Below are 72,089 nucleotides of genomic sequence, written 5' to 3'. Positions count from 1 at the left end.
GGTAAAAAGGCTGGTCAATTCAAGTAAGAATTTTGTTCTTCTTATGATTAAGCCCAAGGTTGATGTGAATCATGAGTCATTTGAAAATTGTGATCCAAAACTTAAATCAGATCTATATGATGTAGTTGATGCATATCATGAGATGTTTCAGGAGCCAACAGGTTTGCCTCCTAAGAGGGAGATTCAGCATGAAATCCATTTGCATCCAGATTGTCCTCTTCCAAACATAGGCATGTACCGCATGTCTATTATGGAGAATGATGAAATAAAAAAGCAAATCAAGGACTTGTTGGACAAGGGTTTCATAAGGCCAAGTACTTCGCCATGTGGGTCACCGATTGTATTGATTCCAAAGAAAGATGGCACTTGGCATATGTGTGTTGATTTCAGGGCCTTGAACAAGATAACGGTAAATAATCGTTACCCACTCCCAAGGATAGATGATTTGCTAGATCAGATGAAAGATGCTCGATATTTCACTAAGCTAGACTTGCGCAGTGGATATCATCAAGTAAGAATTGAAGAAAGTGACATTTGGAAGACAACCTTTAAAACCAAACAAGGACTCTTTGAGTGGCTTGTGATGCCGTTTGGTTTGTGCAATGCACCTGCAACTTTCATGCGGGTAATGGATGATGTCTTGTGTCCTTTTCTTGATGATTTCGTTATTGTCTACTTAGATGACATCTTAATTTTCAGCAAGTCTAGAGAAGATCATGTCATGCATGTTAGGAAAGTACTTGATGTTTTGAAGAAGAATTAGTTATTTCTTAAAATGTCAAAGTGTGAATTTGGAAAGACTTCTTTGGTTTATTTGGGACACATAGTAGGAGGAGGTGCTTTGAGAATTGATCCTGCTAAGATTGAGGCTGTTGTGAAGTGGCCTACTCCCAAATCCATAATAGAGGTAAGAAGTTTTTTGGGTGCAACTCAATATTGGAGGAAGTTTATCTCTAACTTCTCTTCTATAGCAGCTAATATGCATGTAGTGACAAGTGTGAAGCATGCTTTTCAATGGGGAGGCAAGCAGCAAAAAGCTTTCGAATCTTTGAAAGAGAAGATTAGTTCAGCTCCAGTCCTTGCATTACCGGATTTGAGACAGCCATTTGAGATAAAAACTGATGCTAGTGATTATGCTATGGGTGCAGTTCTTCTACAGCATGGTAAGCCTATTGCTTTTCATTCTGAAACTTTTCATGGTGCTGTTGTAAATTATCCTAAATATGATAAGGAGTTGTATGCATTGGTACAAAGCGTCAAAAAGTGGAAACACTACTTGATGGGCAAAGAAACTGTTATACATACCGATCATCAGCCCTTACAGTACTTGTAATCACAAAGCAAGTTACAACAGTCACGACACTTCAGATGGATAGGCTTCTTGCAACAGTTCCATTTGGTAATAAGGTACAAGAAAGGTACTTTGAATAAGGTTGCTGATATGCTTTCAAGGCCTATTATTGGTGCTGTTACTTTACTTAAGAATGATTCCATTGTGCATGATAGTTACATAGAACAATATGCATCTGATGATGACTTTAAAGATGTGTATGCTAACTTGAATAAAGGGAATCATGTAGAGGAAAATGACTATCACATGCATAACAATTTGTTGTTTCATTTGGGCAAGTTGTGTATACCACAGGGGGAGAGGATAAATGTCATAAGAGAAGCTGATTCTTCTCTTATTGCTAGCCATTTTGGTGTGAGGAAAATAGTTGCACATCTACAGAGGTATTGCTATTGGCCTCGCATGGTAGATTCTGTTTCAAGGTTCATAAGAGGTTGTTCATTATGTGATACAAGAAAGCCTAGCAATAGGAAGCTTGGTTTGTATACTCCTTTGCTGGTACCTTCTAGACCATGGGAGAGCATCTCTATGGATTTTGTAGGAGGTTTGCCAAAATCTCGAAAGCAACATGATTATTTATATGTAGTAGTTGATCGTTTCAGCAAAATGTGTATACTTATGCCTTGTAAGAAAACTATAACTGCTGAATTATTTTTTCATCATGTATGGATTCAATTTGGTTTGCCTACTTCCATTATTAGTGACAAGGATTCCAGATTTGTGGGGAATTTTTGGTCCAACCTATGGGAGATGATGGACACAAAGTTGAAGAAAAGTACTGCTTTCCATCCGCAAACAGATGGACAAACCAAAGTTGTGAACAGAACCATTGTGCACCTCTTGAGAGGTTATTGTAGCAAGCATCCCAAGCTTTGGGATGAACATTTTCACTACATACAACATGCTTACAATCGTGCCAATCACTCTTCCACAAACACCTCACCGTTTGAAGCTTGTTTTGGTTACTTGCCAAAATCACCTCTTGATTTTATTCTTGAGAAAGATGTTGCCATTGAGGGACATAGTGATATTGACAAAGCTCGTTCATTCATTGAAAGAATTCAGCAAATACATCAGCAAATTCAAGAACAGCTTGAGAAGAGTCAAGGCAAGTACAAGGAAATACACGAAAATCATAGAGTCGATCACAAGTTTCAAAAAGGAGATGAGGTATGGCTGTACATTAGTAAGGAAAGGATGCAAGGAGAAGGTAAAAAGCTGAAGCCTATTCGTTATGGTCCATTCAAAATCCTCAAGAAGGTTGGAAATAATGCTTTTCAATTAGATTTGCCTTCCTACATGCAAATGTATTCTGTTGTCAATGTGGAGAACTTACGTTTGTATGAACCTCCTTTGATTGCTGATCATGAAAATGCTGTTCAGCTGCTATCTATAGAAGATTTCTCGCCAGAATTCTTAGATGAGCTGAAAGAAGATACAATCCTTGACAGAAGGACACGCACTTCAAGAAGGGGCAGTATAGATTATGTTCGGGTTGGTTTCAAAGGCAGCAAACCGAACAAGGCAAAGTGGATGGAGGTGGACAGAGTGAGGGAGCTATACCCTCACCTCTTTAACAGGTAGTTGAAGGCTTTTGGGGTCCAAAAGCTTCCCAATGGGGAGGCGTGATCAGGTGCTCATGTCCTAAGTGTCGTAAAATGCTCAAAATTTAAAGCACTCAGAACTGGTTCAAAGTTGAACGACTGGAAAGTGTTCATCTTCCCGATTCCGGCGCCGCAAACAGTTCGAAAAACGGCGCCGTATGAGGAAGTTATGGCAAAAAGAAGAATTTGTCCATAACATTAGAAATTTTAATTTTTCAAAAAAAATTAAAAAAAGGAATATTCCGCAGAATATTCCTTGGAATATTCCAGGAAATATTCCCTTTGCACAACCAATCAGAAGCTGCCACGTGGCAGGCCCGGAGGCCGCCACGTGGCCCCCAGATGACGTCAACAAGAATGGGTTGGGCGGATATAATCAAATTTTTTTTGGTCGGATGGGGGATCGAACCCGCGACCTAGTCACAACAAGCCCCACGCCTTAACCAATGCACCACATGACCGTTCTTATTATGGAGGGTGGAAAATGTTCATATGAGGTTTAACGTTGGTTGGGGCGGAAACCAAAGGGGGCCAGCCCCTAAGGGCCAGCCCCCCTTTCATATGACCGCGACCAAGGAACCAAGGGTTAAGCCCCAACCGCCAGCCCAAACTGCCAACACGAAATCCGAGGTAACCCACAACATTAAATGTAACTGCAGGATTTGGCAGAAATTTTAGCGGACATGGTGAATTTGGTGGACCCACCATAATTGGCGGAGCTAACTGGACATTAACTAAAGTTAGCTGGAGTTCTTTTAGGCTAAACTAGAGGGGATCATTAAATGGCCATAACTTTGGCTAGGAAAGGCGGTTTTGGACGAATTTTTTTTTGATTTTGGGTATTTTTCAACCTTCTGAAGCCATTGGTGTAGGTATTACAGCCATCTGAGGTCATTTGTAGAGGTTTTAGAGCCATGAAAGTTCTTGGAGCGACCAGGGCCCAGTTTTGTGAAGACTATATAGGGTTGCAGGTATCCATTGGAGGTGATCCAATAGTCAATCCTGAAGGATTCAAGTGTTATGAATCCATTTTTACCATCTATTTCACCTATAGATGCTTCTATTCATCTGTATTTTCAATTTGAGCATTTAATGAAAACAAGGACAAGCCCATTTGGGAGCTTTGGACCCAGCAGACGTAACCCAGGAGGGGTGAACTGCTTTATCAACTTCTTTTGCATCTATGGTTGAGTTATTTTGCAGAAAAAATTCATTTTAGTGTGTTAAACAGTAAAAGGAAATAAATATGCTATGCTTAAATGGGTCATGAACAGCTGAAAATTTCATTTGTGTTCTTTCTGCAAGACATGGAAATCTTTTAAACATGTATAATTCTGAATTGAATACCTTGCAAACAAATTTCAAGTAGTTTCAAATTCAGATCATTACAACTTTGGGAATAAGTGTGACATATGCTTACATGGTAAGATCAACTCATTCACACAAAAAATGACCCCTTGAAACCATCAAAACAAGCTTATATACATCATGCGACAATTAACATGCGAAAAGACGATATTTTTCTTTTCTTGAAAAAGGGACCAAAACACTTAGAGAAAACACATGGAATGGAGTTCAATGTTTGCAACGAAAATATACAAGACCAAGATAGGATCTAAAATTTGATGCAAGCCAAAATTTTGGAGAGTGTAGAAGCAACAATAACACTTTCTCATTCTCCCTCAATTCATGCTTAGGCTCAACTTTATGCTTTGAATGCTCATAACAATGCTTCAATTTCCTGATGGCTTCCTCCATTGACCATGACTCATCAAAATCAATCTGGTCTCTATATGTTACTGGAAACCCATTGATCAACCTTTGAATATTTTCTTTTTCATCTTTGAGGTAAGGCACATAGCTCAAAAACTACAGGAAGCTTCTAGTATACTCGTCCTATGTCATAGAACCCATCTGCAACTCATAAAATGCCTTAGCTTTGTCATCATAATATCTCTCAGATAGGTACTTCTTCTTAAAGAGTCTCTAAAATTCATCCCAAATCAACTCTTCTTCTCGAATGCCCTTGAAATTCTTCACATATTCCCACCAGCTATTTGCTTTCCCTTTCAAATTGAAGGTGGATATTTTGGCTTTCATACGCTCTCAATAGTTATGAAATATGAATAATTTGTTCATCCTAAGAAACTATGCCTCTAAATATTCTAACTTATTCATCTCTCCATCAAATGTAGACGTCTTTACTTTATTGAACTCCTCAGGAAATTACTCACTCCTCCTATAAGGATGATGGCGGTGACGATTGTGATGATGTCTCTTGGATGAGGAACTAGAGTGATACCCATACATACCAATCCTCCTGTCAGGTGTATCCAATGATCTTCCACCTCTGACTGTGTCCCCTCTTTCCATCCTGTATCCTAACTGAGACCTGCTACCATAGGATCCATTAGTATTCTCTTCTTGTTCTTGACTAATCCTCAACTGTCCTTGTCTTTGCAAGTCTGAAAAACTATGAAGGATGAATGAATTGATATATGCTTACTTTTCCTAAGCCCTTGCAAGTATTTCCTAGGCCTCAACCAACCTGTCATTTTTAGCCTTGAAACTTCTGATATCTGCCTTAAAACTCCTCAATGTGTCTGTTATATCAGGAGAATACCCATCTCCTTTCTACCCAATTGATTTATAGGGAGAGTCATGTGAATCTTCGTCCACCATTTTTATCATCATATTTGATTCTCCGCTTCTTGTAAGTGTATCATGTTAGATAATCCAAATAGATACCATAACAAAAATCATACCTCAATGGCATTCATGGGAATTATCTTATCTTATCTACAAATTTAGTCCACATTAGCACGATACATGTATAATCATAATCATATCAATATGTCAACATCATGCATGACAATACCAACTACATACCATGATCTCATGCATGACAGCCATAACCATGACAATGCATGCATAACCACATGCATCTATCCCATCCGATCCAAGTGTTTGAACCATGATTTGATGCCACTTTGTAATGCCACCTCCCATATCTACCCACTTTAACTAGCTCGCTCAACGTAAACATGAGCTTAGGGCTACTATGATATAACTTGACCTCCTAGATAACCTTAAGGAAATGGAGCTAACAAAACAAGACCTTACCAACTTCCCTCATGTGCTATAAGACCCCCAGGAGCTAACCAATCACTCCAGGTGCACAACCCTTGAGTTAACTTGTTCTTTCACTGACCTAGAGCCTTAATTTCTCCCATGACAAGGCCTCCATATGAATGGAACCCTCCAGTCGCTCCCACAAGCTTTCTTCCCAGTGACTGGAATCTTTTATACTCAATTCTTTGCCAGCAACCGCGAGATCTGAGCGATGTTTTCATGGCTAGGATCCAAACATCTACCCATAACTTAATGAAACTTCTAGAAATTATAAATAACACAGAGATCAATCCTCTAACACAAATATTAACCAAGGACTTGACCTAGCAGGTCTACGCATGATAGTCATTCCATCAAATACATTGAGAACATAAGATCTACAGGTTATGAATGCATATCTGAACATAGATATCTGAAACTTATCTGAGATTTACCAAGAAGGACCAATTCCCTCTCACAATATTTTCAATAACATCCATTAGGTCATGCATTCATTAACTATTTGTTTATCAATCAAACATGATAAGAGCCTTAACTTGGATCTGTCACAAAACCATGCTTATAACCAGCATATAACTAGATAAATAACAATGATAGAACAACCATTAAAGCCACATAATAATAAGTAAATTTACTCATGAAATATAAGAGGAACTTAGCTCTTATTGACATGTGCAAAAGCCAACCAAGTCAGGGACTTCCACGTAGCACCTGACCATAGATTGGGTTGAACCAAATTCTTTCATCCAATCACCTCCATGCCATATTCGAGGCATGAATACAGGATCTCATGGGATAAACCACTCCATAAAAAATCAAGGGAATCCATAGGTTAAACCACCTCCACTGCCACATTATCGTGATCTCACCTAAACCAGTCCCGAGATCACAAAACCAAACCGAGCTTGGATGCCTCAGAATTCCTTCATCATCCCTTGAGGAATTTTCCTATCTCCACCAACCTGTTGAGGGCTTCCCAGAGAAATCCATATCCAGCCCCAAGAAATGGGATTTTCTAGAGACCACCTCACCCAAATCCAAAACCTTCCAGCAATCCAAAGCTTAACAAACAATGAATCCCTTCCTTTCGTAATCCTTTTTGAGTCAATTTTTATGAAGCAACCTAACAAATTTCCCAAATCTTGTATTATGGTTGGATGTGTTAGATGGATAGGAAAATTGGGAAACCCCACCCATACTGTACTTTCCAGATTTGACAGAGATAGAGGACTAAAATCTAGAAACCAGGGTTGAAGCGAAAGACTAGATCAACCCAAAAACCAAGGTCCCTTATCAAAAACCTTATGTCAATCCTTTAATTTATGAAAAATAACAATAAAATATCCTTTTGAGCATAAATGTATCGCAACTTCTAGAGACCATTTCTGGTGAACCTTCTCCTTGAGAGTTGAAGAAGAAGGCAAAACGACAATAAGCATTTTATGTTCATAAGTTACAACTATGAAACTATTTGCAATATTTTTCACCTTAAGAGAAGGGGTTTTAGCTAACTTCTCCACCACAAATGTAAATCCATAGAGATATTTAGGGTTTTGCAAAGGAGATCCTAGTTTAAGAATGTTTTTAAATGATCTTGGTGGGTTTGAGGTGGATGTACCTCCCCCTTTGTCTCCACCTTGAATTCTTGCTACCGTGTAAACCATGACATCCTTGGTAATGTCATTTTCATTGAGGAGTTCTTGATCATAAAGTTTCTAGCCTTCATGAATGAGCTTAAAACATTCACGAGGAATGTGCATATTCTCCTATAACCTTTTCAAAAGCAAGAAAACATGATCTGAGTTTGAAACCTACAAACATAAGGATTCCCGTGAGATTGCATTCACTAGATTTGGGAAACTCTCTAGATCTGAGCTCCATATCACTGCAAACCCTGCATTTCCAAACCCTTTAGCACTGACCATTCTTGAAACCTTAATAAAGAAAATAATTAAAATTTAAATAATGTCAAGTTTTTCCTTTTCAGTGCAATAATTATTATAATTACTAAAAATTATATATCTCCATTTCTTCATATTTATTTAGTTCAACAAATTTATATTAATGAATTTGAAAATGATATTAGTTGTTTTTACATTTAAGATATGTAATAATGAGAAGTTGACTCTTTCCTATTATTTTAAGCCACCCAATCCTTATCTTTTATGGTTATATGAAGATTTTGTTTTAAACTAAAATACTAAATAATAATAATAATAGTAATAATAATGACTCCAAAGATTTGGTTAAGAATTTGTTTGGTATTGAGTTAATCAATATTTGGAGTTATCAATATCTAATAATTTGCAATGGTCTAATGAAGTGGAAAAAATCCAAACGGTAACTTGTGTTCATGGGCTTGGTATTATTGTGATACATGTGATATATGATACCCCATATTAAATTGAATAGTAAATTTTGACCTTTTGAATGACTATAAACTTGAGTTTGACCATATAATATTAACTTTAATCCTAAACTTTTCCATGCAAAAAAACCCATTGAAAATAATATCGATAACCAAAAGCATTTGATTTTTGACAAAAATAAAGCTCATCTTTTATTACAATATTAAATAATGAAATAAATCTCCTATCAAATAAGAACAATATTGAAGATCTCTAACATAATTTTACAACAACCCTTTCTACTTCCATTAACAAGTTTTCTATCATGTTGTGTAGAAAAGAAAATAAAATGACCAACCCTCTGAATGATCAAAGTGTAAGATTGTTAGAAAAGCTATTAGGGATGCTTATAATGGGTCCTTAAAATACGACAAGATAATAGACATAAATCGCTAATTAAAAGGGGGGAAACGGTACCATATAAATAAAAAGAGAGAGATGATTTTGCACCTATCCTAATAATTTTTGGACACAACTTCTAGAAAATTCTAACTTGCAAAACTTAAGAAAACAATTTGATTTCCTTAAGGTAATGGAATTCGTACCTCACAAATATTTACAAATCCTCTAATGTTGTGGACAACATTCAAACCATTTTTATAGAAGAATAAGTTTCTTCAATAAAAGTCATAGTGACAGGCCCTAGTATTGGGCGTGCCTTTAACTGACGTGCACACCATTGGTGACATCTCCATTATACAATTTTCTACGAAGAAATCTTAGGAAATTTAATGAAAGTGTATGTTGGGCGAGGACGTTCCAACACAAGATGTCAGAAAATTGATTCTTGGGGTTTTCATTAGGTGCATGTGGGAAACTTGGTGGAATGATAGATATGATTGACCACGCACCTAACTTTGCCTAATGATGGGTGAGGAGGCCCAAGACAACACCATGACAGGCATTATGTATTCCCTAAGACATGGGCCAAAATGACCCTAGATGAGAGACCAAGTGGTAGAAGAGGTTGGCCCTAAATGTGTTGGACCAAGGGGATGGTGCCATGGTGGAACAAATTATGGGTTGAGTCCCCAGTATGAGATAAGACAAGTTGAAGGTGTCAGTCAAGAAAGATGAAACATGCAAGAAGAGGCAAAATAAATGAGTCAATGGAATCAATCAGGAAATATTAGTCGAGTGAGCTGAGGGCATCGAATGGGCGAGCTGAGATAGGAAAGATAACATTGGAGTCATTTGGAACAAAAATTTGGTGTCAACAAAATGAAATTTGAGGGTGCTCAGGTTGACGATGAGTGAGCCCAAACCAAGGTGTAGAACTCGTGGGTGAGAATACCTATGTACACTATTAGAATGACGAGATGAGTTGACCCATGTAGTTGAATGAGAGATGGGAGGATAATTGCATGATGATTGGGGTAGGACGATATAATTAAAGGAGAACCACAAGAGTAGAAGAAAAAATAGAAGACACAACACACAAGACGATAACAAAACCAATGCAAGAAGGGACGAGTGACAAAACCAAGGAGAGGTAGCTAAGTCTTGGACAAGGAAGAGAAATCAAAATGAGATTGATCCTATGGTATGTAGGGCTCGAGGTCCTATAGGGGAACTGTAACGAAAGTACACTATCATGGGTGAGACAAACCACTCAAGGGAAGGGACAACCTGTAGTAGGGTGGAAGGGTGCCCTGGTTGGGTCTGAAGGATATAAAGACAACTTATTTGTAATTGATTAAGGTTTCTTGGTTCTATGGTTTTGTGGATAGAGCCATTATATTGAGAGATTTTTGTAAAATTGTGGATTTAATAAAAGTAGAAGGCGGAAGGGCCATTTCCTTTATAAATATGTGATTTTGTAGGATGATATTGGTGATGACTTAATGTCTTACATATAATGCTCATGTGTTCATGAATGAAAGATTAATTGAAGTAGAAGTGATAGTAATATTGTCTGCACTATATCAAAGAGTTATGATATTTTACTAAGTAACTAATGGTATAGATATTATATAAGTAAACTTAATTTGATGTGTAGTATGGTTTAAGTAGCTTTATGTTCCATGAGGTATAGGTGAAACACATTGGTGGCACATGCTTGAGGGATAGTGGTGTGCCAAAATGGTTCCTTGTGACCGTAGGAAACCCTAGGGTCATGACAAGTGGTATCATAGCTACGACACATAGGAAAAAATAGTGCATCTCTTCACCACATGGACGTGGTAATAGAGTAGATACCAAGACTAGGTGAATCTCTTCACCACACACAGGAGGTTTCAAAGCTGATACCAAGAAGTAGCAAAAGGGCTAGAATAATTATTCTCCTACTCAAAAGTGGTGTTGTTGAACAAGTGGTCTTATAGCAAGTTGTGTCAAAGGAACATTACAGAGACACTTTCCTTTCTATTTACAGGTTATTGGGGAAGGGGATTCTACAATTGACTTCCAAGTGGGAAAGGGGGTTTTGTTTATTGTTCTTGGTATAGGTTACAATTGAGGAAGTTGAAGTAAGCCTGAAAAAATCACATCAAGAAAGAATCAAGCCATGATGGTGAACACTAGGTCTAACCCAATGGACCAAGATGAGGTAGCATTATTTAAGAAGGTAAAATATCTTAAGATGAATTTGGTATGAATGGTTGAAGGTATGAAAGGCCATGGAAATAAGTTTCAAGAACTTTACGTAAAGATTGAGGAGATTAAATGATTCATAGAGTTAGGGTCCTAATTCATTGAATTTGCAAAGAGATAAGACCAAGATCAGGAAGATAAGATGAAGGACTTGGGGGATCAAGTGAGGTCACTGATCTGAAATGATCATATATTAAATTGAAGTAGAATTTATTAATTCCATCAGTGAACTGAATGTTAACTTAAGGTGCTTTAACCGTGAGAACTAAATGAAAAAGAATGAATTTACGACGGAATCGAAACATAAGAAGCATGAAAAACAAAAGAAGCAATAAGAATAAAAAACACAGAGATACCAAACAATGATATTAATTACGGAGTTCATCCCTGATGGACTACATCTCCAAGTCTGCTTTCAAGATGGGCAACTGATTTATTAGGATTGAATCCGAGAAGGTTTTATTACACAACAAATGAACTAGACTGAATGTGCATGCAAACACTTCTAGTCTTTGTCAACAGAAAGCTCTCTGAAATAGCTTTCCAATCCCTGTCATGGTTCCCAATTCTAACTTTTGATGCTCCCGTAAAACTAAAAACAAATCAGTCTATGACCTCCAGAAACTGCATACAAGAAATATAAAACACTCCCTTTTTTCCTTCAATGATCGAATTGAGGATTTATAATGTTTTGGATGCATTCTAACTTCTTTTTCCCATATTGGCATGAAATGGATCTAATTTTGGGTTCAAGTGCTCGGTCTTGTCATGAATTGCCACCTAGGGATAAGCTTGCATGGTCTTCAAATTAGTTTAATGGAAAACAACATGAAAAAAACCCAAAATACCATAGTTTATTCTGGTAGTCAACAAACAATGCACACTGGCTAACTTCCCAAGTGAACAGGTCGCGGGCTAACCACAAGCGAACATTGATGCAGGTTTTTTCCAGCGGTCAGAACCACTTGCTGACTCTACATGTGACAACTACCTCTGGCGATTGCAGTGAGTTGTCAACCCTCTCCGATGTAGTCACGGTCTAAGTGTTCACATGTCACAGGTTACGGTTTCCATATCCACTATGGTTAAAGCCTGTAATCTCTGCCCGGTTAACTGTAACCTCTACTCGGTGAACTATCTGTTCACATGCCTGCGGTTTTGATGTGGTGACCGCTGTAGCTTAGGAACAATGGAATGCATATTTGTAATGTTTAAAATGGTAGAATGTGGGTTTTAGGCATAGTTTTAAGTGTTTAGGTTTTGTATTAGGTTTGTACCTTAGATTTTTTAGGGCTATATTTTTAGCATAGGTTTATATTAAGACTTAGGTCATGTATTTTAGTGTTATCTTTACACTTTTTACATCACTTTGATCTAAAAAAAACCTTTTTCAACAAATTGTCACAATGTGACATAAAACCCCACATGACGATAACCATGAACCACATCACTGAATCAACACTACTGATGAAGACTAAAAACTGCCCATGAACTGCATGCTGACGATGAACTGAACTGGTGCAACTGATCTGATGAGATCCTCCTGGATAAATCCTCTCCACTTGAAAGCTTTTGAACCACAAAAGTTTGACTATATAGATAGCAGGCGAGTGTAGAGTTCCCTCACTCTCCACCTTGCCTTGATGATGTACCAACATATTTTATCAACGACCTGAAAGTGATGACCATGATGATGTTGATCATGGTGCATTTTGAATCTGTGAATTGTTCCATCCATCTGCAGTATTCACAACTTACGAAGATGGTTAAACAACATGTTACGAACATGGCAATCGACTTCTTTAAACAAAGTACCATGAATTAGTGATTCATAAACATCTTTGAAAACAATCTTTGTAGGATATTTCTCAACACCATTAACATGTACTAACAATCTATTTTGCGGAATAACTAAAACATTCAAAGACATTCTTGACATTATATTAGGGACTTGACTTGATGTACTTTCCTGATTCTTGATTACTAAGTGAACTTGCTGCAATAAACCCATCAAATTGTAATGTGAAAACTGTTGCAACTTAGTTTGAATTTGAAAGCATTGAAGTGGTTGTTGAATTGTTTGAATCATTGTTTCCTCGCCCATTAAATGATGTCTCCATTGATTAACACTTTCCCTTAAGGTATAAGTTTCCCTTTCATGTACTGGATACTTTGACACTACTTTAGAAAAGGCTTTGACATGAAAACAAATAGACTTCCTCTTGACTTGAAAAGAGGCTTCAAAACTGTTTGAAACATGAAATGGTGATACAATACAAGAGAATGTAACATTGAATTTCCCCAATACTGACTTGCATCCTTGTAACTTATAACTCCCAAACTTGGACTGAAATGATATATTCTGACATTAGGAAGAGGAGCTTTGGACATCAACTGTAACTCATGTTGTATTCCCTGCTTATGAGTAAGATGTTTGGGTTCTTTAAATATAACTGGAAAAGTTTCTACCACTTCAACCAAACTATCTTTAAATTGGGGCTCACAATCTGAATAAACATCATGTCGATTCTTATGTTGTTATTTTACACACATGAGTACAAATCTCTTATTTGAACTTATTAATTGCTTCATCTAATTAGCAATAACTGAATCCAAGTGAGTTTTAGTTTTATGTGCCCTGACAATAAATTCAACCCCATCTTTCTTAAGATGATATTTATGCTCTCTCCTATAAAACACTACATCATGATCATAAAGATAAGGACTTCCTAGCACTACTCCACATATGTCTACTAGAACCACATCTAATTCCACTTCATCAATGTAATTAGTTGTAATGGAAAATTTTAACTGACACTGCTTTGTGACATTTATCTAAGTTGATTTATTCATCCAACCTAATGGGTAAGGTCTTGGATGATTCCATGTCTCCAAACCCAAGTTCTTAACTAAATATTCAGATATTAAATTTGCTTGTGATCCACTGTCAAACATTGTATCTATATTTGTGTGTTTAGAAATTATCCTTATGTGAAATATTTCAACTCTTTTATCCCCATTTAAAGGATTTATGTTTGATGAAGATGTAGTAGTATTAGAACTTGAACCAGTGTCAGAAATTTTACCTGTCGAAACGATGGCAATTATCCTCCTTTCATCACCTTAATATGAGCCTAGATCTTATTGGATTGTTGCATTTGCTTTCAATTCATCCTTATCCTTAAGGAACTTCTTTGGCTTAAGTTCGAGATGAAGTTTCCAACATCTAGATTCATCATGACCAACTCTCTGGCAATGAGAACAAGTAGGTATTTCCTTCTGAACTGTCGTTGATTTCTTTCTCTTCGAATTGTTCTTCCTCTTGTTGTCATTGGAATCCTTGATTTCCAACTCTTTGGATGATTGCGGTGAAAACTTGAATGGTCTACCACCTGATTCAATATGTATGGCTTGAACACACACTTCATCAAAGTCATCTGGATTAAACATCACTAATGTATGCTGAAAATATGAATGTAAACTGCTGATGTACTTTTATAAAGTTTCATGTGTATCCAATGAAATAACAAGCGAGAATGATTTCCTTCTGAACTCCTGAGTAAACTCCTAAACACTCTATCCTTTACCTTGCCTCAAGTGTTTCCAATAAATAACAACTTGCTGCATGTATCCTAAAGGATAGAATTGTTTCCTAAGAGCTTTTAAAAACTTAGACCATGAAGAGATGACTTTACCTTTCCACTTTACATCTATTTGAGTTTTACTTTCCCACCAGATTAAAGTTGTTCCCCCTATTCTAAGTGTAGCTAACTTAATTTTCGTTTTATCGTCAGAGATGTTCTGAATATGACAATCTTAATCCAGTTATCTAACTTTTTAGGATTCATTTCACCATCATAAATAGGTAACTCAGATTTTACATCAAGTTTCAAAAGAGATGTTTTCTTAGTTTTCTTTTCTGTTTCAGATTCTGACTGGAAGAAGAAGAAGATGGTGATGGAGATGATGGAGGAGAAGGAGGTTTATCACCATTGCCTTTACCCTTGTCCTTCTTTGATGTCTTTGAAGAAGAAGCTGAATCTCTTGCCTTCTTATCTTCGTAAAGTTCTCCCAACATCTGTTGCATGATAAAAAATGATTTCTGAAACTGTTACTTGCTCATCTTTGATTCAGGAGTTTCACATGCATCAGATCCTATCATGATCGACTCTTCGCTTTCCAATCTCTGGATCAATCTCCTCGAGTGTTCCTTCTCCATGTTGCGACTTAGACCTGGTTAACATTCACTGGAAAAATTCTACAAACACAACCTACTCTAATACCAAATTATATGATCTAAAATGATCATATATTAAACTGAAGTAGAATTGATTAATGCCATTAGTGAACTGAATGTTAACTTAAGGTGCTTTAACCGTGAGAATTGAATGAAAAATAATGACTTTACGATGGAATCAAAACATAAGAAGCATGAAAAAAAGCAAAAAGCTGCAAAAACACAATGATACCAGACATCGATATTGATTATAGAGTTTTCCCTGATGGACTACGTCTCCGAGTTCGCTTTCAAGATGGACGACCGCTTTATTAGGATTGAATCCGAGAAGGTTTTATTACATAGAAAATGAACCAGAGTGAATGTGCACACATGCACTTCTAGTCTCTGTCAATAGAAATATCTCTGAAATATCTTTCCAATGCCTATCACGGTTCCCAATTCTGACTTCGGTTGCTCCTGTAACACTGAAAAAAAATCAGCATATGACCTCCAGAAACTGCATACAATAACTCTAAAGCACTCTCTTTTTTCCTTCAATGATCGAATTGAGGATTTCTAATGTTTTGGATGCATTATAACTTCTTATGCCCCAGATTGGCATGAACTGGCTCTAATTTTGGGTTCAAGTGCTCGGTCTTGTCATGAATTTCCACCTAGGGATAAGCTTGCATGGTCTTCGAATTAGTTTAATCGCAAACAACAACCAAAAAACCCATAATACAATAGTTTATCCTGGCGGTCAACGAACAATGTGCGCTAGCTAACTTCCCATGTGAACTGGTCATGGGCTAACTACAAGCGAACACCGATGCAGTTTTGTTCCGTCGGTTTCAGAACCGCATGCTGACTTTTCATGTGACAGTTACCTCCGACCATTGCGATGAGCTGTCAACCCTCTCCAACGCAGTCATTGTCTAAGTGTTCACATGTCATAGGTTATGGTTTCCATATCTGCTACAGTTAAAGCCTACCATCTCTGCTCGGTGAACTATCTGTTCACATGCCCGTGGTTCTGATGTGGTGACTATTGTGGCTTAGGAATAGTGGAATGCATATTTGTAATGTTTACAACGGTAGAATGTGGGTTTTAGGCATAGTTTTAAGTGTTTAGGTTTGTACCTTAGCATTTTTAGGGCTAGATTTTTAGCATAGGTTTATATTAAGACTTAGGTCATGTCTTTTAGTGTTATCTTTACACTTTTTAAATCACTTTGATTTAAAAGAAATCTTTTTCAAAAAATTGTCACAATGTGACATAAAACCCCGCATGACGATAACCATGAACCACATCACTGAATCAACACTACTGATGAAGACTGAACACTACCCATGAACTGCATGCTAACGATGAACTAAACTGGTGCAATTGATCTAACGAGATCCTCCCGATCAGTCAATTGTGGCACTCACAAGAGACCAGGTTGATACCATTTTAGTGTTTAAGGGATCCATAGGGCAGAGTTTAGGTAGTTCATATATGAAGGTGAAGATAAAATAACTAGATATGTATGATGGGACAAGAAGCACAAGGTATTGGGAAGATTTTGTTGGGATGTGGTACAAATGCTAGAATAAATAATGGGTTGTTCTAAAGAGATGAAAGTCAATGTAGATGCCATGTATCTCATAGGAACAAGGAAAATTTCATGATGGGCTATGGTTGAATACTTAGTAGTAGGTCACATCACGGATGTGATTGAGACTTGGAAAGAGTTTAAAGAGTATTTTTACGCACATTTTGGACCATGGAATCAAGAATGGGTGGCAAGGGATCACCTAAGGGAGTTGAAACACACCAATAAGTTAAAGAACTATATTAAAAAAGCTCTAAGGTATTATGTTGGAGCTTAGATATATGCATGAGAAGGTCATGATATACCACTTCATCAACAATCTCTAGCCATGGGAAAATAAGGAATTTATGAAGTAGGGAGCCCAATCTCTTGTGGTAGCCATCCCCACAGAAAAGAAAGTTATTGATTACCCTATATGGAAAATACAAGGAGGAGACCCAAAGTAATAAGAGCAAAGAAAAGAAGAAGGACCGAGAGAAAGAGAAAACTTCCAGAGATAGAAAACAAATAGGTGTAGTTGTTGAGCTGTAAAATGAACCATTTTTGCTACAAAATTAACTCCTTTTGTTGCAAAACTATTTCCCCTTTCTTAACTTTTTCCTTTCCATGTTTTCTAAATCCTATGGTTACCACAAGCTATTAAGGTATACACATATGTCTCATTAGTTTTCTGTTTTGCATTATGAAGAAGCTAGGAATTAGTTAAAGAGTGCTTATTGTTTGAAAAGTTTATACATACATATATATATATATATATATATATATATATACTATGGAATAAATAAAGTAGCTAAATTTTGTTGATTCAATACCACAAACATAATTTGCGAACATATAATTTGGATCTAACATGTGAATAGACAAAGTGCTAAAAGAGCGACGTAACCAACAAACATCTCTCTAGGGCATTGGCATCTTCATTACAAATTGTTAATGACATCTCTTTTGGTTCTTGTTTTTAGCAAATCAAGAGAATACATTACTCCTCTTAATTCTATTCGAACCAAGAGAAACACTCTCTGTCTTGAAGATTTATTACATCAATAGTTTAGATGCCTTGGCGCGCATCAGTTGATGCATCACCAAGGCTCTTAATGCCAAACAATATGTAACCATGTCTAGTCTAGATGTATAAAGTTAGGCACAATCTTGAATAATGTATGTTATTTATCTGGGGTTGAGATTCCTCCCACTCGACTTATAAATATGTATGAATTCTGATGAATGGAGGCGACGAGTGAAACTCTTTTATTATTTTGATAATACATTTGCTCATCGATGCATACTTATTTCTACTAAGTTCCTATGTTTAATTGAGCTTTTAGCACAAGCTGGACCCCCAATTTTGGGCCTACTCAAGGTAAGGATTGTGTACATTTACTTTTCCATTCATTTAATTATGTACGTATTTTCTTGCAAATTCTACTTTGGTTAAAATTTAATAGATTTGTGATCGGTCAAATAGATTTAATGGTGTGCTTAAGCATAATTGTTACAATTTTAATTTCAATTTGTTTTTGGGCCTTGTTTTGTCCTTAAGTGTTCTTTAAAAGTGGTTTCATAGTTGCTGCGAAATTAGCAGACTGCTACAAAATTGCAGAACTGCTGCAAAATCAGATTTAGATAGGAAAACCTCATAAATAAATTATCCAGTGTGTAAGACCTTTACTCTAGTTTTTCGGTAAAATTATCACTGGACTAATCATAACATTTTGACCTGTCTTAATCCTGATTTCCACCACTTGTAGGTTTCATGCATATCCATACTCTTGATAGGAATTCCAGTACTATGCATATAACATAGAGCCCCATAAGTTAACAAACCCTGGTTGAAAATTAAATAGACATGTGAATCACTCTTGAAATAAATATACATGCATTCACTCCATTTTTGGCGTCGTTTTCAGGGAGGCGTTCAAATTACTAAGAGTTCTTGTCTAATAACAAATGACACTGGAAGTAGAAGTGATCAAAAGGAGATAGTTAGTGACCATTTCAGTAACCTACATCTTGAATGTCCTACATTTAGAGAATGTTAAGTAAACACCATAGGTAGAAGAAAGAAAAATTCCATAAAAACTCCAATATATGGTGCAATAGGAGCCACTCATACTAACACTCTGGAAGACAAAGGAGGGAAACCTGAGAAGGGACCTTTTGTGCAAAATAGTGTGGTAGGTAAATTACTGAAAGGTGGGGAGCCAATAGGATTTCACGAAGAAACAAACATTTCTTCTACATCTAACAAAGTTCAAACCCCTAAGACTTCAGACGAGGAAAAGATGATGGACAGAGAGGTAAATGGACCAAAAGGTTCTATTACTTTCGAGTTTCCCATCCAAGATCCTAAAGCGATAGTGAAAATGAAGAACATTCCTCTCTTCATCCTACCCAATTTTCATGGCATTTCTAGGGAAGAACCTGACACATTTATTTTTAAGTTTGATGTCCTTTGTTGTAGTTACGACTACTCCATGGATGCACAAAATTTGAATTTATTTCCTACAACTTTAAAAGTTTCAACACTTTGTTGGTTTATGGGACTTGCAAGAAATTCCATTTGTACATAGAATAAAATGAAGAGGATATTCTTAAAAAGATATCAAGACTATTCTAAAGTCTGAGATATCAAGGAATAAATATTCAAGATGTCCAAAGTCAATGATGAAAGGCTGGAAGACTATGTGGAATGATTATAGTATATCTTACAAAGGACAAAGCAGAACTCCCTAGATCCTAACACCTTGCATATCCTCTTTCTTAAAGGGATACGAGAAGACTTCCTTGAAAACCTAAACCTTATGGGAGCAGGTGATGTCTCTCAATTGACTTATGATAAGATTTGTGAGCTATGCAGAAGATATTTTAGAGGAAGCTAAAAATGTAATTGAAATTCTTGGGATGTGACTTCTAGAGGTAATAAATCTAGTGGATTAGGGGTGACAAATGCTGAGTTGGGTAATTTATTATATAATTTCAAAAATGATATCCTTAGCACCCTAAACTCCAAAATGAATGGTTTTTAGGCCAATAAAGAGAAGGAGGAAGATGACTTGGAACTTTTTATATTATACTCTAAATGTCGCAAGAAGCATCCTCTACTAGAATTCCCATTAAATAACATTTATATATGCAACATTTGTGACTAGAAGAATTCAACCCAAGAATGTTCCTTTTTCCAGAGTTTAAAGCTATATTTCAAGATGCCAATAAAGGAACAAAATAAATCTACTTTGTGGTGAAAAAAAAACCTTGGCCCCCTCGACCATCCATAAACACACCCGAGGAATCACCTTTACATCCTCCTCCTCCTCCAACCTTTAGCTGGTATCCTGCTATGCCTTAACCACAATGGCCACCTCAAATGCAAATCCAAGGATGGGTTCTAGGGCGGAGAGGACCATCTTCCTACGAGAATATGACATCACAAGCACCACCTCAGAATTTTCCACAAAAACTTCAGTTACCTTCAATTCAACCCACTCAGGCCTAAACTAAACAAAAACCTCAACTACCAGCTCAACCCATGCCTAACCCAAATATTAAAGTAGCTCAACCCACCTACAATGTTGAGCTATCCTTTTTCCCTGCTTATAATCTATCATCGGTGGATTGCGAAAGCATTAATTTACGTACTAGAAAGGTGTTCCATAATTAGACTTCCCCCACTATCCAAGAATAAGATGATGAGGACACGTCTCCAAAACAAGATTTCCTTCTCCCATAATTCAGGATACAACCACCAAACAATCTCTTGAAAATGAAATATTGCTTTTCCTGAGAGAATAAGTTTGGGAAAACCCCCTATACGACCTGAGTTTGATTTTCGAGGAGAATTGAAGAACTCATGTGTAAAAATTCCATTACTTCAAGCCATTAGGGATTTTCCTATATATGCAAAAGTAGTATGGGAACCATGTTTGAAGAAAAGAGGGAGGAAAAATAAGGTCCCTAAGACTATCCAAGTCATAGGGCAATTATCCGACTAAATGTCTTGAAAGGTGGTTACAACAAATATGGATACCCAAGGAGATTTGATGTGATAGTTAAGATTAGTGACCTCTCCATAGAAAATAACCTTATCAAACTAGGGGAAGTTATTAATTTAATGACCAAATACATTGTGGAAAAGTCTGGCTTATCAGGCCTAAGATCACTTCCCACCGTCCTCCAGTTGGCATATCATTCTACTTTCAAACCAAAAGGAGTGGAAGATGACATAATAGTCTCCATAGATTTGTGGGAAATATCAAGCTGATTTTATATTCCTCCAACCAAATACCAATCTTGGGGGTTATCCATTAATCCTAGGGAGACCATGGTTAGCTACAACAGATGCCTATATTAGTTGTAGGTCAGAAAACATGACTATTTCATAAGGAGGCTCCACTAAGAAGCTTACTTTGTACCCACCAGCTAAAACTTCATCGGAATTTGAAAACCCCTTATGGTTTGAGGATAGTGATGAGGAACTTACTCAACCTCTCCTAACCCTTGAACAAACTATCACTTTTAAGGAATATATTAAGAATGATTTGATTTGCACTACTATAACTAATCCTCATAATGATTACATTTTTCCATATGATCAAATCTCGGAACAAAATTTTCAAAAAAAAAATTCACCCACTTAGTTGGTATGACGGTTAGATTCCATGGCCTCATAATATATTAACGATCAGACCCAAGCCATTGAAATATATCCTGGAAAAACTCTTAATATCAATGCCCATTTAGAACCATCCTAACAAAATAAATTGATGCAAGTACTTCGGAAAAAAAAAAATGATTTTTCCTCAGATTATACTGATATGAAGGGTATCTCTCCTAACCTCTGCACTCATCATATTTATTTAGGATAAGATGCCCAACCTATTAGACAACCCCATAGAAGGATGAATCCCGCTCTGAAGGACATTGTGAAAGAAGAGTTATCCTATATTTGATAGTAAATGGGTTTCCCCTTTGGTAATTGTTCCCATGAAAAGTGGAAAACGGATAATATGTGTTTACTATCATGATTTAAACAAGGCCAATTTAAAATATTATTTTTCATTACCCTTTATTGACCAAGACTTGGATACCCTGTCTGGGAAGAATTTTTTCTCTTTTCTGGATGGGTTCAATGGATACAACTAGATTCAAGTGGCCCCTAAAGAGTAAAAAAGGACTACCTTCACTTGCCCATGGGGTATGTTAGAGCCTAGATTTGCCTCAGGCTGAAAAGACAAGGTTCTACGTCCACATCAAACCACGCTTAGCCTCATAGCTAGCCCTACGAGGACAAGAGAGGGCTCTTTCCGGGTCAATCTCAGCGAAAGATAATCGATGGGGCTTGAGATGACTGATTTAACAACTGATCTTATGACTAGGTATAAAGTGTAAGGATTTGATTTGATTTTTGGGGGTTTTTGTTGGAAAAAAGGGAAAGGCAAATTCGGGTCCAGGGATGAGGCCAGATTTTTGCAGAGTTCTGATTGGGGCAAGGAAGGCAATCGTTTTGATGCTTTGGATTGAATGAATGGATGGATCATACCGATGAGGGGCTAAGGAGGGCAAGAAGTTCTCAAGAGTCCTCCTCAAACAGGTGAAAACATGTAAGATTAAACAAAATTTCAAGGCAGAGCAGAGCAGTGCAATGAATTCTACCTCAATCACTCATTTGTTTAATTGCAGACGACAAGAGAAGGGAAAATGATACACATAAACATTAGTGAACTTAAAAATACATATAGAAACACACCATCAAAACATAAAGCCACATGGATCCCAACAAGTGCTGCAAAACCTTGGTCTTTCCTTAGCCAAAATTGCAAAAATGAAATGTACAATGAAGTGCCAAGTAATCCCAAGTATCCAACCCTGAAAATGATTTAGAAATTACATGATATAGACTAGCCCAACCCATTCCCTTGCCTCTAGGGGTCGAGCTCATCATTCTAGGAGCTGTTTGAACTAATTCTAAACAAGGAACTGAAATATAGGTAGTCAAACAACTTACTCCTATATGCTAGGAAACTGATTCATTCATTTAATTTTCACCTTTTAGTGAATGAATCCTCTAGAAAAAGTAAATATGTGCCAAAATTACATCATAGTCATCAAGTTACATCAAGATAGATCAATAATTACATCAAAAAGTAAAACTAGTCAAAACTAGGCGAATTTCTGAGCTGTACAGTGAAAAATAGGCAAAAATCCTCTATGCGCCGCGACCAGAATCTCTATGCGTAGCACAACTTTGGAGCTGAATTTGAGGCACTTCCCGAAGTCCAAATTGAGCCTAAGATAGCTCGTTGGAAATCCCTACCTGTCTACCTTCCAACCCAAGTGGAATTTCTAGATTTGGATGTAATTTTCCCCTCCAAAACTTCAATCTCCCAAGACCGCTTCCTGTGTGTCAAAATAGGGGCGGTGAGGTCATTTTCAAGGTGTTTTTGACCCTTTAGGTCACCCAGAACTTGATGAAATCCTTAGGTAATTCATGAGCATGCATAAATTTTCATAAAAAATCCAAAAATTTAAATTTTTCCTCCAGAATATCTCTCAAACGAAAGCGCGCGCAAGGTGGCGCTACGCGTTGGGCAGGAAAATCTATTTTGAAGCCAAAAAATTCAAAATTGACAAAATTTTCTCCAAATTCCTTGAAATTTGGACTGAAGGTCTCTCATCAAGTATCATGCTCAGCCAAAGAGGCTTCGGCCAAGATTCAGAGTCTATCCTCCCTTTTTCGACATTTTAGTGCCCTCCTGGTGCATGCAGTTCAGTGGCAGAATAACTGTCTTGTTCATATGATGTGTCTGTGTCTGCCGCCTCCATGGTGCTGCAATATGTATAACAGGTGTATGTTTTGAAAATGAGAAATAGGTGCTTTGTTTCCTCTGCCAAAGGGAAATGAGGGATTGTGAGGAATATGGGACAGTAGGAAAGTGGGCTGTCAAGTGAGATTAAAGTGAAATAACCAACACTTGACTATGTTTAGGGATGTGGGGTTTGGGAATTTGCTACAAATGATATGGGAGAGGGAGAATGATTAGGGAATAGTAGGTTTAAAGATAGGGAAAATGGGAAACAAGGATATGGGTAGTTTGGGATCATAAGGGAATAGGGGTTGGAAATGATAGTATGATTATAGGGAAACAGGGGATAAATGATTTTGGCACCAAAATCACATTTCAAAACTTAACTTCAAGGCCGTTTTCATAAGAAGTAGGATTTGAATTTCAACATTCAAATTCTCCAAGTCAAATTCCAAAACCACACCAAACAATATTCAAGAGCAATTGCAGGGTCAATCGGACTTACTCGAGGCAAATTGGCGCGAAGACAAATGATAAAACTGGCTGTTGGCTCTATGCGCCATGCACCGGCCCAGCGTGCCACACACGCCATGTGCACCACACCAGTGTATTTTTACACTGTGAAAAAATGCCCAATGCGCCGCGCACGCCATGTGCGCCGCGCACAAACCCAATGCGCCGCGCCACCAAACCCTATGCGTAGTGTATCTTTCAAGAGACTTTTGGAGGCCCCCGGTGTCCAAATTCGGCGCAGGATAGCTCTTTGGAAAGGTAATTGAGTCTAATTTCCAACCCAACTAGAATTTTTCAATTTGGAGTTCATTTTCCCTATCAAAATTCAAATCTCCCAAGACTGGTCAAAATGTGCCAAATGAGGCTGCCTCAAGGCAGAGTGCTGTTGCAGTCAACTTTTGAAGGTCTTCCTCAACTCCAAATTGAGCTCATGATAGCTAATTGGAAATATATTCATGTATAGTTATCATTTGACTCATCAAGAAAGTCATTTGGCCAACCAAGCTAGGAGAAAACTTGATTTTCCCAAGGTCACTTCAGAGGTGCATCAATTCTCCCGAGGCAACTGTATTTTTGACATTTCTCTAAAACCATGACACCTGTGTAAAAAGTGAAGGAGTGTTTTCTTCCTTTTCCTGTTTTGGACAAAAACCTCTCTCATTTTTTCCAAATTCATCTTTCCTTGCTCATAAACATCATCGGAGTAAAACCTATCCGGATGTGTGGAACAAGAGATTTGTCGAAATGAAGCGAAATGAAGGGGATAGGGAGCTTCTAAATTCTTGAGGAAATTTTGGGAAGTAGGGAGGGATGTTAGAAAGTAGGGGAAAGTTTAATCTCAAAAACTAAGTGAGGTGAAGGGGTCCAAAATGGAAAAACACAGGCCTAGCCTAGAAAATAAGGTTTGTAGCAAGAAACTAGGGTTTGTGCGAAAATGAGGAATTTGGGGGATCTCAGTGATGGGAAGTGTTTAATAAGGTACATTAAGGATAGGGGAAGGTGTATGAACATTAGGATACACGTTTTTCTGATGATTTTACCATCCAAGAGAAATTGCCTTCAAAACCCTAGGAGAGGAAAATGAACCTTACCTAGGCACAAGCGAAGCATGAACAAGGTGTAAAATGACCCATTGGAACCTGAGATGATGATGACAACCCTCTGAATGATGGTACACTCAGCTGAATGGTGACATGGACTGACACTTGGACAACTTTGACAGGAGTAAAAGCAAACCCTAGACCTAATACCTAATGACCAAATTTTGCTTGAAGACTCACTGAAATGACAAAATTTGACCTTGACACCTTAAAATCACTTTGTAAGAGCATGTTTGATCACTGGAGGAAGGCCGCAAAGACTGACACTAACAGGGTACATATGCATAATGAGTACTATTTCAGTGACTTCAGTGCTTAACTTATTGGAAATGTGTTATAATGTTATAACAATCATCACATCCATGTGAACTATTTTTCTTGATGTTAGATGAGCCTTTCTCATTTATATGTGTCTCTATTAGGGTAGTATTATAAATTCTCTCTTAGAGGCTTACTCTGTTTCCCCCTTGCAGTAAAATAATATTGATACATCTTTAATTGAACATTCACAAGGCACACTCGCTTGCTCATTCAAAATCACATGCGTTCTTCTCTCGCATGCTAACAGTTGAAGCCAAGGCATATATTTAAGTAAATGGAATTTAGGTCATATTCCAGATGAGACTCCTACACCAAATGATGTGAGGTCTAATTGGGACCTCATATCAGGGAGACCCTCTGTATGTTGGCAGTATCCAGCATCATCAACACACTAGATACCCTATTTTTGTGCACACTTATCATTCGACCATTCGATATCTTATGAAAAAACCTATTACTCATGGTCAAGTGACCAGATGGTTGCTTCTTCTACAAGAATTTGAAATTACAATTATCGATAAACCTAGAAAATAAAATGTCGTCACTGATTTTTTATCAAGACTTTATAATGAAGATACGTCGAATTATGTAGAATATGTTGTTCCTTATGAACACTTGTTCGAATTTTCCACTAAAGTATCGTGGTTCATAGATATTGATAACTATTTCGATGCAAGAAGGATTCCACAACATTTGTGACCTACATAGTCACAAAAAAGCATAATGGATAATGCTAAATACTCCTAGATTTAGGGATATTTATTTAGAATTAAACCTGATCAGGTGGTTAGGCGATGTGTCCACAAGGATGAGATTTATGACATTTTAAAGGCTTGTCATGATAAGCCTTATGGGGGGCACTTCATAGATAAAAGGACAACAACAACAAAAATTGTGACAAGGTTATTATTGGCTAACCATTTTTAGGGATGCAAAGAAATATGTTAGGACCCGCGACAAGCGTGAGAGAATGGGCTAGCCAAGACAGTCTGATGAAATGCCACTTTAGGCTCAAATCATGTTGGAACCCTTTGAGAAGTGGGCCCTCAACTTTGTGGGACCAATTAATCCACCATAAAGGAAAAATATTTACATCCTAGTATGTACATATTATGTAACTAAGTGGGTGGAGGATAAGGCCTTACCAAAGGTGACTGAACAGGTAATGGAAGATTTTCTATATGAAGAAATATTTGTTTAATTTGGTGTGCCTTGAGAAATTATCACAAACCAAGGAACTCAATTCACCTCCAAAATTATTCAAAATATCACCGAGAACTTGATCCGTAAACTATCGTGGATATTCCACCAGACAATTCATTGCAACAAATCTGGGAATATTATATTAAAAATATGAGATTCTACACTATTATAGTTTTATTAAACTTTAATATTTGTATATTTGACTGTAATTAGTGCATGCATGCGAATGGAAATTATGAGAAAAAGTAGAGAATGGAAAAACAAGCTCTCACACACACATAAGACGCAATATATGCTCTCTGGGAAACCCTTTTGGGAGAAAACCCAGATGGAAAGTGAGGCCGCTTCCCTCTCCTTATTTGTCTGGAAATATGGATGCAAGAACAAAGAAGTAATGTTTGTGGCCCATGGGATGCAAAATTACATATATCCTCTCTGTGTGCTCTACCTCTCACCACTCTTGTCTATCTTTTCTCTAATATGGAACAAAATTCTCTCGAAAGAATGGAATGCCTCTTCCTCGTAGTAACCCGGCTATAACATAGCTCGATAGCCTACTAGTGGTTAATTTTGACTACATGAAATCTTAACTAGAGTTACAATATAGAATCTTCTAGATTCTTTTAAATCATAATCACGTGCCTAGCCCCTTTTCCATGAATAATGGGGGCTAACGTGGCATCTTCCCGAGTTATAAGTGTGAAAATAGGAAGGTCAACTTCTAAGTGGCATAACTTTTGAATATGAACTCTGATTGACATGCTTCTTGTGTCATTGGAAATATCTTTGTCTGTAGAATAACATGAAATTGTGTGCATGAAAGCGATAAAGTTTTACCTCCAAAAAATATCGTTTGATGCCTCAAAATTCTCCCAGAAGGTTTCAAACCCATTTTGCCAAATTGGGTCCCGCTAGTAAAAATGGTCCCATGAGTTGATTCCTCCACTTTTTCTACTCCAAATCCATCGATATTTATGAACAAAAATATTCAAATGATCCAATTTGGATTAGAAGTTTAAGATTAAGCATTGGATGTCTACCCCTTACCATCCTCAAGAAAATGGATAGGTTGACACTACCAACAAGGTACTAGAAAATATCCTCACCAAATTTGTACAACATCATAAGAATTGGGACGAAAAGCTTCTAGAAGCCTTGTGAGCTTATAGAATCACCTGAAGGAGCACTATGGGTTTTACTACATATGAATTTGTGCATGGAAAGCAAGTTGACCTCCCTATTTTAGTTGAGATCAAAACATTGAGGAATGATTTGCAAGTAGGCATGGAGCTTTCTGAAGCACAGCAACATCGATTAAATTAGCTTGATGAGCTCGATGAGATTCGATGGGATGTCATTCACCATATGACAGTCATGCAATAACAACGTGTAAAATGGCATGATAAGTTTACAAAGGAAAATAAATTCAAAGCAAAAGACTAGGCTCTTTTGTTCGACTCAAGATACAAGGATTTCAAAGGTAAATTCTATACACAATGGTTGGGGCCTTACGACATTGACATTGTGTTTGATAACTGGCCCGTACAACTTCATATCACTTATGAAGCACAAACACCATTAATGGAAAATAAGCATCGATTAAGGTTGTATCAGAAACCCCAACCAAAAGAATAATTTATTTAGGGGTTAGTAACACAATTTGATATGAAACTCATAGAGCAAGTGGATACTCCACTCTCCTCTACGATCCCTTGATTTTTCTAGTTCATCGATAAAAAAAGGAGGAAAAGATCTGGTAGTGAAAACGTAGTTTCCATGTGCTATCAACACTAGTAATGTTGGAAAACCAGATTCTGGTTGGCAAACTAGAAGTAAATATTTCTAGTTTTGAAAACCCTGAAGAGCGTAATTGAACGAGCTTGTGCTAGAAAACCGAGATTCCAACTAACAAAGTTTGAAAAAAAGAAGTAATTTTAAAATAAAAATATTGACATCATGATTTCTCTTGATGTTGCTTGATATCAATAAAATTCATTTTGCAAGAAGATATGAATATCATTTTCTCATACTATCCTTCAAGAACGAATTTTATAGTGAAGACAAAGAGAGAAAAAATTATGGTATGCCTAACACTAAACCTAATGTGTAATCATTCTATTAAAGAACATTCTTATTATCATTAATCTATTTTCATGTTCTAAGCCCTTCTCCTATCCATCTTACCCACCTAATTTATTTAATTTCCACTTCCTATCTAATAACCCAACTTGACCTTACGTTATTTTTCATACCATACTATCCCTTATTCCTAACTATTTATGCTTAACATGACACTTTGTATCATGACTTGACATTGGTATTAATTTATTGTAATACCCTGCCTAAACTTCCCACACCCTTACATCAATTGTTTCAATGGTATTTCACCCTTGTGGCCACCCTCGAGACTTACTAATCAAATTACGTGGCATGTAATGTTCCTATCCCACATTTCATAATGATCACATTGTTTTGCAGTCGTATTATTTCACAACATCATTTTGCAACATGCGGTGGCGATAAGTCCCAATGGTAATACTCTGATCATAATGGTTGGGGATTCAAAGCAAGTGGGCAATAATGAGTTTTAATGTGGAGGAATTGACATTTGGAGTTTTGAATTAATGCCATAGCAAGTTGTATTCAGTCCATTTGAAGTAAAGTAACATACAATAACAGTGTCTATAGGAAAAATTACTGAAGAGTGAAAATGGGTGGAATGATAGTGAGGAAGGAGCCTGACAGTGAAAAAAATTTCAAGGCTAATCCAGTTGGTTGGGATATCTTTGTGCATGCTCAATGTGCTTTGTTTTTGGAGAAATTTTAGGGTTTTGACACCCTAATTGCAATGGAATTTTATAAAACATTTGATGGGGAGAAGGCCTTGGTTCGCACCATCACCATCCCAGTGAATGAAGAAACCTTGTTCGCGAGTGCTGGGCTCACTATGACCAGTGAAAAATGGTATAAGAACTTGAATATTACGACTGAGAGTTGGTACCCCTTTGTAGAAGACCTTGCGTCATTGCCCGACTTGAAGCAGGGAGTTAGGAAAGAGCTTTTTCAATCAGTATGGCAAGATGTCATATACTTTATTCAAAAAATTGTCACATGTGACGGTCATTACAATAAAGTTTATCATTATCATATCCAGATTTTAATGCATCTAGCTAGAGTAAAATCGATGAATATGTTTTATTTCCACCTCAATAGGTTAACCAAGATGGCCGCAATGATAGAAAGTAAAGAACCTAGAATTAGCTTTGTTCCACCAGGGACTTATTAGGATTATTGTCATAGATGAGTTAACCAGAATGGGGCTCATGTGGGGACCTTTTTCACAAGGTGGAAAGTTGAAGCCACGAGCATCTGTCTGACCTCTCACAAAGAAAATGGAACCTATATAAGGGGAAAACAGAATTTAATATTCCATTGTTGAGCTCTAAACGATGTTACCTTACTAGGGAATCCCGAAAAGGAAAGGGAAAATAAAGCTAGGATAACCTTGTTAACATTATGGGTGATAGCGAAACAGGACCATAAACAGGATCGGATTATGGACCCAAGGATATGGATGTAGGAGACACATGTGTTGAAAATTTTGTAGTATACAGTTAAGGTGATTGTCTGTTTTAGGAGGAGATAAAATTTCATGTTGGAGTTGTCGATGACAAAGGGAAGAAACTAAAAGGTAAGGTTGCAGTCATGCTTATCAAACTTTGTTGAAACAAAATAAAAAACTTTTGTTGTAAAACTAGAGCTTAAAGGGTAAATTAAGTAGACTCAATCCAAAATTTCATAATATGGATGATCTATTAAAAGTAATTGATGAGGTGAAGGGCCCGAGGCCAAAGCCACTCATTCCCAAGAATGTGCGACAGAGGCACAACATGTCATTAATGTTATCCTTGATGATATTTTACCTAACACATATGCAATTTTACAACTTAAAACTGATCTTCTGAGTTGACAGAAGGATGAATTATTTGATTTGGGGGTGATTAAAAAAGATAATCATCAATAGGTAATTGAGAAAATCAAGAAAAGATGGTTCACCATGTACTTGGGCCAAGAGGCCAAGTGGGGTAATGAAATTAAAAGATGGAAGAACAAGCCTTAAAAGAAGAGGAGCTTAAAAATTTTGTAGTCAAATTGGCCATGCAAGGGTTTACTACCTGAATTCCTTTGCGGATATATTCCATCTATTTACATGAGCCTTGGGTTATATTTCAACTACAAATAATCACAGCAAGGAAATCTTATCATATTTTTCAGCCTCAATATTTTCTAGACATATATGTGTATGTTGACAACTCTAATCAAAATCTGTTGTGTGAGTTGTAACTTTTTAATTTTATTTTACTAGATAATTCTAGGTGGAATCCGAACCCATTTGTATGGGATATTCATCTTTCAATATAAGGAATCTTAGAATTTTTATGCAGCAATGGAGAAAGCCTCGAATATTGTAGTTAGAGAGGAGTACCCTCTAACAAGGTTGATTCGAGATGGTGTTAACAAGTTAAGGATGAATCTAGGACACACAACAACCATTGTACACAACCAATGGTTGGATGTTACTGAGTACAGGGAATTGTATAGGGCCGATACTTGTAAAGTTTTATTGATTGCTCAAGATTTGTGGAATGATATTCTGTGGTACCTCCAACAAAAGATTTTGATGGGTTACCCATATTTTTTCCTGGCACTAAACACGGTTGAGTTTTAATGTCATTCTTTGATGAAATATGGAGCTCGTTGGATAGAGTTAATATTTCACTTTCCAGCACTCTGGTGCCTGACCTAGAAAGAATTTGAAAGGTTCTTTGGTTATTATTACTTGGGTGAATTCAACCATTCATCCTACTCCTAGAGTAGTGTACATGTGGGAATTCCTAAAGGAGAGGAAGAGGATTCATGACGACATGCATCAAGCTCAGTAGGGAGGTGTGTTGAGCTGAAAATGAACCATTTTTGCTGCAAAATCAGTTCCCCTTTCTTATCTTTTTCCTTCCCAAGTGATTTAAAGCCTATGGTTACCACAAGCTATTAATCTATAAGCATATGTCTCATTAGTTTTGTATTTTTCATTATGAAGAAGCTAGGAATTAGTTAAAGAGTGCTTGTTGTTTGAAAATTCACTAATTCATAAATAAAGTCACTAATTCTCATTGATTCAAGACCATAGGCATCTTTTATGAACATATGTTTTGAAGTGTTGAAAGAGAAGAGTGGCTAAAAGGCAGCTCTCTAGGGAATTGGCATCCTCATTATGGATTGTTATCTTTATCTCTTTTAGTTGTTATTTGTAGCCAATCAAGAAAATGAGTTACTCATCTTAATTATATTTGAACTGAGGGAAACAATCTGTGTCATGAAGTTTTATTATATCAATAGTTTAGATGCATTGGTGCGCATCAATTGATGTGTCACCAAGGCTCTTCATCAAAAATGATATGTAACTATGTTTGGTCTGGATTTAGAAAGTTAGGAGCAATATTGAATAGTGTCTATTAGTTGTATGTGGTTGAGATTTCTCCCCCTCGACTTATAAATATGTATGAACTCTAATGAATGGAGGAGGCTGGTGAATATTATTTTTTTAATAATACATTTGCTCGTGAATGCATACTTCTTTCTAATGAGTTCCTATGTGTAATTGAGCTTCAGGCACAAGTCATATCCTCGAGTTTGGGCCCGCTCGAGGTAAGGCTTGTGAACATTTACTTTTCCAATCATTTGAATAATGTACATGCCTTTTCTTGCAAATTCAGTTTGGTTAAAGTTCAATAGATTTGTGATCAACCGAATAGATTTAATTGTGTGCTTAAGTATAGTTGGTGTGATTTTAATTTCGATTTTTTTTGGGCCTTGTTTTGTCCTTGAGTGTGCTTTAAAAGTGGTTGCACAATTGTTGCGAAATCAATAGTCTCTGCTGCGAAATTAGCAGACTACTACAAAATAATATTTGTATAGGAAAACCTGATAAATAAATGATCCTACTTGTAAGACATTTACTCCTGTAATTGGGTAAACTTATGACTATAACAATCATAATAGTTTGACATGTCTTAATCCTGATTTCCACCACTTGTAGGTTTCATGCACATCCATACTCTTAATAGGAATTATAATACTATGCATATAACATAGGGACCCTCATGAGTTAACAAACCCTAGTTGACAATTAAATAGACACGTGAATCACTCTTGAAATAAATATGCATACATTAACTTCGTTAGTGCCAAAGAAAAGAATCATGTATCTTGTTGGATATGCAAATAGCTTCACTTGGCAAGGAATTGTTTGATCAAGAAGAAGGTGGCTACTTTGGAGCATCAACATGTAGCTAAGGTTGGGATGTTACAAGTACTATGAGAAATATCTTCCCATAAGAATAAATCAAAAAGGAAGGGTAAGGAGAAAACCCAATTGGATTTTGTTGGAGTAGAGTTAGGAAGCATCCAAGTGATAGTGATGGAGATAATGGAGCTACCCACAACTTTGTCAAGGAAAAAATAGCAAGGAAACTTGATCTTAGGGTCAAGCCTAAGAAGGCATATTTTAAGGCAATTAATTATGGAGATATCTGAGTGATTGGTTAGATTGATAATGTACCTATTTGCATGGGGTATTAGTAGGGAAAGGTGGACCTTAGAGTGGTGCAACTTGATGACTATGACCTAATTTTGGGGCAGGAATTGTTTTATTGATGAGAAATTTGTCTATCTTCCTCATATAGGGCATATATTCATTTTGTTAGGACTTGAGCCAATCATAGTGAAGACTCAAAGAGGAGACACAAATACAATAGTGAGGATGGCCACCATCTTTGGGAATGAATAATTTTTTTTTGGTACTACATGTAGAGATCTAAGAAATAATGATATGGAGTATCTTCTCTCATGACATGTACAACATGTCTGATTTGACAATAAAGTTAGAGAAGTTAGATAAGAGGAAAGGAAAATCAAAGCACATAGAGGAAACTAGGATGGCAACAATGGTTCAAAGATGTGACCAAGGAGAGGTGCCTTGGTATGTTGAGGTCGATACATCGACATTGAGCCCAGGATGTTGGCCATGATATCTAGAGCTTGAGAGACTTTTTAAGGAAGTAGAGGGCAAGATAGGGTCATATCCTCCTTTGTTGACTTACATTAAAAGGAATTATGGAGGAATGCTTCGAAGAGATCTGATAGGAGATGAGGGTGGGGGTCACCTTGACCAACGCTCCTTTTTATCTCATTGTACCATTAGGAGATGGCTCATTGTTAGAGTCTAATGGTGAACCAAGATCATTTGGGTAGCTAGGGTGGTGCCTCTATAGCAACAAAATGGTGGAGTCACGATGATTTGAGATCAATGATATTGCATTGTAGGACATGAGCTCTTATGGAGCTTGGTGCGACAACTATTCTAGCCACCTAATTAATCAAGCCTCGTGAGGGGATTCAAGACATGCCAATATGTAGGAGCAACTTCTAGAGATGTAGTTAAAGATAACATCTAGAGGGACTGACGATAACCAATGGGAGATGACTAGAGGGTTGTGGTTGGACTATTGCTGGGACATAAATAAATTTGAGTGGGGGAGGAAGTTAGGCCCTAGAGTTTTACATTCCTTTAAACGATGTGTGTTCCATGGGTGACATATCCATCACATAATTTTCAAGAATATATCACAAGAAATGTGATGAAAGTGGAGGTTGGGTGAAGACGTGCCAACATGAGGTGTTGAAAAGCCAACACTTGGGTTTTTCGTTGGGCACATGTGGGCAACTTGGTTACATGGTGGATGAGAGTGATCGAGAACCCAACTTACCCTAATGATGGGTGAGGAGGCTTGTGAAGACACCATGAGGGGAAGCATGGATGCCCTAAGACACCGGCCAAAACAACCCAAAATAGTGACCAAGTGGTAAACGAGGTTGGCCTGGGATGAGTTAGAGTTGTGCGAGGGTGCCATGGTGGAAAAAATGATGATTCGAGCCCCCAAGATGAGATGCGACAAGACGAGGGCATCAAACGGGCGAGACAAGATGGGTGAGTTGTGGGCATCATCCAGCAAGACAGGACGAGGGCATTGGCTAGGTGGGAAGAGATGCACAAGCCAAAGGCGTTGGCTAGGAGAGATGAGAGGGGTAAGAAAAAGTTTGGTGTCAATGGAACAAAATTTAAGGGCACTAGGGTGGACGGTTAGATAGCCCAAGTCATGCACACTATTAGAAGTAAAGGACGAGATAACTAGTATAGTCGACCAAGACGTGGGCGAAGAACTACATGATGTTTAGGGGTATGATGGTATAAGTAGGGGAGAACTACATGAGTAGAAGAATCAATGGAAGACATAACACACAAGATGTTAATATAATTGAATGCAAGGAGGGATAAGTGAGGGAGCCAAGGAGAGGAAGTCGAGTCTTGGACAAGGAAGAGGGGTTGGAATGAGCTTGGTCTCATAGTCATCCAAGGCCGAAGGTCCTATTGGGAAACCAAAACCAAACCAAATTGTCTTAGATGAGATAACCCATGCAGTGGAAGGTAAGACCCACAATAGGGTGGAAGGGTGACCCAATGGGCTCCAAACACTATAAAGACAAGTTCTTTGTAATTTCTTAAGGTTTCTTAATTCTGTGATTTTGTGGACCGAGTCTTTTTCTCGTGATATTGTTGTAAAATTGTGGATTTAATAAAAGCAGAAGGCCGAAGGGCCATTTCCTTTATTAAATTGTGCATATTAATGATGCGTTATTATCTTGCATATAATGCTCATGTCTTTATGAATGGGAGATTAATTGAAGTAGAAGTGACAGTAAGATTACCTACATTATATCAAAGAGTTATGATATATTGCTAATTAACTAATGGTATAGATATTATATAAGTAAACCTACTGTGAGGTGTATTCCAAGTGAAGTAACTATGTGGTCCACAAAAAAGAGGTGAAACACATTGGTGTTTCATACTCGAGGGATCATGACACACCTAAAAGAAACCTTATGACCCTAAGAGGCCTTGTGACGCAGGTACAAATAACCATATTTCAAAACACCTTAATCAATATTGAAGGCAACAATAGGTATGCACACAAAATGGGGAAATAATTAATTAATAAAACAAAATAATTACAAGATAAATCGTGGCCCAATGATTGGCCACTCATTCCTCACACTCACTCACACACATCTACATCATACATGCCTCATGGGCTCGCTTCAAATTTATAGAAATAGATTAGAACCCAAGTAGGTTCTAGATCCCTAAACTAACTCCCAAAATATCTATTTTGATTCCTAAAACCTCTCATCCAATCCTTTATCCCTAGATAAGATCTAACTAATCCATAATCTTATCAAACCTTCCACAATACTCTTGAATATTCTCCTATTTACAAGAATTGTCATTTTCTCCTAAAACTATTGAAAAAAATACATTAATTAATTAAATCCTAACTTTGAGAACTAACTCCTCTAGTAAATATTTGACCTAGGTTAGATGCACCTACATCAAACTCCCCAGGTAAAAGAAAATCATGGTCTCCCGAACATCAGTCTTCATAAGATGATAAAAATCTTCTTGGATCCCAAACTTTAGTTTGTCGTTGATCAATTTCTTTGTCATATTGTTGCCATTCCGTTGTTGCCTTTTTCTGTCTTCCAGGATTCCATACTTTATGTTGCAATTATCCCTTCTCCTTGCTAATATATGCTTGTTCATTTGTCATCAACAAGCTTTTGCCATCTTCTTTCCTTCCCGCAATATGTCTCTTTTGGGACACTTTCACCATCAATCTTCTAATCTCTTCAATTTCCATGTCCAAATTGTCTTCTTGCTGGTAAATATCACCCATTCTTTGTTGAAAATGATTGGTGTCCTCCATGAATTCACTAGGATACCACTCATCTTCTACCATTCTTCGCCTCTTCTCTTGGAAGTCATCCTCGTTATTTCTACTTTGCTGCTACATTTTTATCATTGAAACCTCGTCCTCATCCTCCATGAAATTTTTGCAGTCCATCATCATTTCATTTGCTTCACAACTGTTATTTGGATTATCCAATCAATCCTCTAAAAAAATCATTTTTGCAGCAACAACCTCCATATCTATGCCTTTGTATACTTGCATAGGTTCCTCCAATGGTTCCTGAGCTTCCTTAATTTCCAGCTTACTCTCTATTTCTTGCAATTTTCCACTACCTGCAAATGAAAAATAAGTATTAGATTCAAAATCATGAGACCTGGAGGTCTCTCTTATGACTTCTTACATCCCTTCTGTATGTAGCATACAATCCTTCAAGTTTTCCACTGACTCTTCCTCATCTTCTTCAATTTTCTTATTGTTGTCCATATCCATACATTCATCATCCTCTCGTTCTTCTGGCCTCTTTTTAATCTGCATAATAATTTTTAATGAATGTTCTTCACAATAATTTATAGTGACATTTGTGGGAATTGAACCCACGCTCACATCATCATCGCTGTCACCTAGCAATGGTCCTTGTTCTGGTTCACAAATGTATATATTTGTTTGGAGTTTCTCTGCTTCTAAAACTTTCATTTTGCGCTTCAGTATTCTTTCCATCAACTATTTAATTGGCCATTTAACTATTCGCTTTATTACCTATCCATCTCTCTATCTTTGTAACAACTTCATTAATATGTCAAGTTGCTCCTTTAATTCAACAATCTCTTTCTCTTCATCAACAATACTAATTGTTATGCCATCGCTGTGACTTTTCTCTCAATCCATCTTCGTCTTCTGTCGTGAACTTCACCTTGTTCACTGTAACCTACAACTGAATCACTTTACCAAGTTATCTCCTCTGAGCTTGGCCAATGTTTCACTTTACTTGAACCTTCTTTTTGAGCACTCTTTTGTACTACAATATTCCTTCAAATTATTTTTACAATGACTAGACTTTGGGTGTCAAACTTTGCCAATCATGCACCCATTACAATCATTAACACTTTTGACTTGATTTTAAATTTATTTTTGACTCCAGACTTTTCTATCAATTCTACTTAATGGATCTTGGATGAAAAATGCACCTTTTACATACCAAGACATGACTTTTATTTGACTTAAAAGTTTGACTATTACAATAATTAAAATAGTGGTTTTTTATTTTTTTTTATTTTAACTCAAGTTAAATAAATAACATTGGCTTCTTGACCTTTCACATCCTTCCTTACTTTAACTTTTTCAATATTATGATTCATAACCTCAAATTCATGCCATTATTATGATATCACTCCTTACAAAAATACCCAAAAATAAACAAGGGAGCCACTGTCGTAGCGGTAGTCCCTACGGGGGTTGAGAAACTAGAGTTCTTTGAGTTGTTCTTTGAGTTGTCGGAACCTTATTACTTTGCAGTCAGGTAAGGTACTGACAGACCAAGCAGGTAGCTGATAAGAGTTGAGAAACTAGAGTTCTTTGAGTTGCCGGAACCTTATTACTTTGCAGTCAGGTAAGGTACTGACAGACCAAGCAGGTAGCTGATAAGAGTTTCCATTGAATTGCACGGTTGCTGCATGCTTAAGGCCCTTGTTGCTGATAAAGGTAGCACATAAGCTACTACATTTAGAATATATTGTTGCCTGCATATCCACAGTATTTGATGCCTTAAAGTCAGTCAAGCAGTTCTGTATAGCTTTGTGCAACTCTTTCAGATGCCCCCTTTGACCTAACAATGGTTCTAAATTCCCATTGTGGAATTGAGGTAATTGAACTGGAAAACATTCAATCAATGAAAGAAATTTTAATTATATCTATATACACTTTCCCTGTGGAACATAATTTGGCACTGGGAACCTTTGCATAACATATTCGTCAATTGGTGCATCGTATTCACAACTGGTGGCAATGAATAGACCTCCAGTTGTCCGGCCAAAGTTTATGCCTCCATGGTATTGGAACATAAAAAGCATATGGTAAATAAGATTGTTCATTTATTCTATTGAGAGAGGCCAGGTGTTTAAGGGTTGGGATGTGTTTAAGGGTTAGGGAGATGTATGTTGCTTAATAAACCCTGGGTTATCATGCAAATAAAAACATAAATATAACTGCATGAGCCTAGTAGCATAAATATTAATACATATGGCCTTGAGCTCAATACAAAATAAGAATAAACCCCACCATGTAATAATTCTGGAATGTTCCTCCTCTGGTAAAATCGGGCTACTGCAAAAGCAACATCCTCTGTAGGCCTACGAGGGATGCTCGATCCAAATGCCGTAAACCTGTAATGAAAATGATATTTTAGCAGCGTGAACAGGAAGCCCCCGCATTTCTAATACTCAAGCTCTACTGAGGCAATAGATTGCAGCTTTGTTTCGAACATAGTAATGTTCGAAAGTATATGTAAATTCTGTGATGTAGGGAAAATCAAAATTCGGAAGCGCCTGATAATATGCTTTATAGTTGTGATGAGGCAAAGAAAACATTACCATCCTGCCTAATTCTCAGTCCACATCACCCAAGGGAGGCCTGTATTTAATGATATTGCCATTTTGCAGTCCATTGTAAATATGACTGACCCTTTTCTCCATAAGGTTTCTCCACGTTACCATATTCATCCTCAATCTGCATAAACTTATGGGTCAGACCAGAAAGCCATACTTCAGACTCAACACTGAAGACAAGTATCACAACAAGACAGGGTACCTGTGTTAATATAATGGGTCCACTTTGCCATGCGAAGAGCTTTTCTTTCTTCATCAATTCCACTATCTTTCTAGTGAAATTTCGCATCTCATTCTTAAGAAAACAAATGAAATCTGTAATTAGTAACCGTGACCAAAATACTAAAGACAAGCATTTAACTTGAAATTGAAGCTTTATAATCATCAATTATGAAAAGTATGCAAATATACCTTGCTAAATCAAATCCAAAATAAAATCATTTAAATGGTCCGTTGTCTGTTCTAACAAAGAATTGACCAGAACATTGAAGCACAAACAGAGTGATGTCAAAGATAAACCGTCCATTTATAAGGAAATGTTAAAAATTAACAAAATGACGTTGGGAAAACAATGGTGGACAGATTCACTTAAAAAAACAATCGGTTATATATCTCACAAAGCCAAATTATAAGTATTAATCTGAGGAGAACCTTTTATTGCAATCATGAATAAAAAGCACACTTCTTAATTAGGAATAAAAAAACACACTGGTTCATCACAACTTCATTTACATCTTGTTTCCTTAATGCTGTCTTAACCACACAAAAAAACAAAACACTTATCATAATGCTTCTCTAAATACAAAAACACACGTATCAGTTCAACCCTGCAAATCATTTTGAGCTCACATTCCAGTTCACATTGTTTTCTACGCTTTTGAGCTTGAGCTTGAAGAGACTGCAAGAGCTGTTCCAGTTCTTTCACAAAGTCAATTGCACCTCCAATAATGGAGGCCTGGTCTCCCTGAACAAAGACATATATGACCCAAATAAATCCCTAAGCCATAAATTTCATTTAAAGTTATAGGAATTGAAATGACAATATAATGGTGCAGAATTTGTACCCTTTGGATGAAAGAGACCGGCATCAGGAAACGCCGGACTATTAGATGCTCGTTCATTTGCTTTCTCCTATTGCGCTCAACAGCAATGTGAGTCATCCTTTGGCTCTCCACTTCTTCACTGTTCTTGCAGACCTTTGAACGCTTCCTCTTCCTAATTCGTTCATGGGTGGCTGTATTGGCTTGGTAACCCTTAATATTCCCCAATCTCTTGTCGTTGCAATTGTCTGAACAATTCACAGTGTTAGATGAGTTGGGCTCCGAGCTTGAAGAGCTCACACCCTCCTCTGGGGCATCCAAGCTGGAGAACTGATCTTTTGCTTCAGTTTTGACAAGCGAAGTACATGATTTTGCCCTTCTACAACTTGTCAGATTCAAATCATATTCAGATCCATGACCACCGTGCAGAAACTCGTCAAAGGATGGACTTTCACGTTTGCTATCATTATCACAGATCGGAAATGATAGCAGCTCCTGAAATCCCCATGACCTCTGTTGCTCTAGCACAGGAAGCAGGAGCTATGGGCCATGATTGAAGTTGCAAGCTGGTACTGATCCGGCCTCGTCTCCGTTCATTCCTATGCCTTCCAGCATGTGCAAGAGGGCCAAGTTTGATTGCCTAGTATCTCCAAAGACGTTCAACGTCTCAGACAATCCTTTTTCCTGAGAGCCAAAATTTAATGGCGCTTGTGAGCCCAACACCTCTATTGGCCTGCATGAGCTCCCCATTTTAGCACATTCTGATTCAAATTCATGAGATGGACTTGTTTTGTGCACACCAGAATACATCCACTTCAACTTGCCTGCACCTTCAGGGGCCTGCAACAGCATATAACAAAAGTTTAAATGTTTTTTTCATTTGGAAAATTATGTTTTTGACCAGGGCATACAATATACACAACACCAGCAGCATGGCATTGGGAGTGTGAAAAATATTTGAAAAGAAGAACATTGCAGAACCCGATAAAGGTTATGACTCAAAAGTTTTCTATTGTTTGGTGCATATTGATTGCATTGCTTTTTTCTATCACAAACACTAAATGCAAGTGAAATCAGGCCTTCTCACACAAAACAATGAACATACAGATTCATATTTACTAGGCACTTTGCACAACAATTGAGCCCAGCCCACCCAAATATTTTGCATAACTACAACTTAATCCCGATCACATCCCATGTTCTTCTTAAGGCAATGTTTAGGGATAAATTTCTATGAGTTTACTATATATAGAAATTTGATTTTCATAGCCCAAGCTAGATTATCATATTAACCCAAGCTCGATTCTCAATATATTCTAGACCTTAGCTTTGTAAGTGCAATACTGCGAATATGGAAGTTAATAATATCACAACAACAGTTAGTCCAAGTTCAGTCCTGAGCGAATTCCTGAGCTTGGCTTGAAAAGTGCATCACTATACTTCCTGATTAGGGCGAAGTTAATAGCTGTTGTAGAACTCTAGTGCAAAAGGATTAACTCACAGTATTAGCGTCATTTGGCTTCATTGATGATACTGCCTCCCGTGCTCCAGATCTTGCTACAATTAATACCAGTAACAGAAAACCAGACCACTCAGGAGGAATAATTGCATGCATCCTTAATCAGATAAGGAGGACTATTTCATACAGAAGGTACACGAACTTTGCAGGAAAAGAAAACTCGCTTCTGCCTCAGCGTTAGTGCTCTACTACACCGCCGTGCCTCTCTCACAAAAATATTTCAGTATTATAATGAAATATCTTCTACCTTCATTCACCTACATTGTATCAGTAAGTGACCTGCATCATATCAGTAAATGACATAATATATGTGTGTCAGTCAGTCTTCTTGAAATAGAATTAGCAACATATCATAGGAATAAATGCAACTCATAGATTTATTTACTACCACTCTTATGATTTATTTAAATACACCGGAGATCTCTTTTGGACACGTCTCACAATATTGACAAGTGAATTTAGAATATTGACAAGTGATGGTTAAATTTTAACAAGTGCCAATCTCGACTATACCCTGCTGTTCACCTAAGTTTAACAACTGTCATTTCATGCTATCAAACGATGACTCTTGTAAAGAAGGTTTCGCCAAGTAGTTTTTTCCAGTAAATAACCTGGATATACTATGTTATAATTTGGGTTCTCGTTTATGCAGCCCTTCGGGCAGGTACCTGTGCTCGAGGACGGCGCTCTGACTCTTTTTGGTTTGTATCCATACATATCACATAATTACTCAAACTGCATCTAGAAACTTATGGCAGTTTGTTAGAGATTCATCTTTTACTTATCCATTTTTTGCTTTATGGTTAATGCAGAATCGAAGGCCATCGTTCGGTACATTGCAGAGAAGTACGCAGCACAGGGGACCATTGGGCTGTTAGGTAAGAGTTTGGCAGAGAGAGCTGTGATTGAGCAGTGGATGGAGGTGGAAAGCCAGACTTATAATCCTCCCAGTTCCTTTCTAGTATTTCAACTGGGATTCGCTCCGTTGTGGGGCATTCCTCAGAACCAGACAGAAATTGCAAAGAACGAGGAGAAGTTCTCCAATGCTCTGGACGTGTACGAGAAGAGATTGTCTGAGAGTAAGTATTTGGCAGGCCCGGAAAGCGGTAACGCCCCGGTGGTGATACCTAGATCCCAGGTAGGACCTAGCTATCCACAAGAGAACCTGTAGTCGCAAAGCAATAGGCAGACGGAGCAGCAAGCTCATTGCGTAACCTAGTCGAGAGCCGAGTTTCTAAGGAGACTACGGGGATGGTAAGAGAGCTTCTAGGGCAGGGAAGCTAGATAGGCCAACCCCCGCGGCACGGATCGTCGCGGCTACTCCGTCACTTGAGGCAGGGCATCCTATGCTACAGACGTTCTTGGCCGGAGGCGCACAAACCATTAGTTCAAGGATCATATTTCAAGCCGATGGATATATACCGTACTCAAGAATGCATCATCTGGGCAGCTTAGCGCTGGAAAATCGAAAATCATACGACTTCTTAGGAGCAAAGGCAGAAACGAGGTAACCATAGGGAACATTTTCTTTATTTTAAGCAGCAGGGGAATTTACAGTTATCAGTGTATCTTCCCTGCACATGAGCTTTCAATATTCCAAACTGACCAATGATAGTGAATCCAATCGAGTCAGTTCCAATCCAGTTCTCAGCCAAGCACAAGAAGTACTAGGTCATGTAAGTAATTATGCTTTTTTTTCTTCTGAAATGTACCTGATTTTTCGTGAGCTGCAGTCTTCCCTCCTGTCTCCCATGTACCTGCTTCTGTCTCACAGAAATCAACTAGTACACTCTTGTGGCCCGAGCTACCGCTTACAGATCTAGCTAGCCAGAAAATGAAAGAATTGCACTCGAGAAAGAATGATAGACAGACAACCCCGCTTCTGGGTTTTCACACAGAACAAAGGATCCTGGGTAGGTTTCATCCAACGAGAAATCCAAGTGTTGATGCATCGAGGCTGCATAGTGACAGATGGATAACATGCGTAAACATACGTATAAACCAGAACATCCAACCTACGTATAAACTAGAACATCCAGCGTAAGAGTCTAAGCACGGGCAAGAAAAAACTTAGGATAAAATAACTTGTCTAAGCACGGGCAAGAAATAACTTGTCGTCACTAAAATCACATCGAGGCAAGAGACGCTTGCACTAAGAGGGTGAAATCGAAAGTTTGGTTAAAATTTTTTGGAGTCAAATCGCCAACAACTTTGTTTAAAATCAATTAAACACCAAAAATTTACGGTCAACCGAAAAAGTAATACCGAATCAACGCCCGATCGAATGCTATAGTCCCTGCTATGCCGGAGCAGGGACTAATAAATAACATAAACTCATTTTCACACTTTATAAATCCTCCTCATAATTCTTTGGAAACTCTCCAGAAAATATTCCCACCAAGTCTCTCATGGACACACTCCACTTATTCTCTCTCATAAATTAAAATATACTCATTTTGAGAATTCCTACATACAAAATATAAAGCTATGTGATACGTATTGTGCAACAACTCTAAAAACCCTCTTAGGTTTTATAGGTTTGAAATACGAATTAGATTGTGCAAGCTCCATTTTGAAATTTGGACAAAATACTTCAGTGTTTTCTCCATCTGTAGCTTCATGTTCTTGTGTTATGATTTTTGCAACCAAAGCTTCGACAACGTTCAGTTAAAGCTTCAAAAGAACTCGTCGAGAAATAAGAGAGGAGCAACTAAATGTACAGTGCTGCTATAATCTAGTCTTTGCAGATCCCCACCCAAACAGTATGCCAACCAACACCAATGAGTTATTTTTCACCGTCTGTTTGTTGAACTTGTCCAGCCAGTTAGAAGCATAGCTGAATACATGCTGGCAAAATAACATGAAAAAAATACGAATATGTGACAGGTTGTTCTTCACCTTTGCAGTGATAGCTACACCTTCGAACGTAGCACAATATATCAGACATTAAATATCTTCCATGCTTCCTTACCTTGTGCTTCCTTTCTTAAATCTGGAAACCAAATGGAATGACTTCCCTAGTATTCACAGCACTCCCATTCTCTGCCACACGTTGCGCTACTCTTGCCTTCTCGAGGATCACAAGCGCACCAATAGTTGTAGCTTCCTTACGTTGTTGCAATGAATGGTGGCTCACGAGTTGAATCGTTGAGTTGAAAAAATACCTTAATTAATTAAATTTTAACTTTGAAAACTAATTCTTCTAGTAAAGTTTTGACTTAGGTTAGATGTATCTGCATTATCTTGGGTCATGAAACATAGGTTTGGTGTTAAAATAACTTGAAAAGGAGAAAGCTAAGGACATTGAAGAAAGCCAAGCTAAAATATTAAAAAAAAATGGAGGGGCTTACCTTCATCCCTCACATCCACAAACTCTTCAATTTAGAAATAAAGTAAGGATTACCTAACCCTTGGACTCAAAGTTGCATTCTATTTATTTTTAAAAGTGTGGAGTTAAAGTAGTGCCTCTAATTATAGGATCATTATGATTGACCCCATTTTAGCCAAATTATATGGAATCATTTTAGAAATCAGGATCAATGTAATTCTAGAAAGCCATAGAAAAAGAACTAAAGGCTAAGACAAATATAGGAGTTATCATTCAAATTTGTACTATCTTGTTATTCTTAGGATCATTATGCAAAAGATTTTTAATAGAAAAAACAATCTCCTAGGTTATCCCATGTCCCCTATTATTTTTGGCATATAGATTTCTTTGAAAAACATGTTGTGTTAACATGGCTCTCACTAGTATAATCATCATCCTTCTTCTTTGCGTCAATGATATTGTTATTATGGTGAGGATTCCCTATGATCTTAATAAGAAATTATAAATCCCCAAGATTTTTTCTCCAATGTACATATGACTATTAACACTAGAAAAATGAAGGTTATGATAGTTAAATCTAGAGAGATCACTTATGCCAATTTTATGTACAACAACAAAAACTTGGAAGAAGACACTTCATACAAATATCATGCAATCAATTTTCATCACAAGGTTAATTGGAACTATAGCATTAATAAAAGCATAAATGTAGAGTGGAAAGCTTATTATGGACATGAAAATAATTTCCAAACAAGTGAATTTTTGTTATGGGATAGGAAGAAACTCCTCTTTGAAACTCTCATCACTCTTGTTATTTTATATGGTTTTGAAGTTTGGGGTTACAGTATTAGTAAAAAAATATGGAGAAAGATAAAACAATTCTAAATGTGTTTAATCGATTCTAATATCAAAAGTAAATGAAATGCACCTTACCCTATCTTCCACATAAAAGTGAGTGTTTTCCTATTAAGAGCATGGCTATGACTAGGTGCCTAATGTACAAGAACAAGATAAGCATTGTGGACGATAAGAGGACTTGTAAGATTGCTTCAAACTCTAGTCAAAATCACTTGTGGCTTAAGGGGGGATGAAATAAAAATGCCAAGTCTTGGATAAATCACTGAGGAATAAAGTGAGAGGTTAATATGTAGAATAATGTTAATATTAAAAATATTATTCAACTAAATTTAAGAAGAATTGTGGTGTGATAAACAATGAAAGGATAAAATAAAATTAAGATACAATTTATCAACCCTAATTTAGAAGATCAAAAGTATCTCCTATATTTTGACTAGCTTAAAAGAAGAAAATGAACATGCTAACATAAAAACTAACTCTCATGAGCTCCATGTTGGGTGCAGGAATTGCACTTAAGCAAACTCCTCAACACTTAATTGTCAACCCAGGGGATTCGTAAATTTAGAGACGAAGCACAGGCAATGCCAGAGATGGTATGAATATTTCTAATGTCAATCCTAATTTCTTTAAAGGAAAGATCGTAGAATCAAACTAAAGAAAGAAAAAGGCAACTTGAACCATCAAAATAATCTAAGACTGGAACAAAGAAAAATGCATTTGGAAAAGAGATTTAAAAATAAAGGAGCAATCACTCTAGCTAACCATTGATTAATTACTAAGTGTGTATTTTTATTAGTAGAGACACTTTTAGCAGTCTCAACAGATGGGCCCTTCAAACCTACTTATATAAAGATTTCCTTCTTGCACTGGTGCAGGCAACCTGCTTGCACCAATGCAAGAACAAAAGTTTATGCAGAGGGTATAAATGATGTCTGTACTAAAAGTTTTTTCCTTCGTGCAAGGGCTTGAACTTTCTCAAGTTCAGAGCACTCAGATCCCGTGGCAAGAAACTAGTTCTTGCACCAAATCAGAGTTTCTTACACTTAGTTTAATTCTTGAAATAAGAGCTTAACTACTGCAAGTGTTGTGAAATCAAATTGCACATATAAAACTGATTGTTTCTGATTTTCTAACAGAGTGCAGAAATAAAGAAACAATCCTTATAATTTATCCTGTCATAAAACATTAATGAAAGCAAAAGAATTGCTGGAAGTAAACTAAAAAGGATTGCTGCATCACACCAACATGCACTAGTGCAGGTTCATTTCTCATGCTTGGACCAAGCGGGGAAAACCAAATCAAACAAACTACAGGAAATGAATAGCACACCAACGTGCACTAGTGCAGGGATATTTCACCTACTTGGACCTGGTGGGGAAAACCAAATCAAACAAATTGCAGGAAATGAATAGCACACCAACGTGCACTGATGCAGGGTTATTTCACCTGCTTGGACCAGGCGGCGAAAACCAAATCAATCAAACTACAGGAAATGAATAGCACACCAACGTGCACTGGTGCAAGGTTATTTCACCTACTTGGACCAGGTGGGGAAAACCAATCCAAAATCAGATGTAGGAAAATAAATTCTAACTACTGTTGAAAATGCAACAAGATGATGGAGCTTAGTGGAAAGGAGTCGCCTTCACTAAGTGGGCCCGCAGGCTATTTTTGGCGCAAAGTATATTTTTAGACTATGTCTATTTTTAGACATATGGATCATGGTCTATGAGTTGCAGTATGTTATTTGTGGATGATTGGTCATGTTGGGAAAAATAGATGGACTTCTATTTTTGGTTCACAGTGGAGTGATCAAAGTCTATTTTTAGACTGTCAGACTAAAAATAGAAACAGTCAAATATTATTAGCCCTTAGTAATATTTGGACTCTAAACATTATCTTATTCTCTTGGAGCACTTCAGTTCGAGCTACAGATGTGGCACATGCAGCTGACAAAAGGAATCACGTGGTTTCTTATGTGTTAGTTGAGCTATTGCATGGAGGACTTCAGTTAGAACTCATGCATGTGACTTCTGTGGAGTTGATTGTGGATTTGATTGAGTTGTGTTCAATTTGACTTGGTTAAACTAGTTGTATTTAGTCTAACTGCAGAATACACTAGTGATGAGTTGTGTGAATTAAATATTAATTAATTCACTAATTATTAACTCATAAAGAAACTAAAGAATGCATCAGTTAACTCAGTGCATGGACAATTCAACAGAGACAAGTGTTAAAGGTAAGTGAAAGGGTGAGTTGTGACTATCAGTTGTGCATGAGATTTGCACATGCATGGATTTGAGTAATGCCAATGAGGACTACGCAGTGTGGGCCAATATCAAGGCAATTGTAGCTTGTGCTCACGTGATTCTCTTGCAGGATTGTGCAGTGGAGGCAGGCAAAGCAGTGGAGAAGATTTGAACTTGTGACTTGTTCGGATCTGAGCTAGTTTTGTGTGTAACAGGTGGAGATAGTACTGAGTACTTGTGAGGAGTATTGTACTATGTCTTGTTACATGTTCTTAATCATTATAATATACAGATAGTGTGGGGTTTTCAGCTGTATGCTTTCCCCGGGTTACATACTGTGTTAATCTGTGCATGCGATTGATGTTTCATTGTTTTTAATGCTGCTAAATTGATGATCAACGTGGAGGAGGTTATGTATTATGCATGTATTCCACAATAGTGTATAATCGGGATAATCTTTGTGAATAAGTGTCATATTATTCAAAATTTCTACATGGTATCAAAGCTCTTTGATTTGTAGAAAAAGTTCTACAAGATATCAAAGCGAGGATTGATCATCAAATCTATTATTCAGAAAGTGATTACATTTTATTTCTTCAGGCAGAGTCTGTAATCGGGCCAGGTAGCCTCTGGATTCATCCTTCTTTTGGAAGGTGAGATATCCGGTGAATGCCCATACAGTCGATCTCTGTACAAGAAATACTTTGTTCTCACGAATTTTAGATCAAAAGCGGTTGAGTTTTGAGCTGGTGGAATGGTGCTCAAGGATAAACTCAGAAACATCTAAGTGTGAGAATGGAGACAGTATGCCCTAGTATCTCACGAAGTTCACCCAATGCCGGGATGAGCTGGGAAGTGTGGGGGTGACTGTCGATGATGAGGACTTGGTGAGCTTGGCTCTCCTTGGTCTTCCAAAGAGTTGGCATTCCTATCAGGACTCTGTCAATGGTCGGGAGAAATTGCCAGGATGGGAGAGACTTTGGTCAGATCTTGTGCAAGAGGAGATCAAGCGAAATACCAGGGACGGATCTTCATCAAAGGTATCTGATGAAGAAAATTTCGCTTTGGTTGTTAAAGCGAAGAAGGGAAAGGAGAAGGTTTCTCTTTCCGAATCCAGTTCTTCCAATGATGGGAATTGACAAGTCGAAGGTGAGATGCTTTCGTTGTCATGAGTTGGGCCATTATGCTACTAGTTTCCCAAAGAAGAAATCCAAGAAGGGATCCGGGGAAGGATCTGAAGGTGAGGCACTTGCTTCACAGTTTGAGTTGGATTTCACACTCTTCGCATGCATGGTTTCATCCATGGTGGGAAGTGGTTGGTTTCTTGACAGTGGAGCTTCTTTCCACATGACCGGTGACAAGAGTTTGTTCAATACTTTGGAGGAGAAAGATCTCCAGATACTCATAGCGATGGGTAATGATGAGAAGTATAGTGTCTCAGGTGTAGGCACGGTTATTTTTCAGAGGGAGCATGGAGCTTGCCTTACCTTGACCGATGTCAAGTATGTACCAGGATTGAAGAGAAACTTGGTGTCGATCGCAATGCTGGAAGATAGAGGCTATGGTGTAGTCTTCAGTAAGGGAAATGTTTTCCTTAGACACATCATCACTAGACATGTGAAGAAGATTGGTTCACGGGTCAAGAACCTGTATTCTCTTAAGGTTCAAGATGCATGCAAAGCCTTGAGCAGCGAGGCCACTGATGGAGACTTGGTGGTTGAGAGGGAGCGTATATTACCGCTCAACATGCAGAGCCAGAAGAAGTCTCAGACGATTGTGGAGGAGCCACGATTGGTGCAGCAGCTTCAGGAGGTTATGGAGCAGCCACAACAAGGGAAGCTGAGAGGAGATCAAGTAGAGACATCTACTCATGCAAAGACCTCCAGTAGGGGGAAACTTCAAGCCAGGTGGGTAGAGGGATCGCATGCAGCCATACCTCCAGGTAGGAGGTCGGGTGATGTGGATTGATCGTCCCAAGGAGGAGGGGCAGGATCCTTGAGGTACCCAACCTCTTAGATGAGACCTTGCTACGGGAGCCCCGATGTGGAGTAGCAGGAACTGACTGATTGGGTAGAGACAGATGCGGATGGAGAGGCAGAGAGAGCGACAGTGTAGGGAATCCCAGGACAACGCATAGCTAACAAGCTGCAGCAATGCGAGAGGCACAAGTGTTTTGCACAGTGCTAGGTGGCACAGAGAAGTGTGCAATGGTGCGAGATGCATGGAGATGTTGCAGTAGCGCAGATGTTAGAGAGGGAGCACTTGTCAGCAGCAGGTAGAGCTTTAGCATTAGAGTATGTTCCTAGCCCAACAGAGTGGTCAGTTGGGAGTGTTTTTTTCCAAGTGTTGTTGGAGCAAGTGGACCGAGCAAATGTGTTGCATGCAGAACATTCCAGAGTTGCAGGATAAGGGTTGCAGATAGTCCATATCTTGTTGAGAGGGAGTGTTGAAAATGCAACAACATGATGGAGCTTAGTGGAAAGGAGTCGCCTTCACTAAGTGGGCCCGCAGGCTATTTTTGGCGCAAAGTCTATTTTTAGACTATGTCTATTTTTAGACATATGGATCATGGTCTATGAGTTGCAGTATGTTATTTGTGGATGATTGGTCATGTTGGGAAAAATAGATGGACTTCTATTTTTGGTTCACAGCAGAGTGATCAGAGTCTATTTTTAGACTGTCAGGCTAAAAATAGAAACAGTCAAATATTATTAGCCCTTAGTAATATTTGGACTCTAAACATTATCTTATTCTCTTGGAGCACTTCAGTTCGAGCTACGGATGTGGCACATGCAGTTGAAAAAAGGAATCACGTGGTTTCTTATGTGTTAGTTGAGCTATTGCATGGAGGACTTCAGTTAGAACTCATGCATGTGAGTTTTGTGGAGTTGATTGTGGAGTTGATGGAGTTGTGTTCAGTTTGACTTGGTTAAACTAGTTGTATTTAGTCTAACTGCAGAATACACTAGTGATGAGTTGTGTGAATTGAATATTAATTAATTCACTAATTATTAACTCATAAAGAAACTAAAGAATACATCAGTTAACTCAGTGCATGGATAGTTCAACAAAGACAGGTGTTAGAGGTAAGTGAAAGGGTGAGTTGTGACTATCAGTTGTGCATGAGATTTGCACATGCATGGATTTGAGTAATTCCAATGAGGATTGCACAGTGTGGGCTAATATCAAGGCAATTGTAGCTTGTGCTCACGTGATTCTCTTGCAGGATTGTGCAGTGGAGGCGAGCAAAGCAGCGGAGAATATTTGAACCTGTGACTTGTTCGGATCTGAGCTAGTTTTGTGTGTAACAGGTGGAGATAGTACTGAGTACTTGTGAGGAGTATTGTACTATGTCTTGTTACATGTTCTCAATCATTATAATATACAGATAGTGTGGGGTTTTCAGCTGTATGCTTTCCCCGGGTTACATACTGTGTTAATGTGTGCATGCGATTGATGTTTCATTGTTTTTAATGCTGCTAAATTGATGATCAACGTGGAGGAGGTTATGTATTATGCATGTATTCCGCAATAGTGTATAATCGGGATAATCTTTGTGAATAAGTGTCATATTATTCAAAATTTCTACAACTACTTCACGCTGTGGATCCACTTTCACTCAAACAGGAATTCATGTGCTATATATTAAATCACACCTAGCAGTATTAAACATAAATTACAAGAACAGGAAATAGGGTAAACGTGCTAGGTTGGTTGGGCCCTAGCCAACCAGCACGTTTCCCTTTTTAAATAGAAATGTTGCTCAACACTTTATCAATTCATCAACTTTTAAATAAAAATACGATTAATGAAAACAGAAGGCAGAGCTCCTTTATTATTGATTCATAGAGGCAAATACATGCGTGATTACATATCCAGCCCAGATTTGGGCGATAACAAAAATACAAGCCTGTTACTGCCTCCTTGGTTATATCTTTGCGCTATACAAACTTATCAAGAACTATTCGTCCTATTTACATTTCTCATTATATAGATCCTTGGCTGAAGGCCAAAAGGATTGTTTAACTGATTACATAACTGATAGGTAGAATTTAGCTTTCGGCCTTCAAAATTAGGCATTTTAACAAAACTAGCCGTAGCCAATGTCTAGTTGTTCGTTCTTCATAAACCGATCTTAGCTACCTTTAGATTGCCTTGTTGTCGTGGCTGGAGCTTGGCTGCCTTCAGTTATAACCTGTTGTTGCGGATGAAGCAACGCAAAACAAGGCGGTGATCAAGGAGGTCCGAATCTGTTGCAAAGATTCGTTGCGCTGGCACCAGTGCGAGATCCTATCCTACACTAGGATCAACAGTCACGGTAAGCACTTGGCTATCAAACAAATTTGGAGATATCGATAAGTTACAAAAGTGATTATAAGTGAGAAATCACGTAATAAATAATTAATCAATGCTAAGTTAAGTTTAAAAATATGAAATATAAAGTTCATGCGAAGTATGTCATCATTCTTGTACTAGTGCAAGATGAGGGTGTATAAGGGGGGTGAAACAGCGGTAAACGGTCATAATTTAGGAAGGGGAAAATTGTCAAAAGGGAGAAAATTAGGGGGCTAACATCCTCCCATCCCTAAACTGTTGTGTGTCCTCACACAACTCTTTACCTCTGTAAAAAACTTGAAAAATTTAAGCACTCCAGCTCAATCCTGCTCTAGCATATTGTCATCACCCTGCAATGTTTCAGACTTCTTATTTTTGATGTTTTTTAACTTCTTGGTCACCTTTTTAAGTTGCCTGAAACATTATGCAGCTCAGTACTTCCAGATTTTTACTTCCCTTTTCTTCTTCTGGATTTTGCCGTCAATTCTCCTCTGCTCTGTTCTTTGTCCTCCTATGCTTTGGCTACAAGCTGCTCTAAATTTTGTACTTGAAGTTCTAACTCAACTACCCGAGCAACAGGAGTTACCAATTCCTTCTCTTTTTCTATTTCGGCAGGAGTTGTGTCTTTCTCAGGGACCTCCATATCCGCCATGGTTACATCAGGAAACTCTTCTCCCTCTGGTCCCTTTTCTTCCGGTTCTTCCTCCTCTGGTTCTTCTTCTTCTGGTTCTTCCTCCTCTGGTTCTTCTTCTCCTGCCTCTCCTTCTCCTGCTTCTTCTTCAGATTCTGCCTCTTCTTCTTCTTCTTCTGCTTCATCTTCTGTAGGGTCTGCCTCTTCTTTTTCGGGTTCCGCCTTTTCTTCCTCAGATTCTGCTTCTTCTTCTTTTGTGGGTTCTTCATCGTCTGGTTCTTCTCCCTCTGTCTCTTCTTCTTCTGCTTCTTTGTTTTCTACTTCTTTCTCCGGTTCTTCTTCTCGCACTGGTGCTTCTTCCTGTACTGGTGCAAGAGGGGATTCCACGCCCTATGGGGATTGTGGTTCTTTACCTTCATCAAAGACTTTACTCTTTTTCCAGGGCTTCTTGATAAAATCGGCCAACAGAGCATCGTCCTTTACCTTTGCAAGCTTTGCTGCGTCTGCAAGAACTGACAAATTATCATTTTCAGGGATCGAAGGGGTCTCTTCTACTGGTGCGCTAGCCGTCCTCTCATTTGAAGGCGAGGCCTTCTCTGCTTGTTCAGATCGATTCCTTTTTGCACTAGTGTAAGAAGGATTTCCCTTTTCGTTTTTCCTCAGGCCCTTGCTTGTGTTGGCAGGGTCCTTTGTCCCCTTTTCAGCGGTTGTCCCTTTGTGCAGCTATTTCAATAGCGCTTCCCATGTCATTCCTTTTGCTTCTAACTATATCAGGACCAATATTTTTATCAAGCCGTTATGATATAATCTTGTGTCGGCCTGGTCTGCCCTATTGTCCTGTACGCTTCTAGCCATTTTATCCAAGCTTTTGAGCAGAAAATAAGGGAAATTCATCCTCCATCGGATGTGTCGGCCGGCTTCAAAATGTTGCAACATTCTAAAGTGATACACCAAGGTAGGGTGTATCTTCCTTCGCAAGTCACAAACTTTTGTAAAATGAAAAGGAGGTCTTTCCACTGACCCATTAGGGCACTGCACAGAACTCCTACTTTCCAGTCTACCTCTACCTTTTTTTCAACGACGAAACGCTTCTAGCGTTTCCTTTCCAGCTTCTGATTCTTAAACCATTGTTCTCCGGTGTTCTCTAAGCCCATCGTTGCTGCTATGAATTCCTCCATGACTTTGAATTTGAGAGACCCAATTCTCACTCGATCGTTTCTAAAACTCCTTGCGAATTGTAAATCTATCTCCTTATCGTACCCGTCAAATTTTTGCAGAAACGGAAGAAAACCCAAGTCTCATAATAGTGCAAGACTATTGTGATACTCATCGGTCTGCTCTATTTTGCTGAAAGATAGGGGTTCATTCTGAACATGCGGCATATTTGCTTAATGGCTATGAACAGTTGGGTCTGAAATTTTTGCATGCTATACCGAGGAAATTGGTCCTTATAAATAGAAATCTAACTGTCCACCATCCTTTCCATCGGATCACCGGTTCATTTGCCGTAGATGCACGTCATCTTTGAGGTCAGGCTAGATTGGTACTTGCAATGGCACTTTAACGGCTAGGTGAGGTAATAATTATGAGTGAAGGATGTTTAGGATTATGGCAAAGAGGGGTAATCATATCCAAGTAACGGTTAAAACATACCCGCATTCCTTTATAATTCAAGAAAAGAACTTAGCATTTATTAAAAAAAGATCATAATTTCTAACTTAAAAACACTTTGTACTTTAAATAATTTCCCCTAGTTAGTATGATAGCATAAGTACTTCATCGGTTATGTGAAAGGACTTCATATAAATTTCATGATGACCACTTTTCCGTGTCGTATGCTATAAAAGGATCTTGTACTATGTTGCTGACAATGTGCATGCTTGCACTAATTTGCTTGCACCGCTGAAATCATACTATTCTGCTGTTACCTTTCTGCTTATTTGATCATATAGGACAACATGCTTGCACTGGTGCAAGCATAATATTTAAAACAGAGAATTTTAAAAAATATAGGTTGGATTTTCACATGACTTCCTCAACTTATACTAAAATTTTGCTTCGCCCTTTCTTGATGCTTCAGAGCATATCCTTTTGCTCTTTGTGCGAGATCCTGCAATAAATTCGTGAGGGAATAAAGAAGTGGGAAAGGGGAATTTTCAAAATGGGAAGGAATTCTGTTACAGGGATTCCAGGAATAGTACCAAAAGAGGGAATAAATAGAAGTGGGATAGGGAAAAAAATTCAAGGGTAAAGTGGGATTTCTTCGAAGTGAACAAGGTAAATTTTTAGAAGAACGTGGGAAGGTTGATCATTATGGGATTGAGGAGAAAACTAAGGGAATATTACGAAAGTGGAATGTGAAGAAAGGCATAAAATTTTCTGGAAGGTCTACCTGCACTGGTGCAAGAAAAATAACTGCAGCGAAAATTAGCATTACTTGAGTAAAAATATCCATGCTAATTACCCCAACTGTATAAAGGTTGGTTCTGCTAAACTTGCTTTTACTTGGTGGTAGCTAGCATATCTAAAGATCAAGCAACACTTTATTTTTATTAGAAATTTTTGATCTTCTTGCCAGCAAGCTGGTTTTCAAGTTGATCCTTCTGTAACCATGTCAGTGAACTGATTTTCATAATTACAGGAAATTATTTTTTCTTTACTTCTTTTTTTCTTTAAGAAGAAAGAGAATTCATGTTTTAAAAAGGTTGGTATTACCATTTGCCATTGCCGTCCCAAATTGTTGTTGGACATTTTTGTGTAAAATCTTTCCTGGTAGGTGGCTGCAAATACTTCTTTAGCCTGTGTCCATTTACCAAGAATACTGAATCTTGTCCATAAATAGTTTTAAATTCTACTGCTCCATTCTCAAATACTCGGATCACTTCATTAGGTCCCATCCAACGTGTATGGAATTTCCCTTTAAAAAGTTTAAATCTAGAATCATAAAGGAGCACCTAGTCACCTAGTTAGAACTGCTTTTTCTGAATAGACTTGTCATGCCACCTTTTACATTGCTGCTGAATTAGTATGTTCTGTTGAACAACATCCCTACGAAATTCATCTAACTCATTTAATTGGAGAAGACGTTGTTGTTGTGCCTCAGAGAGATCTAGCCCTAACTAAACTGCAATTCTGAAAGTTTTGATCTGGAATTCAATTGGTAAGAGAACCTGTTTACCATATACCAGCTCATATGGTGTATGTCCCATGCTATTTCTCCAAGTGGTTCTGTATGCCCACAAAGCTTCTGGTAATTGTTCAGCCCAGTTCTTTTGATGCATATTGACTGTCTTTGTAAGAATGGACTCGATCACTTTGTTCGTGGATTCCACTTGGCCATTTGCTTGCGGGTGATACGGCGTGGATTTCCTGTGCCAGATCTTATATTGCTCCATCACACCCTGTACCAGATTAGAAATAAACTACAGACCATTGTCAGAAACAATTTCTCTAGGCACACCAAATCTAGTAAATATTTCAGTAAAAAGAAAATCAACAACAACTTTTTCTGTAGCAAAAGAAACAACTTTAGCTTCTACCCATTTCGTAACAAAATCTGTACAAACCAAGATATGATTTTTACTTAATGATGTTGGATTTATTGGCCCTATAAAATCAATAGCCCATTTTTCAAATGGCTCAATCATAACTTGAGGGCATAAAGGCATTTCATTGGTTTGATTAGGCTGGCCCATTCGTTGACAGCTATCACAATGCTTGACATACTATTTGGCATCCTTAAACAAGGAGGGCCAAAAGTAACCAGCACACAATACTTTATATGTAGTCCGCTTATCAGCGAAGTGGCCTCCACAAGGTTCATCATGAGCAGATTTCAATATGTCAAACACTTCCTCCTCTCTTACACACCTACAAATAATCAAATCTGGACCAGTGTAAAAGAGATCTCCTTGAATCTAGGAATTTGCAACACGTTTCTGAACAATACTCTACTTTTCACCAGCGGAAAAGTGGGGTGGTGTTTTCCCAGTAACCAAGTAATTAGCAATGTCATCAAACCACGGGGAATCTGTTGACATAGCAAAAATATGTTCATCTAGAAAATCATCATTAACAGGAGTTGCTTCACCAGGATTATCTAATCTAGAAAGAAAATCTGCTATAACATTAGATTTTCCTGGTCTATCAACAATAGTAATGTTAAACTCCTGCAACAATAGTAACCACCTAGTCACTCTATCGCTAGTTAATGGTTTATTCATCAAATATTTAATCGCAGAATAATCAGTATGTAAAAATACTTCATATCCTGTAATATAATGCCTGAATTTATTAATTGCAAAATTTATAGCTAAAAACTCTTTCTCTGTAACTATATAATTTAATTCAGCGGAAGACAAATTCTTACTAATATAATAAATAGCATAGGATTGTTTATTTTCCTCTTGTCCTAAAGCTGCGCCAATAGCCAAATTTGAAGCATCAGAGGAAATATGAAAAGGCAGAGACCAGTTAGGACCTCTTAAAACTGGTGCATGCACTAACTTTTCCTTCAATGTTTCAAAAGACTGTTGACAAGTTGTGGTCCAAGAAAATTCACTATCCTTAGCTAGAAGTCGAAAAAGAGGAGCAACTATCTTAGAAAATTTTTCAATGAATCTCCTATAATAACCAGCATGTCCTAAAAAACCTCTTACTTCCCTTTGAGTTTTGGGTGCAGGAAGATGCAGAATGATTTCGATCTTTGCTGGATCAACCTAGATACCTTTACCAGAAATCAAATGGCCAAGTACCACTCCCGCTTTACACATTAATCTACATTTCTTGTCACTCAAGGCGAGATGGGCTTCTTGACAATGAAGAATTACTTTTTCCAGATTTCCGAGAGCTTCCTGAAAAGAATCACCAAACACAGAAAAGTCATCCATATAAATTTCTACAAATTCTAGATTAGCAAAAATGGCCAGGACTACCCTTTGAAAGGTAGCCGGGGCATTACATAAACCAAAGGGAAGCACTCTATAAGCAAATGTACCCCATGGACATGTAAAAGTAGTTTTATCCTGATCTTCGGGTGAAATCTGTATCTGGTATAACCACTGAAGCCATCCAAAAAGGAAAATTATTTCTTTCCTGCAAGGGTATCAAGCACTGGTCAATGAAGGGGAGAGGGAAGTAATCTTTGAGAGTGGCTTTGTTTAATTTTTGATAATCAATACAAATATGCCATCTTCCATCTTTCTTAGGTACCAGCACTAATGGAGAGACCCACTGACTGTCGGAAATAGGATAGATAAAACCAACATCCAAGAGTTTTTGTACTTTTTCCTTCACAATATCTCTTAGAGTTGGATTCATTCACCTTTGGGGTTGTCGGACAAGTCAGGCTCCTTCCTGAATATAGATCTGATGTGTACAAGTTTAAGGGGGAATGCCCTTCGTATCTTCATAGCCCCATGCAAAGGCACTAAGATGGTTTTGCAACAAATTCACATGCTGCTCTTGCTGAGATGAGTCCAAATCTGAACTAATATATAAGGATTTGCCAAGGCTAATCTCAACAAGAGCAGTATCAGGCTCCAGAGTACTCAAGGGGGTGGCCAAATGCAGCTGTATAGAAGATTGAGAATCATGGTTATCTTGAAAATCTAAGTTGAAGATCTGGCTCAATAGCTCAAAGTTAGGCATAGTATCTAGATTATTCAAGAAATCTTGAATCTCATCTTCTTGTGAACACCCAGTATGCTGATGGATAAAGGAAATGGGTTGAGTCTCCTCATCACTGCTCTGGTCTAACCATAAATTATCTTGAAGGTCCTAAATGGATCTGGCAGGGGGTATAAGGTAACTTTCTTCCTAGATTCCCCATGTGAAATATACATATCATTGGAGCGACATCCAATATATGCATCGGCTGTAGCAAGCCATGGTCGACCCAAGATCAAGGGATGTCCTCCTATTGGGTTCTTTGGCTGAAGCACAATGAAATTAGCAAGATATTCCCAAGAATCTAATGAGATGATCACATCATCCAATACTCCTTTTGGCATAATTTTAGATCTATCTGTTAATTCAAGCACAGTGGGAGTAGGGCGAAGATGAGATAACCAAAGTTGATCCATGGTTTGCTTAGTCATGACATTAATGGCTTCCCCCAGGTCTATAAGAACATTAGAGACAAGGACATTACCAATCTGAACTAAGACAACAGGGTTTCCGGGGTCAGTGTATTTTTCCATAGACACACATCTCGTCATCAACTCTGCTGCCCTACCAACAAATTGAATGGTTTGGGGTTCCAATCTCTTCCTCCCGGGTTTCTTGAGACAGAGTTTCCTAATAATCTTAGTGCAAATAGGGATCTCTTTAATGGCTTGGAGCAAAGGTATCTTAAAAAAATATTCCGAAGCTCTGATGCCAAACTAGTCTCAGAAATAGGCTCACTTCTTTCCATTACTAGCCTCTCTTGGAAGGGAGGCTGGTTGGAAGAAGCTGGCAAGGATTCAGAGGGTAAGGGCTGCTTAGTGATGGCTTTAGGAGAATGATTAAGAGTTTCCTATTCTTCTTTCTCCTCAATAATCACTCTAGGTTGCTTCTGATTTTCTAATGTTACAGTCCTTCTCGATCTTAATTGAATATCATGAACCCCAACTGGAATCGGCTGGTACTCAAATAAAGGTGGGTTTGTTACATAGATCATTTGCACTGCTTTATTATTGTTAGGATTGGGCATAGGCTGAGTAGGCATCTGAAGAAGTCGGAAAGGTGGAGGTAAGGGTAATGGTGGAGTAGACTAACTTGGAGGTTGAGGCATTGGATACGGTCCATGTGTAGATGGATATGACTGCATGGGTGGCTGGTAGGAATATGGAGAATGAGTTGGCCCTCTCCAACCTTGTTGCCATGGTTGAGAAGGTTGCCCATGCTGATATTGGTTTCCATACTACCACTGTTGATTAGTGTTAGGATAAGAATATGCATGTGAATTATAACCAAAATTGGAGAAAATTCAGAAGCCATACCTGCACCTACCTGAGGCCAATTTCTTTTTTCTCCCATAGCATACATGTATTCAGCTTCAGGCTGTGCCCCTGTAAATACAGCTTTAAGTCCTGGTATCGAGGGACATTTTTCTGTGATATGGTCTTCTGCACAAATAGCACACTTATTAGTTTCTTTTAAATTAAGAGGATATTCTTTAGGAGGATGCTTGTCTCTAGATTTAGGACAGAAAATACTTAATGACTCTTATTCCTTCATGAGTTTTTTTTTGAAATTTTAAAGAGTCCAATTGTTTGGTAACAGTATTCATTATATCAATTTTCATGTTTTCCATTTTATTTTCTAGTCCAATAATCATTGCATCAGTAGATTTGGTTTTTCTATTTCTATTTCGAGTTCCTCTACCGAATCTATACTAATTCCTTGAAAATTTCCTGCATAATTCACAAATTTGTTTGAAATTTTGCTGAGAAATACCACCTTGTCCTAACAGATTTAAATTATTTCTAGCATTATCTGTAAGTCCTCTTAAGAACAAGGTTCTAATAGTACTGGAATCAAGCTTAAGTTTCGACCTTTGTAAAATATACATAAATCTTTCTAAATAGTCTTCAAGAGTTTCATCATCATCCTGTATGATTGTAAAAATCTCATCCTGCATGTCCCGAGTTTTGAAATATTCTTGATATTTAGATAAAAACACTCTCTTCATCTGATCCCAAGAGGCTACAGTGTTTCCTCCTAACCCCACAAACCAGCGCAACGCTAAGTCCTTGAGAGTAAAAGGAAATAATCTTAGCTTCTGGGCATCAGTGGAATAATCATAACTTCTACACAAAATATCAAACTTGAATAGGAAAGAGTCAGGATCTTCATGAACTTTACCATGGAAATGAGGGAGCGTTGATGGTGGAATGTTCTTCATTTGTGCCACAGTATTGAGGTCCACAATTGGGAACACAAAAGTGGATTGTTCCCCACTTACCTAGTTTTCATCAGTTCTTTCCCCATGATATTCACGATCTACCATTGTTTCCCTTTTGCTCCCAACAGACTGAACCACACCTGAGCTGTTGTTACCAGAATCCAGGTGGATTGTTCCTGCGTGATGGGTTTGGATTGGATTGGGCTTCCTGCTCACAGAAGGAGAACCAATATGAGAATGATTTTCAAAATTATTTCAGCCCTTAGTGGGCTTTGAACCCCTACCTTTTCTAGGCATTCATTTCAAAAAAGAAAGAAAAATAACCCAAACAATTTCTAATAAAAAATGTTGTCAGAAGTCAATCAACACCAGTAGAATTCCTTCAAAGAAGCTTTTCCAAAAAAAATACTGCAAAAATTAAGGAAACATTACCTCTATAGTATACTCATAAAATTCTTACCAAATCAAATCACCTCCCCAACAACGGCACCAAAATTTTGGGTGCAGGAATTGCACTTAAGCAAACTCCTCAACACTTAATTGTCAACCTGGGGGATTCGTAAACTTAGAGACGAAGCATAGGCAATGCCAGAGATGGTATGAATATTTCTAATGTCAATCCCTACTTTATTTAAAGGAAAGATTGCAGAATCAAATTAAAGAAAGAAAAAGGCAACTTGAACTGTCAAAATAATCTAAGACTGGAACAAAGGAAAATGCATTTGCAAAAGAGATTTAAAAATAAAGGAGCAATCACTCTAGCTAACTATTGATTAACTAATGAGTGTGTATTTTTCTTAGCAGAGACACTTTTAGCAGTCTGAACAGATGGTCCCTTCAAACTTGCTTATATAAAGATTTCCTTCTTGCACTAATCTATCTTGCACTGGTGCAGGAAACCTGCTTGCACTAGTGCAAGAACAGAAGTTTATGCAGAGGGTATAAATGGTGTCTGTACTAAAAGTGTTTTCCTTCGTGTAAGGGCTTGAACTTTCTCAAGTTTAGAGCACTCAAATCCCATGCAAGAAACTAGTTCTTGCACAAAATCAGAGTTTCTTACACTTAGTTTAATTCTTGAAATAAGAGCTTAACTACTGCAAGTGTTGTGAAATCAAATTGCACACATAAAAATGACTCTCTTTGATTTTCTAACAGAGTGAAGAAATAAAGAAACAATTCTTATAATTTATCTTGTCACAAAACATTAATGAAAGCAAAAGAACCGTTGGAAGTAAACTAAAAAGGCTTGCTACATCACACCAACGTGCACTGGTGCAAGTTCATTTCTCCTGCTTGGACCAGGCGGGGAAAACCAAACCAAACAAAATGCAGGAAATGAATAGCACACCAACGTGCACTAGTGCAGGGATATTTCACCTGCTTGGACTAGGTAGAATTTAGCTTTTGGCCTTCAAAATTAGGCATTTTAACAAAACTGGCTGTAGCCAATGTCCAGCCGTTCATTCTTCATAAACCGATCTCAACTACATTTAGATTGCCTTGCTGTCGTGGTTGGAGCTCAGTTGCCTTTAGTTCTAACCTGTTGTCATGGCTGAAGCAGCGCAAAACAAAGCGGTGATCAGGGAGGTCCGGATCTGCTGCAAAGATTCGTTGTGCTGGTACTAGTGCGAGATCCAATCCTGCATTAGGATCAATGGTCACAGTAAGCACTTGGCTATCAAACAACTTTGGAGATATCGATAATTTACAAAAGTGATTATAAGTGAGAAATCACGTAATAAATAATTAATTAATGCTAAGTTAAGTTAAAAAAATATGAAATATAATGTTCATGCGAAATATGTCATCGTTCTTGTACTAGTGCAATATGAGGGTGTCTAAGGGGGGTGAAATAGCAGTAAATGGTCAGAATTTAGGAAGGGGAAAATGGTCAAAAGGGAGCAAATTAGGGGGCTAACACTCCATAATGAAACAAGGTGTTGGATGATTCCCATAACTTCATGGGTGGAAAAAATTAGACATTTTTGTGACACTAAGAGGGTTGAAGATGAAAATATATCTCTTAGAATGCCTTGCATACACCCACATTAAATCACACTTTCAAGTATTTGTTACAATACCATCCTTCCTAACCTTTTAACTCATCAAGACTATGGTGATCATGGAATACTTCTCTTAAAACTTTTCAAGAAAAAAAATAAAATTATAAATCAAACTAAGTAATTCTTAAATTTCTTTCTTTAAGGTTCAATAAAACAAACTTGGTCTTAATGGATGTTAATCACCATCAACTTCATATAATAATTTAATAATATTAATCATATAATTGATCTTTATAATTCGTTACTTTACAAAATATAAGAAATTTTAAAAAAACTATATATAGATATATATATATATATATATATATATATATATATATATATATATATATATATATATATATATATATATATATATATATATATATATATATATATATATATATATATATATATATATAGTTTAGATAATAAAGTTTAAAGTCTATATATGTATATACATTTTATTTTTTTGATTAAAACCAGGGGAGTTATAATAGTAAAATTTGTGTTGGGATGGCATAGCAAAGTAACAACATAAGAGTACAAAACTTTGTTTAATCGAGTCAAAGTATTTCCAAAAATTATGGGTCAAATATTAAACAATTCTTAGCTAATGTCTGCAAATACAAAAAATTTAAAAAGAGAGTTGCAAAATAAACTATGAAAAAAAGAGAGATGTAGAATAAACTATGTAGAAATCCTAAAATACAAAAAACATCATTTAATAGAACTTGGATGAGGAAAGGTCCAATGGCCAGTGAAACTGTCCTTGATTTTTCCTTGAGTCCATGGGTCTTTTCGACCCTATAAATTATCTTGCAGTTTGATAACTACTCCCCTTTACCCTTGCAAGTCATATGACAAGTGGGAGAATGTTGGGAAATGCACCATACACATGACAATACCATAGAAAATTTTTGTAGTGCTATTGAGAACATTATAGTGTTTTATATCATTTATGTGGTGTTGTGGAGAACATTACAATGTTGCGTAGGGTTTCTACAATGGCACGAAGAAAATTACATTGCTACATAGAACTTATATAGTGTTACTAACAACATTATAGTGTTGCAGAGAACTTTATACTGCCACTAAGAAATTCAACAATTTTGTAGAAAATATTTCAACAACTATGAAGAGAAAATTTTAGTAGATGTGCAGAGAATATTTCAACATTGTGATACTAATAATATTTTAGTTGTTGTGAAGAAAAATATTTCAATTATTGTGAAGATAATATTTCAGCAATGTTGTGCTAAAAATATTTGAGTTGTGAAGATAACATTTTAGCAATGTTGTGTTAAAATATTTCATCTATGAAGGAAATATTTTAGTGGCAATGCAAAGAATATTTCAACTATTTTGTAAGGAATATTTTGACGTTAGTGTAAAGAAAATTTCAATGATTTTGCAAGAAATATTTTAGCAATGTGTATGAAAAAATTCAATGATTGTGCAGGAAATATTTCAATAATGTGTAGAGAATACTTTCAACAATTATATAGGAAATATTTATGTAATATGTGGAGAATGAATTCAACAATTGTATAGAGAATATTTTCGTTGTTATGCAGAGAATATTTCAACAATATTATAGTGAATGATTCAACAACTGTGAAGTGAATATTTAAACAATTGTGTAAAGAATTATTTCAGCCATTGTATGGGAAATTACTTCAGTAGCGAACAATGGTAGAAAATAACTTTTTGGTGACTTCTTCTATGCAGAAAGAGAAAACCATAAATGGTTTATGGTTTTATCATTTTATTAGGCATTATAAATTAAGTGTTAGAGTGGAGGAAAGCATAAAAGTATTTTTATCCTACTATTATGCTACCGAATGTTCTCCATAATTAACCTATTGCTGAAAACTCTTGGAGAGAGAATATAAATTTGTGTATAATAACCATTAGTTGTTGAAGAATACAAAATGTGTTTTAGAGTGTTGGGTTGTTCTATTAGAAGGGTTTTCCTTAGGATATCTTGTTGTTAATGATTTGTTTTTTATTTCATATGTTTACAACGGTTTTAATTCGAAATTTTTTGCACATTCTTCTCTCATATTATTGTAGGAAGTGTAACGATCCCTCCATCCCCCATGGACTTTCCAAGATGAAGAGAGGTGTTTATTTTAATAAACCCAACCTCCATGGTCTCATTATGAAAATGGGAGTACAAAATTTCTTCTTTCCCAAAATTAGTGGAATTAACTTTGGATAACACCATCACATCCATCTTGTCCAGAGCTTTCTGATGATGTAAATATTACCTTAATAAGTATCCTATATCAAAATTTATGCTTGTTTAAAGATAAACTAATTAAATAGTGCCAGATGGCACCCATGTGGCCAATGGTTAAACATCTTATATCTCAAGGCCTTCGCACAACCATCTAGATTAAATCAACAACTTATATGCATTGTGGGGCCCCCCTTCCCTCCCAATAGTTAACAAGGGGGTCCACTATTTGTCTCTTTTGTGATTAAATCCAATGTGGTTCCTCCTATTCCTATCTATTCCATGTTGCCTCCTCATTAGATTGGTGGTCTGGGTTAATTGTAGGGCTCCCTTACCTTCTTGGTAGTTAACAAGGGGTTTGCAATATGTCATATGTTGCATGTTAACTAATGGGAAGATCTCTACTAGATAGACATCAGGGTGACATCAACTTACCACATGGCATCCTCTAATGGTGTTAGGTGTCACAAAAAAAAAACTAGCCATTAAGCTATCCAAAAGGGTCATTCCTTCACGTTGCAGGTCAGGTCGACAACATGCCATGTCAACAATATTTCCACATCACCATCCACATCCTTTGGATTCACGCATTTCATCCAAATATCCCTAGTCATGCATCCATGGAAATTTCCACCTCACTACTGGGCCCACAGTGCCAAGCAGCGACAAGGCCTTAAATTACAACTGGCATGGCACAATGTGAATTTCCATGTCACATAGCAGGAAAGTTTTCTATCTTGTTCCATCTGTCAACCACGCTAATGCACCCATATTTGATGTGTGCATCAATGTCGACCCTCTGTGGAGCGACAAGAAATTATACATTAGACATTGGGCATGTTTATGTCTCGCTCCTTCCATAAACCATGGTACCATGCCCTTAATACACTGAAATGCTTCAGATAATTTCCAATGAGCTAAGCTCCATGGTGGCACAACCCTTAGCCATGTAAATCCCACACTGGCACCACATAATTCTCTATAGCCATGTGGCACCATATAGCCACTATCATGTGTTAGGTGGAGTTGGATGATTCAACATCCAAAAGTACCATTTTTGAATATCACGTGTCACTACCAAAGAGATTCCACATCAACACTACCTCCATGTCATTTTTCCATGTCATGTTATATCTAGATTCGGGGGGAAATTCTATGCGCACAAGATTTCCAAGTGACACCCTTCCCAAACCCCTAGACCTTTGAATACAATCTCCATTCACAAGATAACCCAGCCCCACACCAGAACCTCTTATGGATCCCACTCCAGATATCATATGAAATTTGGGTCACCCATAAATCTGGCTCCATACCTTAAACAACTTGACTAACCACACCCTTGATAAACCGATTTATTTGACCTTCACATTAGTTATTCGAGTAAATCCAAATCTGACACTTCCTTAGAAGTAAAAAAGTGAGAATGACCCAGATGTCTGAACTCTCAAACACATCTGCCAGCCTATAGTGTATATGTTCGAAATACAAATCCCAGCTAAGGACTTACATGACCCTTGATATAACCCAAACTTCTTAATCTGTCAAACTTAGAATTTATCATGAATTTCCAGGGATTTTTCCTAGGATTTCCTTGATGCACAATGTTGCTCAGAACACTGATCTCTACATAAATGAAACCCTCATTTCCACACTAACATTTATACATCATCCATGGAAATAATACAATCCATAAAGTTATAAACATGCCTACTATCAGACACTGAAACAAGACAAACCATGACTAACATTATTTCTACTATTCAAGCATAGTAACATCATATTAAACCACATAGTGAATTTCACACATTACTATCAGATCCCCATGTAAAACATTCATGGTAATATCACTATTCCCTTACCATGAAGGACAATCAACAACCTCAAACAATCAATAATCCATGAAATCGTTATCATGCCAAACAGTGGAAATCACACACTCATAGAAACAACTTAAATGTGCACACCAAGCATCCTTACAAAAATATGTAAGTAAATTTGTAATTTAGCAAACTATCAGTAATCATAGGGATCTAAAATTCCATCAAAACATGAGAACAATCACATATATCTCTCATTAAAGACAACCATGAATAAGACATTCCTCCATGAGTAGTGTTGACACATTCATTGTTATAACCCATAATGACATCATATAAAAGATAAGTAATTACACTTATTTGTATAGATTGAATGACTGGAAATTGAGGTAGGGACTTCAATTTGTTGATTTTTCTACAATAAACATATTAGAAACCAATTTTTCAATTTGATAATTACTTCTAATGATCTTTAATTAATTTATCGTGTTCCACATATATCATCAGGCAACTATAAACAAAAAATCTCAAAAGCGATGCAACAGAAACAATAGAAACAAATAAGATCATAAAGACACAACATGCACAATAGAGACAACATTTTTTTCCCTAGGAAACCTAAAATTGGAAGAAAACCCAACAACTCTTCGTCTAGGATAAATTCTTCTTCAACAAGTTTTACAATGAAATATCTAGAAATATGTGCCAAAGACCAAGTCCAAACTTTAGCCTTTTCTCCTTTATCTACTTCCACAAGTGTCTTCTATATAAGAGAGATGATGATTGAGTCAAAATGAAGTGTCACATCATGTGTATATATACAATTCGAATGGGTTCATTATCCCAAGGGACACATCCTTTCATGGTGGAACCAACTTGTGCCTTTTGAGCCAATTTGAAACCCAAAAAAAAAAAAAAAAAAAATTTCAATTTCCATAATTTTTCTAGACTGACTTAGGAGGCCTTTTGGCATGTGTGAATACCTCTTGATGCTACACAAAAATACACACTCCCTCTTAGTGAGGGAGGTATTCTCCTTGGCTGCAACAGATTCTCCTTTAGCTAAAATTTCTCCTTCTTTAGGAAGAGCTAATGAGCTTTCCATATTGATGCATGTTTATAGATAACTCCATCCTAGAGTGGGAAATGTATCTCCTCATATATCTAGGGTTGACCAAAATATTTTATCGATCCTTAGGAAATTGTATCAATCTCATCTGGTCATGACTTAGCCTAGCCATCCAAATTTTTCTTTAGATCATTAACCTTTCTGGTCAAAGTCCTTTATGATCTAGCAAAGTCTTTCTGGAAGCCAAGTCCTTCCACATTTAATGGTGAATTACATCTCTCTCCTTCGGTCGATGTAGCCAAGTCTTTATGACAACCAGGTAATTCTAGTTTCTAAGGAGAAGATTAGTCCAATCCTATAATTTCCCTGGGAAATTTATCTTTGGTCAACCTAGCCAATTCCTTCTAGCTTCAGAGGTGAATGTATCCTATAATTTCCCCTATAATTTCCTTGGTCCATTCACCTTTCTGTTCAAAGTCATTTATGACCTAGCCAAGTCCTGCTAGCTTTTAAAGGTGAACATGTTCATCTCCCCTTGGTCAAACTCTTGTATGACCCAACCAAAGTTCTTTAAGGCTTCAAGAGATGGTCAGCCCAATCTTGAAAAGACCTCATAATTCCTTTCAAATGATGGAGACATTCAGCATCATAATAAGCTCATCTTTGAAGTATGTCCATAATATACTCATCTATGGATATGCACTTGAGCTCTATTTATCCTCTCTATATCATGTCTTGGATTAAGTGGCACATCCATGTCTTTCTGGCTTCTGAAGCAGGTATTCCTATGGTAGTCATGAATTCTCCCTCTATCAAGTGAGAAAGTCCTTCTGCCACTGCTACTCCCTCTGTCATGTATGCAAGTCCTTGTGCCACTACTTCTCCCTTTGTTATGTAAGAAGGTCCCTTTTTTATTATTGCTTCCTCTTTATGGGAGAACCTTCTTGTCACAAGCCTTGCTTTGTTCTTCTTGATGATTCCATAAGCTGCTAGAATCATTTCTTTGGAAAACTTCTCAATGTTCCTGCAAACCTCATTTAGGAGGCCATGGAACAAACAATTATAAAAAGTAAAAGATATAAAGATAAGAGGCTAATTAAGAAAAAATAGCAATAATCAAGGAGAAATATATGCAGTACTTATCTCTTGATTAAGGAAGAATTTGCAGAGACTTATATGGAATTATCAACTCTCTCTTTATTCTTTCCTTCTTGAAATCCATTTGTTGATCCTCGTCCTCAACATCAAGGGCTAGGTTTTATTCATTATATGGATTAGAAAGCCATTTATTAATCTATATTTGTCTACCTTTGATATGATTGCTTGATAATACCCAACATTGGCAACAAACATATTCTGACCAACTAGCACAATTGTTGATGTCGTTGACCCATCATCTCTATAAATACTACTTGTCTCCTTCAAGAACTTACATCAGTTTGCTGACATATTTTTTTTATGACCAACTTGGTGTCCATCATGAATTTAGGATGGATTGTCAGGTTATCAAAAATATGTTGCTTCAAATATTGAGCAGCACGATATCCACCATGGCCATAAAAAACCCAAAGAAGCCAACCATGTGACCAACAACCTTTGATATTTTTGCACCATAAAAAAACCCTTCATTGTTGCTCTTATACCTTGAAAGGCAACATACCATATCTACAACACTTATCTTCACTTTTAGATCCACTGCTGACAAGGCTAATGTCATCCACATAATTTTTTTTGGGGAAAATATCTTCCACGCTAATAAGAAAAACAATTATGAAATGAATTTTCATAGTTTCTCAATAACATCATTTGAAACTAAAAAAATGGACATCAAAAGTAGAGTGAACCAAGACACGATCTTTGCCATCCATGCACCATGGTGCCAACTATCACAAAAATATCTCTCGTTCTATACTCCATGAGCATAGCGAGTATTGCACAAAAAAGAGAAAGGTGGCTAAAGTTAAAGGACGAGAGAATCTGCCTCAAAGCATCGCTTACTAATATGGAATTTTTATACCTAGAAGTGGTACAATATAGTCTCGAAAAGTCCATGCAAGAACTAGAGAGAAGGAGAAGAGACTACAATATGTGATCCATGGCAATCGTCTTACTAAATTGTAAACTTCAAATGTGCACATCATTACAAGTTGCAAGGATGATACAAACATTATGATGCACAATATGAATATCACCTATTGATTTAATGAAAATGAAGAGGGCCTTCTAATTTATCATTAGTTTCCATTGTGCAATAGATAAAACTAAGTAATAGTCATACGAAGCAACATTATTGGCATGGCTCATCCTCCATAGTGCATGGAGACTAATCAAATAGTGAATTTTGTGGGGATATAACCGTGCAATATGTCTGACATGTCTTCGATATTAGCGATCTCTATGATGTTTTCAAACCAAACATTTCACTTTCGCCAAGAATAGAGTTAAACTTGTGACTTTCACTCCAACCAAACCTGTGCCAAGAAAAAAAACGACACCAACCAAATGCGATCCACATCATGGATATGAAATTGTATACTAATCGACTAGAAACCCCAAACCATTATCATCACAAGATATGATACCATACACTAGACTAATAAAAAATAATATCATAGCATTTTCATAACAATACCACAAAGAAGCCTCAAACCATCTCACAATGATGTCACAATATATATTCAAACATAATGATGTCATAGACCAATATTTGATATTCCCAAAAATTCAAGCATCCTCCAATGACTATGGTAGGCCTATGGCATAACTCAACCCTATTTCTTAGAATCCATGGAAAAACCCATTCTGAATTGTTACAGTAGGGATTTATGTTTGATCACCCAAAAAATTAATTTCTTGCTCTGCGTTCATACAACCCTGAAAAATTTTGCATGCAAATTTTTTCAGCATAGACCAAAAATTTACGATTCATAGCATGAAAATGGAATACATTCGTCATAGGATCCAAATTCAGTAGATGGCTTGATCCCTCGCTTATAGGTTTTTGGCATGTGGTACCGTGATCCATGCACTTCAACTCTTCATAATTTTGAACACATGATGTAGGCCTTAGGGCTACACTACTCCAAATAAAATGACAGGTCCAAACTAAAGGTAGCATTAGTTGAATCAAGATCAAAGGACATTTCTTCTTCTTGCACACAATGGTTTAATCAAACTTGGCTCTCACTGAACAATATTCGACTCTATTCGACTCATTACTCTTGGGGAGATGCATCTCTGAATCATTGTGCAGAAGTGTTATCATGAGCACTATTCATAATCAAAACAATGACTCTCCTTTGAGATGTTATTCATCTGCTTCTTGCTTTTGGTGGCTATTCCCTTAACCAAGCTCTGATACAATGTTGATTTTTCTACAATAAAAAAAGTAGAAACCAATTTTATTCCAATAATTAATTTTAATGATTTTCAATTAATTTATCTTATGCCACATATATAATTAAGCAATTGTACATAAAAAAATAAAAATATAAATAAAATATAAATAAAAATAAAAAATATAAATAAATAAATAAATATCGGCAGTAATGTAGCGAAAACAGTAAAAAAATTTAAGATCATAAAGAGACAATCATGCACAATATTTTACCACAAATTTTTCCTTGGGAAACTAAAACTTGGGAGAAAAGAAAGAAACTCTTCTTCTTGGATAAATTCTTCTTTAGCAAGGTTTACAATAAAATATCTAGAAATATGTGCCAAAAACCAAGTCCAAACTTTATCCTTTTCATCCCTTCTCTACT

At 37.2% G+C, this 72,089-nt stretch overlaps 2 pseudogenes; one reads left to right on the top strand and one right to left on the bottom strand.

Moving 5' to 3' along the window:
- Positions 1-40,061: 40,061 nt before the first annotated feature.
- LOC149144025 (uncharacterized) lies at positions 40,062-41,962 on the bottom strand (annotated as a pseudogene).
- A 185-nt stretch (positions 41,963-42,147) lies between these two features.
- Positions 42,148-43,950, top strand: LOC149144024 (glutathione S-transferase F10 pseudogene; annotated as a pseudogene).
- The last annotated feature ends 28,139 nt before the right edge of the window (positions 43,951-72,089 follow it).

This window comes from Pinus tabuliformis, chromosome X (assembly GCF_031772625.1).
Source record: "Pinus tabuliformis cultivar Carrire ecotype Pingquan chromosome X, CPIR1, whole genome shotgun sequence".
Lineage (NCBI taxonomy): Eukaryota > Viridiplantae > Streptophyta > Pinopsida > Pinales > Pinaceae > Pinus > Pinus tabuliformis.
Note: the sequence above shows the minus strand (reverse complement) of the source record. Positions and strands in the feature narration are given on the sequence as shown.